Source organism: Anopheles ziemanni, chromosome 2 (assembly GCF_943734765.1).
Source record: "Anopheles ziemanni chromosome 2, idAnoZiCoDA_A2_x.2, whole genome shotgun sequence".
Taxonomy (NCBI): domain Eukaryota; kingdom Metazoa; phylum Arthropoda; class Insecta; order Diptera; family Culicidae; genus Anopheles; species Anopheles ziemanni.
In genome coordinates, this window is record NC_080705.1 from 19,569,962 (window position 1) to 19,642,050 (window position 72,089).

The 72,089-nt window shown below is 44.3% G+C and overlaps 3 protein-coding genes across 3 annotated transcripts; 2 read left to right on the forward strand and 1 right to left on the reverse strand.

The window, feature by feature from the left end:
* The first annotated feature begins 6,926 nt into the window (after positions 1 to 6,926).
* LOC131280944 (photoreceptor-specific nuclear receptor-like) lies at positions 6,927 to 26,563 on the forward strand. Its single transcript, XM_058310189.1, has 12 exons — positions 6,927 to 6,996; positions 9,628 to 9,759; positions 9,845 to 10,073; positions 16,708 to 16,811; positions 20,112 to 20,177; positions 21,261 to 21,375; positions 21,975 to 22,603; positions 25,544 to 25,644; positions 25,755 to 25,865; positions 25,933 to 26,082; positions 26,150 to 26,314; positions 26,381 to 26,563. The coding sequence occupies exons 1-12, from the start codon at positions 6,927 to 6,929 to the stop codon at positions 26,561 to 26,563; spliced, it is 2,055 nt and encodes a 684-aa protein (XP_058166172.1).
* A 2,623-nt stretch (positions 26,564 to 29,186) lies between these two features.
* Positions 29,187 to 39,188, forward strand: LOC131293131 (uncharacterized). Its single transcript, XM_058321208.1, has one exon. The coding sequence runs from the start codon at positions 29,187 to 29,189 to the stop codon at positions 39,186 to 39,188; it is 10,002 nt and encodes a 3,333-aa protein (XP_058177191.1).
* An 8,714-nt stretch (positions 39,189 to 47,902) lies between these two features.
* Positions 47,903 to 49,105, reverse strand: LOC131293133 (uncharacterized). The gene has a single exon (XM_058321211.1). It carries the CDS (start codon positions 49,103 to 49,105, stop codon positions 47,903 to 47,905), a length of 1,203 nt encoding a protein of 400 aa, XP_058177194.1.
* Positions 49,106 to 72,089: the final 22,984 nt, after the last annotated feature.

The window sequence follows — 72,089 nt, forward strand, 5'->3', positions numbered from 1 at the left end:
TCAGCATCCGTTTCCGAGGCCTGGCACACTTTCAGGACACTTTGTTGACGTTGTCGTGTCATGGTGAAAGTCTCCAACGATGGTGTCCTTGTGTCGGACTGAAACTGCTCTTTCAGCTATGTCTTTTTTAATGTCCATCCAGCGAACAGCCAGCGAGGCCATTCGGGATCCCCGGCGCCACTCAATCAGCGAAAATTATTCTTCTAACGTTATCTTTTATGTATAATTTATATTCTATGGTGCTTATATATTAGATTAAACCGCCGCCATTTAACATCTGTGACAAATTTTCAATATTCCATTATCGTTGGCTTCGGGGCAGCGGAAAGGAGGGACGCGGACGTGGAACGCGCGGGGTGACGATAAAATGAAGGCCTGGTTCAGATTTAAGCCCGGAACAGCTCTCTGATGGCACTTTTGCATCGTATTACCGTTTGGTGCGGGACTTAACTGCCTCCGTCTCGGCGTGGCTCGGATGCCTTATACAGCCATTCCGTATTTTATGATCCTTCCCCCACGTCACTTCGAACTCCTCTTCCCCCCTGTTTGATGGCTTTTTCGCCCCGCATGGCACACCAACGACTGGAGCTGGAAATCGAATTTTCCGAGCTGCTTGGAGCTCGGTGGGGACGATATGATTGGGGGAAAACTTTTCATTTCTCATCTCTTTCTCTCTCCATTTCGTCATGGTGTTTGTTCTCGTTCATTTTGTCACACTTTTGCGTTGGTAGTAGCGTGCCCGTCCTTACACCGGTTCCGGGGACGACGGTTTGACTGATGAGCAGTTGAGGAGGAACCGGTAGAGCTACCACTCGGGATTCGGTACGAACGAAAGTTTGTTTCTTGGTGGGCTTTGGGCGGAGGCTGACGAAGGAAGGGAGCGATTAAGTAGGATTAGGGGTTAGATTTATAATGTTTCGCCGTTCGCCCTTTTCCGACGCCGGTGATTGTTCTCGGCTCACGTACGACAACTGTCGAACTGGAGGCGCACCCTTTTTGTGAGTTGAGTTTTGTGTCCTAATTAGTTGGAAATTTTCCGACGGCACCAGCAGCTTTGAAGCTGGTGATCGAGCAGTATTTCATGAAGGCAACTGAAGAATGTTGATTATGCGTATCAGAGGTGAGCTAATACATCAGAAAGAAGGGTTAGTTTTGAAGCTGGGTCGATTAGAAGAAAAATGAGATAAGTTGATAATAAATTATAAAAGTTTTCTAAACAAGGATAATGTTGCTTCAATTCTAGTTTAAGTATGTATCGAATTGTCTAATTGATCGATATTGGGAACTATTACAAACAATATGAATATTCAAGAAGTTTAGTCCGTACAGATTTTAAACCTTTTCAAAATTTCATGGATTGAAATCTCCACCTTCCACTTCAAATAAACTGACGGCCTTGTTGCTTACCTCGTTATTTGCTTACAGCAGGATCGTCTGGCCCGTACATATGTAAGTTTGGAAGAAGGCAAGGTATCGATAGCTGAACAAACAACATCCACAAAAACACATATATGAACACTACGTGCCCGGAGGAACCTTGCAGAAATAAACTTTTTGTTGGTGAAGATGACTTAACAAAAAAGCATAGCTTCATCTGCCACCGATTTCATTAATTTTCCGCTCCATTTCAGCCTCGTGCGGTATCGTTCCGATGGAGTTGTCGTTCGAGCCCACGGGTGTCCCCGGTAATGGTGCCATCAGTGCGCAAATAAATGTCATTCATGGTGCGAACGGTCCGGAACCACATCCGCGGATACGCCGAAATGGCATCGCGTGCCCTTCTGGCTCTGGATCGACCATCGGAGGCGTCGGGAACGATCGTCCGCCGGTAATCAGTTTACCGTCGGTGCAGCAAATGCAATTATAGCAACCGAAGGCGATGCTAGCCGAGCCCAAGGACAGCGCAACGTCAATTATCAGACGTCTCCCGGTGGCAAATTACACATCTGTGTGTCATCCGGCGCTTATCCCGTTCGCAAAAGGAGCAGCCTTGCAAAACCTCGCCACGCAAAGACAAAAAAAGAATCGCAAACGAATTTGCATGTATGAAGCCGTGCGCAGGGATGCAAGTGCAACACGCTGCCGTATTGGGTCACGTTCTGTGGCCCGGTTTTCGGATGACTTCCGGCCAGTCCGAAGCATGGCTTCGAGGACGACAACAGTCGACCGGTGAATCCCAACAGGTCCGTTTTGATTTTTGCGTCCTCAACTGGCCAGCGGCAAGTGCAAAAACACGAGTACGAAGAGCTTTTCATTTGTGGAAAAACATTGCCAAAAAGAAGGGAAAACTCTGAATTGGTTTGGACGATCGAAAATGTCCGAAATCGATATCTACCGACGGCATCCGTTTAAAAAAACGGAATCTAAGGAAAAATGGAATCAAAAAACGAGCACAGAAAAACGGGAAAGGGTCTGTTTATTTTTAGTTAAAAATCAATATATCAACGCAAAAAGGCAAAACGCTAAATGACCGACCGGGATTTGGTTTTGGCCGGTGCCCATTCCGACCCGGTCCGGTCGATATAGTCTCGAAGTTCTTTTCCGACACGCTGAGTTGCCCTTTCGGAGAACCTCATTTACACTCTTCCGTTCGTTTTGCCGGAAAGCCAAAGCCCTGGCCTACTTAGGTTGACTCTTGTTCGGTGATTGTGAATGTGAGCCCCCCTCTTGCCTTTTACTTCCCCGGTATTAACGATCGAAGGACCTCTCGCTGTCCGGAGGAGTGGTAGTGTTCGTTAGGCCAAAGGATCTCGCCCAAACATCATTACTAACCAACACCAGCTTTCGATTCCTTAAATCCTTGCTTCAGTCGTTCGGTCCGAGGCGAGAGGGGGGAAAGAAAAAGGTCTAAGGGCAAAAGCAAGGGGACAAAAAAAAACTCCACATCGAAACGAACGATCATGCCAAGAGCCACCGCAGAACACCCTTCCGTTACTCTCTCTTCTTCGTCCTCGTTGAATATTTATGTTTTGCTGTTTCGATCTATGTTTAACCTCACTAACCGCTTGGCATGCCGGGCTCCCCGGCAGCCCGCCGAGGACTCTCGACTGCAAAAAGCACAACGATACACCGATGCTCCTTCTTGCTCTCACCTTCTTCGGGTGGCCATGCGTCGACGCCATCGTGAAAACCCGGCCGTCACGGTTTTATATGTGCTCGAAAAGCAACTGTCGTGCGGAATCCCACTTTATGGCTTTGGGCTTTTGGTACATAGGATGACTTTTTGCGTTCGGCTGCGGAAAAGGACATCCCGTGCGCTCTCTTTCGCTCTTCGAAATCGGGACCGACACCATCATTCGCGCGCTTAGCTCCCCCCACTTCGGGAGGCGTGTCGAAGCGCGTTTGTGCTCCATCAGGGGATTGGCAGAAGAAATGGCAAGCTCGGCGAGCTTTTGGCGTACTCTTCTTCTCCAACGTTTTCCGCGACCATCATGCCGCCGATAAGAAAACGCGTAAGTGCAAACGGGATGAAACGAGACCACACACCAGCAGGTTTGCAGCAAGTGGAAATGGTTTTCTTACCTCGCACACACATTCGCACGCGAAAAAGAGGAAAAAGCGCGCGTCAGAGTTCAGCGTGTGACGGAGAGTCGCGGGGATTGAACGACGAAACTGCACAACGAGAACCCTTGGCCAAAGGCTTTTGGTAGGTAACGATTACGAAAATGACAGTGGGTAATGACCGTACACAAAACACAAGGATTGTTAAATGTAACAGTATAAAGTAAGTTGTTTCGCATGATGTAGGGTAATTTTGTGCAACAGACAATTTAATATTAAATTTAAAATTTTAAATAAATTTCTAAATTGATTAGTGTTGCAAATGCAACCACTTCGTCCCTGTGGTGGTAGATAATAAAACAGTGATTTTTACTAAACTGCCGTACTGGCGGCATTTTAAAACTTTGGGTAGGGCACTGAAATATTTTTCCAAATAGGTTTGGTGTTTGAAAGCAACTTTCATTATTTATAATCAAAATTAATATGAATGATACACTTATCCACATCTTATCCTTACATACCAGAGAAACCAACTTAGCTATACTTTTGGATTACGGTTAAATTCTTTAAAACCTGGCTTTATCTGCTTCCATGTTCTAGCACGTAAGCATTCAATTATGATAGTATACCTCGATTAAAATGCTGAATAAAAATAAAAATGTAAAAAAAACGTTGTGATGTAAATTATCCATGTCTTAAATGCTCAACAAAATACCTAAAACTGATATTTATTTTATGGGATATGAAATAAAGCTATTGCATGGCTTCGCTTGCAAATTGTAGTTTTGGTAAAATTTAAAAACAATTTTTCCAATAATTTGTCAACATTTCACAATCATACAAAATATTCGTATTTGATTTAGTGTGATCAATTTGCAAAATTGTGTGTTTCAGATGCTTCAAATGTCCTTCAACATTTGTGTGTGGTTCAAATGTCCTATTTTTATCCACTGCCAACATTGCATAGTTCTCATGTGTTTCTCTCCATAGACAATCATACACAAATATGTCAGATAACTCATACATACCTACGGCATCTCTAAATTTCTAACAACCTTTCGTAACCTGTTCCGGTGGCCCTCACCTCAGCCACCCTCTCGCGCGTACACTTTTTCCAGTGCCAGAGTAGCGAAAAATGGCGACTTCCAACAAAGCAACCTGTGTTGTTGCCATGCCCGTTGCCACAATGTTGCCGTTCCGGCTCGTACCGGCTCGCTCCGGTGCGCTTTCAGGGTATCCAACTGTTCACACAGCAAGTGCGGCTACCAGCTGCCTTCCTGCCGCCGGGAGACGTTCCTTCTTCGCCATCGCAGTGCCGCTGCTGACGCTGATGATTATTGGAGCAGAAGCAAAAAGACATCCCAAAGCTTGGAAAATGATGCCATCGCTCCTGCAGGCGTACATGTGTGTATTCGTGATGCCGCTCCACTATTTCCTTCTGATGGAAAAATCAGCTCGGGGGGTATCCACCATCATAGCGCGAAAGAGCAATTGCGCATGCCATCTCGCCAGATGCACTGTCGGATCGATTGCGGTGCGTTGGAAAGAAAAGGACCCATGAGGGGACAAGAGTGAGAGAGAAGGTAGGGGAAAACCGATGAGGGGGTTGTTTCTAGCTCTGGATGGAGAAGCCTACATCATGCCTTCATAGTCGACGTCGCCGTAGATGTCGCTCGGTTGACACAGTAAGCGATGACGGAGAGGCAGCAGCAGGTGACGTCGGGGGTTGCTGCGATGTTACGCGTGTGTGTGTGTGTGCCTCGTAAGCAAGATGGCAAAATACTCCATTTTCCACAACAGGAGCAGCACCACTAGCGGGTTTGAGGGTGTGCAAGAACGAGCGAAAAAGATAGGGAAAACGACAAAGAGAGAGCAACCAACAAAGAGCAACAGTACTGGTGGAAAAGCGTACCATTTGACGGAGGCATCCTTGGAAAAGTGGTTGGTTGATGGCCTGAGTATGTGTGTAAGGGAGAGAAATAACGCGATGTCAGTGCCGACGTTTGCTTCCCCTCGCAAGCGGGAAAATCGTCGGCAAACTTCCGCTCCTGGCGGGAACCCGCACCGTATCGGCAAAACGCAATAGGGAGGAGTTAGTGGGCTTAGACTGGCGACCGCTTTCCGTGGAAAATGGTTTGAGAGAAGCAAGGGAAAAAACGGCCACCCCGAAAACGGTGTACTTTCGACGTCAAGAGAGGACGAATCAGAGATTTTCGATTGCATGAATTTTCGTCCCTTGCTGTGTCGATCGGCGTGTGTCAGCGTTTGTCTGTTCGCTTGCCAACAACCTTCCTCCTTACTGTCGTCCTCCTCTCCCCTGCCGTCGTCATCGACACAGCCACAGTGAGGCCCACGGCATACGGCAAAGGCCACGCAGCATCGCAGAAGTAGTTTGTTTTTCCACCGAGCAACACACGGCCCCGCGGTTGATGTTCGTCGTTTCGACTGTCGAAACATCGTCGCAGCTCCTCCAGCAGCTATACGGACGTCACACGCCACTCTCCCCACCGATTGGAAACCCAGATCCGGCACTTGTGTCAACGGTTGTGCCGTTCGATGGAGCTGTTTCGAGCTGTGGCGTTATCAAATTATCGGAGTGATTTTTAGTAGATAAACGGACGGGTTGCAGTTAGCAGTTGTGTGTTGTGTTATGCTGTGGTTTAGAAAAGGCCGGCCCGAGCGTTGCTGATCCTTCCGACGGATGCATCTGGGTGAATTGAAAAAGGAAAATCTTGCACTCTTGCGTTGCATGTGGTGTTAAGCCAAGAACAAAAAAGGTCGACCATTTTTTTCTGGTTCGGCAAACGAAACATTTCACCAGAAAAATCTACTGCTGAAGTAGATAAAGCAAAAAAACATTGAAAGTGAGAGTCTAAGGATCTGGTGCAGTGAGAAATAGCAGGACGAAGGTTGTGCAGTTGCAGTTTTTGTGCCAGGTGCAACTTGCATAGACACCCAACGGCATCGACGAGTCGTGTTGTCGGAAGTTAATTCGATTGAAAGTGAAAACTCAGGCGCGTCGTGTCAAGTGGAAAACGTTTCCGTGCGAATTTTCATCTAGTGACTGTAGCTTAGGAAGGAAACACACGAGCTTTCTATAGGTACGAGTTTTTTTTCCGGTAGTGGTTCTACTAGACAAGGCAGGAAAATAAAACCTGTAGACTAATCGTCAGGATCATTCCGCAAAGTTCGCTAGTTTTTCATAACCTATCCACGCGGAAAGGGTTGGTTTCGAATGTGCAATATTCTTCTAGAGCGTGAAAAAGTGCAATTGACGCTACTCTCAACGTTAAGCTTGTGCACAAAGCATAAGTCCTGGTTTCGGTAAAGTCGCGAACCGGGTTAGCTTGAAACCACCGGTCAAAAGTCAATGGGATGCTAATAGTTGCACCTGGCCAGGTTAGCGTCGGTGCAAGTGCTTTTTGATGTTCAGGTTCAGCAAGAAAAACGGTACCAGAATGGAAAGCTCAACGGTACTGCAGGACAACAAAACTGGTAAGCAAGCAACGCAAGGACGTTTTATTTTTTATTATTAAAAATAACTAAATAGAATGAAAGAGTCTACATAGTTTTGAATCAAGCGCGCATGAATGAGGACAATTGATGGAGATCGCTGTACGAAAAGAACTAGTAGTATCCACACATTTCCCAGTAGCTGGGTTCCTTTATGTTCTTGATAGTGGCACCACATTATAAACCAATGGTAATTGCCAATGGGAACTACAAACAGATCAAAAATACACTTTTATATCCCGGAAAGTGGTGCCTCGTAAAACTTGGGGAACTGGGCGATTTACCTTTCGAAGTGATTGCTCGGGATCGTTGTATGCAAGGAACAAGATCAGGACCATTAAGTAGTACAGTAGTAGTAGTTGAACACATTATCAACCATTGATAACTGATGGTGTCAACTCAAACAGTGCGAAAACACTTGCCCTTCTCCGGAATGTGGTCCCCTTTTGCTAGTTGAGAAATCTAAGATGTTCCTCTCCATGCAATTGATGGCAATCGTTGTAGGTATGGAGCAGAGTTCTATGTGAATGTTCTAAAGAGTAAGACCCCAATGCCCCGTCTCGTTTGATGATATACATTTATTATATTAAGACAACTTCGTCCATCTCAAACCTATGTAGGGATAAGAAGTGGGACTTACCATCATATATAGGAAATCGTATTCAGGCGATCGCGTTGGAATGAAGGATTTTATTTAGACTATTTTACCACTAAAACGAGCGTAACCATATTTCAATGATTACCGCTTGTACTTTTCCAACAAAAATGTAAAACAACAGGTAGCATAGCTACAATAACGGATTTGTTGGTGATAGAACTACCTTTACATGCCATATGATTGATAATATTCTAAAGAAGTTCACAAAAGTTTAGTTAAATTTATTTATCTGTGGAATTTACTTTGAAGGTGTAATGCTCACTTAAGTGAGTGTTTTTATTTATTTATATCACATCTTCCAATTGAATATTAAACGTTGTCAAAGTTCCATTAGAGAATGAATTTCGGAAAAAGTGAGTGAATGGTTTTCCTTTACTATGCTCTAGTCATACTTTTGTTATTATTGACAATTGTTTTTAAATCAAGAATAATCAATAATTTGATAAATTTGATTAAAAGCGCTACGTTTTTGTTAAGGGCATTGTTTAATTCAGTGTACTTATATTTTCTAAACTTTGTACTCAACTTTCGGTGATTCTTTAATTTTTATTGCTAAGAAACAAAGTATAGTAATCGATTTCAAAGTATTTGCTTCCTTTTCCTCGAACTGGATGGAGTCGTTTGTAAACAATCTTTTTTCAATCTAAATTAAATTATTCAATTAAAATCAATGTTCTTCTTGCTCATGTGAAAAACAGGATTATTCGAGAAAATTTTTAAGCAGCATCTTAGAAAATATTTATAGACAAAAAACAAAGAAACACAAAGAAGGTTCGCTTAGGCAGCATCCTTAGTAACTGTTTGCCGCCGGAGCTCAAGCCATTGAACCGCCTATTGATTCAGGTGGCAACAGCGAAGGCGCGTGCATACTGTGCTATATTATTTTAAAAATTCCGACTTTCTGTAATTTGGGCCACGTCGGGACGAAAATTTTGCCGAACGGTAGAAGGTGCTCGTTCACCTTTGTTAGCCGTACGCCGTCACGCCAATCGATGGTGGTTTAAAAAGTCTCGGAGCGCAATTCATAAAAACATGTACGACGACGATTCAGACGAGTTTTTCGCTAACTCATCGTCTAACGTTTGCGCCACAAATAGTCGGGGTTGTTGGTACAGTTGGGAAGGTGAAGCAGGAACATCAGCCAACGGTGGCGGGATCCTGCTGGCATGCCTAGACAGCGTGACAAGTTGTGAAATCAAAATGGACGCTTTTCATCGCTAGCGACAAGGGACTGACGAGATGGCGTGATAAAGTAAGGGAATAATTGTCTTCAGATGAGGATAGAAAATTGATTAGCATAAGTACCAGTACTGGTACTTGCTTTATAACGACAGCCACGTCCATGGCCTTAATTCAGTTCTGTAATCCTGGAAGAGGGAAGAAAATATATTTTTCACGACAAAATTACAGGTTCATAAAAATGCTTGATCTATATTTAATCAAATCGAATTTTGACATGAGCAACAAGTTGCTTTCGACTGAGGTACTGAAATGCCTGTGTGCTCGCTTTTGACATTATAATTTCACATCGAACGATTGCAACAAAGTAGCTTGTTTATCTGTTTGACAGCCTCCCTGAGCAGTGAGTCAATAGCAGTTAATTTCTTATTCGTAGCGGAAGACGTTTTGCGGCAGCATTGTTTTACCTTTAGTCAGCACCACCATCGGGTCTTTCCAGCCGCCACGTACGGGTGTCGCTCGAGTGTGCCCTGTTTGCTCGGGCGACCGGGGTCTGTTTGTCGAGGCGCTTTGTTGTGAGACGGCTGTTCTCCGCACGCAAGTAGGTTGCTTTGATGAATGGTTCGAGAAGAAGCGGAACACCGTCTGGGGATGGGAGACAAAGGTTGCTTTCCAGAAGCGACTACTCTGAGCCACACATGATTAAGCTATCTTAGCAACAAAAATTCATTCAGTTCTGAAGCATATACCCCTTATTTCATTTTGGCTCTTTTTAGGATTCAGCAAGGGTTCCATAGCGGATTTCTACGATAAGCTTGAGAAAGAAGATGGAGGCCGCTCGTTTAACATCGAAGACGCTGGGCATGGAGGGCTTTCCCGCGTTGAGAATGGAATGTCCGGAAAAGGAGGTAAGACAACGCTTTTCACAACCCTTGCGAAGCGAGTGTTTTGATGATCACAAATGATGGTTTGCTACTGCCCTCTTCTTGACAGATCATCGAGGATCGCCGATCTCGTGCTACTCACCGCAGAATCGACTCCTCTCCTGGCCTCCGCAGCACGTGAACGAAAGCACGAGTTCGTCCGCCCGAAAGGCTCAGAATCTGGGCCTCATCTGCGTCGTGTGCGGGGACACGAGCTCGGGAAAACATTACGGAATACTGGCGTGCAATGGCTGCTCTGGATTCTTTAAGCGAAGCGTGCGAAGAAAGTTGATCTATCGGTGAGTAAACTAAAATTGTATTCAAATATTGTTTACATGTAAAACCATTTAATTTACTAGCTTTCCAATCATTTATTTATTTGTATAGTCGTCGGATCTCATAGGTCTTCACGACACAACTTAAGTATATATTACAAAAACGGGTTAAAACGCGTGATTACAGAATCGTTATACGAGGCGAAGACGTAGGCGCTCACGAAACACTGACGTGGAAAGATTAAAGTCACATAAGTCTAAGACTGAGTTCAAATTGTTGCACATAACTTGTAGCGGGTCGCATTGCCCATAGTTTGTCCTGGTACGTTCAGTACGGAAATGAAACCTCGTACGAAGTGATCTGCTGGGTGCATAAAAGTTGACCCCACCCAGAAGGGCAGGGGAGTCGATTTCGCCTTTCAGCAGTTTAAATAGAAACGTACACAGCATGTCCTGACGACGCTTGTCAAGAGGATCCAGGCCCAGCAAAAGGCACCGTTGTTTGTAGGAAGGCAGCACCTGATTATTTCGCCACGGAAGAAGACGAACTGCATACCGGGTCAGTTTGCGCTGGATACTCTCGATGCGGGTGATGAAGTGCGCAGATTGTGGAGACCAAACCACACAACAATAGTCAAGAACGGAGCGTACAATTGCACAGTATACAGCTTTGATACACATCGGGTCGCGAAAGTCACGACAAACTCTTAAAACGAGACCCAGCAGTTGATTGGCCTTAGAGATGACGTACTCGTAGTGCTCACGGAACGAAAGCTCCGAGTCAAGCAGGACACCAAGGTCGCGAATGCAGGACGTTCTGGACAGGATATTGTCATTAAGTACGTAATTGTAATGAAGCGGGTGTCGAGATCTACTAAATGAAATAGATGAGCACTTCTCATGAGATAACTGCAGATTGTTATCAGTGCACCAAACTCCTAGTTTCCCGAGCAGGTTTTGAAGCCGCAGACAGTCATCCGTATTTTTTACAGCCGAGAATATCTTGATATCATCTGCATACATCAAGAATGAGCCTGCTGGTAGAATGGACGCCAGATCGTTAATGTAGATCAGGAACAAAACTGGGCCCAGATTACTGCCTTGTGGAACTCCCGAAGAGCTGGCAAAGGTATACGATAGATGTGGTCCAATACCAACTTGATAGGTTCGACCATGAAGGTACGAACGAAGCCAGCCGATAAAAGAAGAAGAAATAAAAAATAAGATAATAAGATAAAAGAAGGCAGCAATCATATGTTTATATTCAACAAGTTGCAGTCTTTTTACAAGGGAAAGATTGCATATTGATCTTATGATTAAACAACCTGCTCGTCCAAATTCTTCGTTTATACCGAGCACGTGTTTGTATAATTTGCTTTGTTGCCAAAAACAATAGACGATAGGCAAACTAACATTTCGTTCAAATATTGTTTACGTGAAAAAGAAAGTCATGCGTTATCCCCATTTAACTAATTTTCTTTTAATATGATCAACATGTGTCGCAAAGGAAAAAGGACATATTGATCTTGTGATCAATTTATTCCTTCGTGAGGGTCAGCCACTTGGATTAAATATCATAATTCGTCAAAGAAACTGTCCTTCCAAATCCCTCCCGTAAGCTGAACACGTGTTTGCATAGTTTTATTTGTTGCAAAATCGAACAGTTCAAGCGCGAGACAACGACGTACATGCACCTCCGGATTCCGGGTGCAAATAAAATAATGGCTTTCCAATCAAAACAATTCCCATTGCCACCGGCAAACAAGAAGTCGAACAATGTGTTTCGTCACCCCGCTTTAGGAGGAAATTTCGAGGAGCGCGACCTGGTAAATATTTACCAATTTTTCCTAGCGCAGTGTTTCCTCCCAAAACCCTCGTTCAGACGCGCGGTCCTGAGGAACCTGTTGGCATTGTTCATTCGGGAGGCTCGGGTTTTCCTCTTCTCCCTCCCTTCCTTCATTTTTCCGCAAGGCATAACGTGGCAGATTTCCAAGTGTGCGATACTACAACTTAATCCCTGTATCAATTTAACGTAAAACCCCCGGAATCAATGGGACAGCTTCCGCCAAGATGCCGTGACTGATGACTGGCCCGGGGTCTAGGCTGGTTTTTCGGCGTGCGGGTCGGGAAAAAGGGGCGATGAGTGAAGAGCGAGAGAACAAAAAAAATATATATTCTGAGCGCGAATCGTTCCGAGGGGTGCGTTTGAGTCTGCGACCCCTCGAAACACGAAGCCTACGGAACCTTCGGTTGTCCGTTTGTGTATGGCTAGAGTGCCACTCAATAAATTAAATTCTAATTAATCAACAATTCCTCCGGCACCCTCCGTGATTCGTGCGTGTGAGCTGGCAGGCTTGATCCCTTTTTCGGAGGTTGGTTTTTTTTACGGCCAAGTTGGTCCTGGCGGACAGATTAGGACGGAAATCTATCAGATGTTACCATTCAATTGTATTCCGCCGGCACCGGCACCGGGCTTCGGTGGTGTATTTAATGCACTTTACTAGCCCGCACCGTTGACAATGACCAGCCCAATCTTCTCTCTGTCCTCCGGTGCATGGAAAACATCACCAGTTGGTGGAGGATTTGGCGCGAGTATCTATTCGAGGCTTTGCGCTGCCTTCTGTCAGGTTTGGGCCAAGGCAGTGAAGCGGGTCCGTGGTTCCGGGGCGTGAAAACGGAACACCGACTCACCCCGGGCGAGGGCGCAGTTTTCCTTGTGCCGAGCGAGAGATCGCTGCTGCGCGATAAATCCCACCACTAAATGGTGTTATGATTAATTGATATTTTATGGTTTCGCATCGGTGCCGTTGCATCAACTCGCCTTGCCAGCGGGAAATCGCAAAGCGCAGGAAAAACCCGCCACCCCGAGGTGCGCTTGGAAATTGAAAAGTTTTCAACATATGCCAGCATGTTTGGACGTGGCTCGGCTCGGCTCGACCGATGGAGCCTTGTGGCCTTTTGGGAGTGGAACCCGTACGAGGTTCGCTCGTGGGTGAACTTTTTGAACTGCCATTATTTCAAAGTTTCCATTTTCGCCCCCGCCCCAAAGCGAATGGCGTCCAGTTGGGAAATGGTACCAACGTTGTTTTCGTGGCTCGTCCCGGGGGCTGATTTATCGACGATCATAAAACCCACCACCCGTACTTCACCTGTTATCATCATGTGCTCCACTTTCGGGCTCGTAGAAAACGGAAAGCATTCTCGGAAGGAATGACACACCGACGACGCCATCAAACGTATAATCTGTTCCATTTCCTGTGTCACATAAACTCAATCGACTTTCTCCACCTGGGAGTCCTTGGATGGATGGGTTTGCAGCAACCTGCCGCCAACGAGGAAGAAAAATCGGGCCTTTCGATGCGCACCGGGCACGTCGTATTCCCGTGTCGTACACCGGTTTCATAAATCATAAAAAGTAATCCTACCTCGTAATCCCACCAGCGCCCGCCCCCATTCTCCCAGGAGAAGGGACATAAATTTTGATTCAATATTTTGATATTTGTACTGTGCGGTTTCGCCTGCGATAAAAGGCAACGGTACGACTTTCCTTGGGAGTTGCCATCCTAGGGATGGATGCAGTCGAAGGCGGTGTGGGACTATGCGCAAAGGCCGTGCATAGTTTCACGCACGCTCGGGGCAGAAAGACCGGAAGACGGTTACTCACTCTATTCCAGCGAGTTTACAGCAAACGTCCGGGAGTCCATGATGGAACCTGTCCGACATGAGCCGGGACCCATTTTGCGCAACGTCCGTAGTTTATCCGTCAGTGTCGGGTTGAATCCGTCGGGGAGCCATTAGTTTTCCATCACTTTCTCCCACCCTACCGTTGAAAAACACGTGGATGGATGATGTTGGAGTGAATAATCGCAGTGGATGCTACATCATAGAATGTGAATATGAAAGTAGATTTATTTTTCATTCTTTTTCCGACCTTCATAAAACGGATTGACTGCGTTTGTGTTGGGGTCCTCTGCGGGAAGGTTTTTTGCCAAAGGGGAGTACATTTTTCCTGTCGGCTCGATGGACTTGACCATGTATATGACCACCGAGACAGGTGTACTACACTCGAGAACTACCCAGTTTGGATTTTCCTGTCTGACCTGGGAAAATTTTTCATACAGCCAAACCGTGGTGTGGTCAGTGAACCGACACACAACGGTCGAGGACCCGACGAACCTTATTTGAATCGAAACGTAGAAAATCACTGCCGGAAAAGGGATCGACTCGACGGCGTTCGGTCGACTACTAGGGTTCAGAGATGAAAACATTTTTTTTTATGCTTCGTGGTTCACCATCCTCTCCGGGGACCGATTGGAATTATGTTAAACGTACACTTGACCAGCTGTGTCCCAAGTGATGCGCAGGTTCGGTGGTTCGCTGGAGGGATTTTTAGGGTCGAATTTATCCCGCCGATGGGAAGAGGAAAATTAAATGCTGCTTACGATAATGTTCGCCGCTTTGAGATCTGACATCACGGACGATTGGGGGAAAGATTAATGTGATAAAGGTATAAATGATTCGAAAGATCTATCAGTAAATGAACGTATTCTTGCGGGTATTCGCGAGTTAAAATAACTTAAATGTAATAAATTAGTTTACTTTATAATAGCCTTTATTTTCCAAAGTTAATGTAAGTTCAAGCACTCAAATATACTATTACTTGGATTTAAAAATGGCAAACACAAACAAAAACATTTAAGAAATAACATGAAATTAAGGAAGATACATAATTGTAAAGTAAAATGAACATAAATTTTTTTTTTTTATATATATTTGGACGGCCAGGCCGTATTGTACACACATAAATTATTGTAGGATGAAAAATGGTACAGCGCTTTATGAAGCACCAAATTAGAATAAAAATGTTCTGACTGGTCCCAGATGGAGATGTTTGAAATTAATCTTTTAAGCTTAGCCAAAATTATCTCCCAAAGCTATATTTACTACATAAGATTCAAAATCTAATTTTTCCCCTAACATACACCATTCTCTTCGGTTCATTTTGCCACAGACATTTTTCAAAGCAAACGAATCAACTGTAATGACATTAGGCGACTGCTCAACAAAATCACGCTGAATGGACTTTTTACTTCTGCCAACAAAAATAAATTGCTTTTCCGTCCTTCGCACCAGACGTTTGTGCGAACGAATGCATCGGAATTGTGTGGATGAAACAGTCTTTTCTCCCTTTGGCCACCGAGCGAACAGCAGTACACCATCAATCGTAGGGATTAAGATCTTTTACTCTCTCCGCATTCTATCCCCACGTCGGAAAATCACCAACAGCCACCATTTTTGTCGAACGTGAACGCGGCAAGGATCGAACATCCCCGTGGCACAAACGACCGGACGCCTCCATCGCCTGCCAAGCCTCCGCCCTTTTGCCCGGTTCTCCCCTCCCGACCGTTCCCGACCGGCCAACGAATCATTCGCCTAATCCGCACTTTTCGAGCCAAACAAATGCGGCGTTCGACTTTGCGAAGGTTTGATTTTATTTCGGGTCATTCCGATCGTTGCTTGGCTGCTGGCGGGGGCCACAAAAGGCTGCGCTCCCCCGATGGCTGAGCGTTTTAGTTGTATTCAATTCATCGGAATGGAAACTGTGCTTTCGCTTTTCCACTTTGGCACATTGAACTTTGCAGCAGCAAAAAGGGCGGCATTTTCAGCAAGCGATAGAGAGGAATGAAATCCTTTGCCATTTATTTTCGCTCCTTCTTGGTTGTTTTCGTTTTTGGTGATCCTTTCTATCCCGGTGAATCGGAGGGTGCAAAAAGGACCGACAACCACTAACGGGACCCAGCTAACACTTCAATTTCAATTAACATCTCCTCTTCGCCGAATTTGCTGACTCGCCTCGCCCTCGGACCCTTCGCGACTTCGGCTGCTTCCCGTTGGATAGCAAATGGGATTTTGAAGACGCCCTTGCCAGCGGGACTCATCCAGTGCTTTGCGGGAGAATGAAGGCGAAAATGTAAAAGGTTCAACATGAAACAGCAAAGCATTCAAGGAGTGACAAAGTGTGAGTGTGTGTGTCTTGTTTTTCCAAGGGTCGCACTAAAGAACAAAATGCCATAGCAAATGTGGGTTTTCCGAGAAGCAAAACGGCAAAAAGATGATCCGGCATTAAATGTCCTCCGATTGAATGGGTTCCGGTGGTTGTGGTTCCTTTGGCGCATGGCGTGTGATTGTGTTCCATTGTGAAAAGATTATACCGCGGGTGCTCGTGTAATACCGCCGGAACGGAACTAAATAGGACGGGAGGAATGGAGAGAAGTAGCGAGAAGACAAATTCGAAAGCGATGCCTTCAATCGGAAGTCCTCGAATCCTTTTGCACGCTGGCTGGCGATGTGTTCTATCATAGCACTCATAGCCTTAACACACTGGGAATTAGGGGCGCATATGTCATGACAAATGTTCAACTTCTGTCATTACCCGTTACGATCAGAGCAGAAATTCATCCTCGGGAAGGATGAAACCCGCCGGTGGGTATGGCCGGATATATTTAATCAGCACAAAGTGTTACCCTAACTGGATTTGGTAGAATCCGGCTGTGTGAGCTTAACCCTGTTAAGATCATAAACCAATCACAACATTGCAAGCTAATGAACTGTGTACTTTTATTTTATTTATGTTTCTTTCGCTTCGTCGGTGGATTAGATGCCAGGCCGGAACCGGAAGCTGCACCGTGGACAAAGCGCATCGAAACCAGTGTCAGGCGTGTCGACTGAAAAAATGCCTTACGATGGGAATGAACAAGGATGGTGAGTATGTTCATTACAATTTTTATCTCTCGCACATGTAAATGACACATTTCATAAATTAAAAAGAAACCTAAAACGTGACAAACTGCGAGAAAGATGGGTTGTGAAACATGGATGCACTGGGCAGAAAGTCCTGTTTTTGTAAGCCTTTTCAGGCTCAAAATATCCGGACATTTTATGCATAACCGCCAACATGTGACAAACAGAATCAAATGAGAACAGAACAAAGCGCAACGGAGCGCGTTTTTGTTTAGAAACTGTTCAAAAATGCGCCGAAATAATTGAGTTTTCAATCGATTAGCTTCATCCGTACGTATACCCATTTTATGTCTTCAATACATGGGACGTTTAGGATTCCGAAACTGAATTGAAAATTGAAATCGTGTTAGGACTCCTTTTGTCCTGAATTTAGGTTCAAATCATGAGAGCCCATTTTGGCACGTTTTGAAGAAAACAGTCCATAATCAATTTATGATTAAATGTTCTCAGTAGTGTCTTTAAAAAAAAACCTTTATGAAACCTCCGTGGTTTAGTTGCTTGCGACAAAGACAACAATTGTTGCAAAACAAAAAAGCACCATAACTGCACACAAATCACATCTACGCCAGAGTTTGGCATTCATCCACAACGCACGGTTATTAGAAAACAATTTGGTAAAATTGTGTTACGCTTTCGTGTTGCAATGGGATGCTAGAACAAAGTTTCCATGTGGCCAGTGGAATAGTTCGCAGCTTGAAGCATCAAAGCACTCTCGAGTGCCGTCCCCGGGGAGAATGTGTTACCACAATTCGAATGGAAAGGGGAGAGAAAAAAAGGACACAAAACATATAAGCTCCAACTAATAATAAAAGAAGGAATCTAAGCCAAGAGATAATAATACAAACAACAACAAAAAAACAGTTCCAGTGATGACAGAAAAAAAATAAACGGAAAAGTTTCGCCAGTGCTGAAAGCGTACACAATAACGAGAGAAACGACACACTTTGACTGATAAACCAACCAACCAACCAAGTTGGAGAACCTAAACTAGATTAGACATTCGTGGGTATTTCCTCGCAGGTTACTCTAGATTTTTTTTTTTGCACAAAATGAATTGTTGCTGCGGGTATGTTGCGGCGTTTGTGGCGACGTTTTATTTGGTAGAAAAAATATCTGGTATGGAAATTTTAGGAAAATTGGTACAGAGCTCGACCGACGAGCAGTAACGAGCAGGTTAGATACAACTGCAGACGTGTGAAATGATTTTCTAGAAAACCCGTCCAGTGTCTTCCGAAGGGGAGAAGGTTGGGAGGTTACGTGGAAGCAAAATATGAAAAATGTAAGCTGCAAGGTGTGCTTAACGAAAAAACAAAAGTTTCTTCATCAGCGAGTGATGAGCGATGATCAAAACCGAACCGTTGTCGAGGTGGTGTGGATGTGGAGTAGCGGATGTGTTTGTTCTACCGGCATGTGTTCCGGTTTGTTGGGAAATGTAATTTTTACATCGCACGTGCACGACCTCCCCGGTTCCCAACGTTCCACGCGTTTCCATTCGACCTTGGTTTCGATGTATCACAAAACCCTTGGCGAGGGGAGGGCACCATTTGTGACAATAGGAGTGAACTTTAGAGCGGTGGGTAAAGGACACCAATGGGGTGGGGGGTATCACGCGGGTGATAGCAGAGACGGATGGGAGGAAATAACAAGTTTGAAGGTGCCTCCGGGAGTCCGTCGTGGGGTTTGCTCATTAATGGCACCCATCAGAGCCGGGCGACAATTTGCGACTGATTGCAAGACCGATACGCAAATGAGGCAAACCGCACGTACAAACACACTTACACACACATCCTGCCTTTTGCCATTTTGTTGACGTTTTCCTTCCCCAGCCAAGGAGATAATACGCCTTGGGAAAGTGTTTGGTTTTTGCGATCATTAAAACACCTTCAAGGCGGCGAACTGTTACCGATTTTCGATCGGTTTCGCTACATGTTGCTTCATGCGCTTTCTTCGGAGAGCAATTTTTAAGAATGAAAGCGAAATCTTATTTAAAACACAAGAAGCTTTGCCTGCGGGCGGAAGGAAGGAAGGACGAAAATCCCAAAATTGGAAGGGAAGACTACAACGGGAAAACAATGGATGGAATGTGAAGGATTCTCCAAGTAAGCGAAGACTGGTTCCGGTTCTTTTTTTCCGAAAGGTGTTTAAAAAGTACTTATGTAAATCGAGTGCCATTTGAAGGATCAAATTGTTTAAGACGTTATGATCGGCTTTTACGAGATTATGTCACCTAAAGCTGTAGAATATACCAACGGAGGAAAATATAATGGTATGGAAAGTATGAATGCTGGTAAAACAATGGGTGCTTTATCATTTGGTTTGAGATTTGAGAGGTTGAGTGGAAATTGAAGTGCAATAAATAGATAATGTAAAATGATAATTTAAAAAAATGAATCTTTATTATATGATTAATTTTTAAACGATACCATGCTTAAGTGAGAATAATTTCAAGAGATGATAATTTTGCCAAAACATGTTGTCAAGTAATTCAATCTTTTAACCACAATCAACCACACTAGAGCAGTTAAGAGAAACTATTTCTACCAGGAAATACACTTCATCAGTAGCATTTGAATCGCTACTTTTTCAGAAATAAATCAAATTCTGCTCTATTTTCAAATTTTCAATTTTCACAAAACAAAGCTGTATGCGCAATGTTTGCAACTTATCGAAAAATATGGAATCACTGCCTACAATATCCCCAAATGTTTTTTTGCTTATAGCTTGAGTTGATTCTTAGAACTGTCCCTTTATTAATTTTATTTTAAAGATACAACAAAAAGTTATTTTGACAAAAATTAATATCACATAAAACTCGTTTTAGAAGCTAAACATTATGAGACAACAGATTAGAGAATGAGATTTTGTGAATGTTACTTTTGTATTGGCATCAGTTTAGTATGAAAGCATTTAAAATTTTCGTTAGAAAAAATCATTTGCTTTGTTTATGATAGCCCAGACTTGTTGAAATCCATAAATCAACTTCTTTTGATGTGATCGTGACTATTACGATTTTTTTTCATTTTATTAATTTTACCTTCATTTTATTAATTTTTGTGAATTGTGATTTTTTGAAATTTAAAAAAACGGCAATAGCTTCCCTGATGATATGGAATCGTTCAATTTCATATCCCTTTACATTTTGCTCAGATTTGCTTGAGTTAGGAAAATGTTACCTTGAAAGGGATTTTCCGCCCACCCTTCTCCTACCACTCTTCTTTCTCTCTATCACTCTCTTTTTACTTCTTTTTCTTATCTCTCAAGCCATCATGCTCCATCACACCATCCGAAGCTTGAAGCAGCAGATGAAGGGAGCTGTTGACACGTTTGGTAATGCCCGTTTTGTCACTTTCTGTATCTGCCCTACATTTCCTTCCTCTGCCACCTCAAACGCCAGTACGAAACCTTCGGTTTGAAAACACTGTGCAGCCACTTGCCGTGTTTGAGAGTGTGAGCGTGTGTGTGTGTGTTTATTCAAATGATCTCATACTTTCGATTTTCAGTGAAGCATCCAAAACCCGGGGGGACGTGCGCTTGTGGCCAAGGCCATGTCGTCAGATCTCATCGGGTCTGGCGGGTGGTTCGGGGGTGGTGGCGGACACCTCGCTGGCACGCGCCATTCGTTGCGGCTGAACAATGTTCTAATTATTTTCCAGTGTTACAAATTGGGTTGAGTTTGTTCTGTTTTTTTTTTCTCCCGGTGGGTGGGAGTTGGGATGGCACGCTATGCTAACAAGACGACTTTGCGTATGAACATTGGCCGCCCGCGACGTGTTCGTTTGTCTTTCGTGGACGATCAGGTCAAAAGATCGGTCGTGGCCTCGACGCTGACGAGGTCACGGGGGTTTCTTTTGCATGAATCGGGTCGGTTGTGTTTTCCGCTCGTTTAAACCGCAAACGTTGCGCGAGGGAAAAACCCACACCGTGTAGAAAAACCCGCCGGCAAACATCTTCGGCACGTGCGCTCGGATGCGTGAGTGGCCACTTTCGGGCATCGTTATCCTTTCCTATTTATGCACGAGGGTGTTAATGAGCGGCGTTTAGGGTTTGGCGGGTCCTTTCCCCGATCCACACATGAAACAAAGGTTAGCCGCTAACATAAACGTGCCATCGCTCCACGCATGCACACACTTTGGCGGGTTTGGCACCGCATGGTGGAATTAATTATGCATAAAAATTTGGGATAAACTCCTTACCGCGAGGAGTTGTCGTTTTTTCCCGAGGATCCTCGAGGGGTTGCTTTCGCGTCCTGCATCCTTTCGAAGCCCACTTTCTCCGTAACGATCGGGAACCCTTTTTGACGGACATCCATTTTCCGGGTCCGTCCTTCTTCTGGTCTTCTACTGTTTTCTTCACTTCCCATTGGCAGTTTTTCATAACGTTTTTTTTCTCACCCTTCCTAACTCTTTCCAGCTGTGCAAAATGAGCGTCAACCACGTAATACGGCAACAATCCGACCGGAAGCGCTGCGGGATATGGAGCAGGGTCGGGCCCTCCGGGAGGCGGCCGTCGCCGTCGGAGTGTTTGGGTGAGTTTTGTGCCGGTGGATGGAAAATTTGTTTTCGAGTGTGCAAACAGTTAGACCCCTTAAGGACAATATGTTTGACGTAATGATCTTTATAGAGATGTGTGAACCCTTTGTGCCTTTTACCGGGGAATTTGATAAATGATGAGAGAAGTATTAGAATCGATGCAGGGTCAAGGAAAATAAATTTTTTTAAAGTAAAGCTTTCTTCCTTCATTCGGAAATTATTTTATTTAATTGAATCCATTTTGCTGGAAACCTGGTTTTTTCAAAAATGAAAACAATTTCGGAAAATAAAATAACGTTTCAAATCGATAGGTCTCTTAGTTTGATATTGTTGCATTTAGTAATCCCTATGTATTTTTTCTGGTTCGTAATACAACAATCTAGTCAAAGCTGTTTGATTTCTTTGAATATTGTGACACAAAAATAAAAAGAACAATTTGTTTAACTTACTGCATTACTGCAAAAATTTATCAAGCGTTCTGTACTTTTCAATCTTGTATTTTTAAAAAGCTATTTATTCTCTTATCAATGATCACTCTCGCTAATAATTGGCTCGAAAGGCTAAACGATTTCCATTTCAACACCAATCCTTCCAGACCGCCCGTCTCGCTGGCACTGCTTTCGCCGTCCCGCTACGGTCCCAGCATCCTGCCAACGCCCGCCCTGCCGACCAGTCAATTCCTTCACCACCACAGCCAGGTGTCCTCGCTGGTGAACAGCCTGCCCCATCATCATCCCCATCATCCGCACCATGCGGCCGCCATGCACGGGCTCGCGAACGGCCTGTCGATGAATCTGAACGGAGTAGGCATGCCGCACAATGGCGCTTCCGGCGGGACCGCTTCGATCGGCGGTGGCGCGGAGCGAGGGGACACGGGAGCCAGCTCGGCGTCGCTGTTGGCCAACATGGTACAGGGTGGTGGTGGAGGTGGCGGTGATAGCAACAACAACAAGAACCCGTCGTCCAGCTCGACGGAGAACCTGAACACGACGTCCTCGTCGAACCATTCAATGGCGGGCGATCAGTCGCCGAGCGGGGGAGGATCACCGACGCACGGGATTGGAGGCGCGGTGAACGGACTCGGGGTGGGGGGCGGCGGCTGTCCGACGGGTGGCTCGAGCGGGGAGGCGGACAAACAACAGCACCATCACAACAACAACAGCTCGTCGTCGTGTGGATCCGCCAGTCCCATCCTCGAGCAGGACAACATGAACGATAACGACGGTAAGGCCACTCATACGAACGCAAACGTAAACGAAACGAAACTCTTTCCATCGGGACCTCATTTTCCGGGAAGGCCAGACGAGGAGTCAATTTGGTTGATGGAACTTTTATCGCTCATGCCGTCGAAGTTATGCAATCGACAATCCCGACGGAAGCTGACAATTCCGAGGGTCGGTGATAAAATGATATAATCATAATTTAATCGATCACTTCTTCATCCGATGCGTTGTAACACATCGAGATTTAGGAATGTTATCCTCAAACAAGCAGATTCTGAGCAAAGAAGAGCTCAACACGGCGGGCACGCAAGTTTTGCCCTCGAGGCAGGACACGAGTTTTGGAAAATTAATTTGACTAATGAAGTATACAATCGTGTGCCGACTCACACACTCCCTCTGTTTTCTTTTCCACCCTTCCCTTTTCCATGGTGCCGAAATGTCCCGAAGGGCATAAAATAACTATTTGTCACTTCTCGGTATTTTAATACCGCATAAATAATTGTTTCCCCGAGACCAGAACCAAAAAGGACGCGGGCCTGGGGGATTGGCGGGTTTTGCGTTATGGTTTCATAAGCAGGTTCTGCTTCCTACGTCACCGCCATCGTGAGGGGTTGAATGTGTGTATATTCCCTCCGAAAGGGTAATTGATCCGGGAGGACCCGAACGAGCCCGTGTCTGCATGGAGTTGTTCTTCCTCGGGTCGAAGGGTGAATAGATGTGGATGCGTGGAAGTTTAGTCGGATCTGGTCGAAAGAAGGGAGAGTTTCTAAATCATTATGTTGTTATGCTAAATGATTCTGCCACCACCACCACCACCTTGGCCATCCGGTGACGGATTACGGTCGGAAATCCGGTTTGCGTATGTTGGCTGGTAGACAAGTCGTGTGTTTTGGGTCATGCCGTGATTTTGTCCGAGTGCATTTGACAATTATGACGATGGTTTATTGTCTCACAAATGGTCCTCTCCGAATGATGTTGGTTTATTGTTTCAGATAATCAACAAAATTACAGAGATAATTTGTGGATTGATATCCAATGCCTGTAGATTGATTTGTTGCGCATCTTTTGAAAAAGAATAAACAAAATTCAATTTTAACACACTCAGAAATTCATAGCAGATTTTATGTGTAAAATATTGAACATCAAATTTGTTTCTTTTAAAACACAAATATGTTTTTTTTAGACAATCAAAAATTGATTCTCAGTCAACAGGAAAAAGGTAATGTGAAGATAACCTGTAGGTTTCAATTGTTAACTGTCGATGCTTTCAATTGATTACCAAATAATCAGTTATTGGTTTATTGGTTATACAATAATCAAGAAATCTTTATTTTACATCAAGAGTACAAACTTGTTTCTTTTAACTGATCAGTGAAGAAGAGCAATTCAAACATCGTTAAGTTTCTCATTTATTAGCTTTGCAATTTATAATAATGATTCGACAATCAGCATTCCTTGTTTATTCATTTCAAAGTGTCAATTTTACTTGGCACGCCAGGAAATTCGCACTCCCTACCGAGCGCAATCGCACAATTAATCAATCATTCCCAGACATTGGCACGTTAAACGTTAAAATCTCAGATGTGCAATTGCAACTCCCGAAAGGCTTATTAATCGTTGTATCATTAAGCCCGGCGGGGTGTCTTTGCCGTGTTGCTCCCTCGCAAGGGTGAGTGAGCAGTTGTTTAAAGCAAATAAATGAAAACTTAAAGTGAACACGGCGGAAATGGTAAAAAATCACTTCGGTAAACACGGTCTCCTTTTGGCAGCTTCCGTCGGGGACCTTTCACATTTCCCCCGAGAGCGGCACGTCTGCGGTTGTTGTGTCTTGGTTGTAAAAATGGTGATAAAAATTAAATTGCCCTCACGTCAAGTGAGGCTTATGGGGTGAGAGTGCCGGCTCCCGGTAACCTTGGCACGGAAAATTGCCCCGCGGAAATCGTTCGTGCGAACTGTGCGAACCAGAGATCGTTTGCGACAGAGGATGATTATTTTATTTTTCTTTTCGCTCAGTGTTTTTGCCATTTTTTAAACAATTTGAACACTTGAAGATTTCGATGGGGCGTTGGAAGTGGCGTTTAATCGTCCCCTTTTTGCGCGTTTGAAAAATTGTAAAAGTTTGTTTGTCACTTTTGAAAACGATTACTGCTAATGGCGCTGGAATTGGCGAGCCAAAAAAAGAGGAACAATCGATTGCGAAATGAAGGATCAGATGGAGTAGACAAGTGTTTGCTTTTTCCACAATTCGTCCACACAGATGCTATTTGGTTTCCTTCTTTGTTTGGTAATTGTAAAAGTAAGAAGCCATAGAATGTTTTCTTGGTATTTTGGGTACTCTCTACTTATTATGTTAAATCACGACGCACGTGTCTTACGTCTGGAAGTTGAACGTAGTTTTCAAACCCGTTTTTTTTTGTCTCCGAGATTGATTATTTTGCATGGATCTCTTGGCGACACAAGTCCTCGCGGTGGTGGAGAGTTTTTTTTCGTCTAAAAATAGCCAAGTGAATCTGGCTGCTGGAAAAAAACCACATCGTCTGGGTAATCTCTCACACCCGTCTGTCATTGAGCAGGGGAGAGCTTTTTATTTGATTGAATTTTTATTTTTCATTTCCACCCTAAAGACCCTAATTTGCATTCCGAACCAGTTGCGACTGGGTTGGTGAAGGTGGAAAGGCATGGGTTGAATGTCCTTTTTTCCCTATCCAACGAATGCACTTTGTATCGAATTTTTGTCCGACGAAGAAGTTTCTCGGGCATACGAAAGAGGCGGACCTGGGTTGGTCTCGGTGTCAGAGGCATTTTGGCCTGGTAGGTAAGCCCATGGATTTAAGGATTGGCCTGGTGAACGGCATAAGGCAACGTAGATAGTGGGATTGTTAGAGACTTCTTTTTAATGGTGATTTCACATGTCACGATTTGCTTCCTGTTTCTTTGGCAGATGATTCCATCGATGTCACGAACGACGAGGACGCAGATCAGGCGCAAAACAATAACAACATTCCTAGTCTGATGAACCATCCTTTTTACGGCCAGGGACCTGTAAGTGTAGCATATTTTTATATCATTTCATTTCTTCATTTCTTAAATGTTTTATTAGGTTCAAAAAACAATCTCATCATTATATTTTCTTATCTTCTATTTTTTGTTAGATGTTCAATTTTCAAGAAACAATCTACGAGACAAGTGCCCGACTACTCTTCATGGCCGTAAAATGGGCGAAAAACCTTCCCAGCTTCGCCAGCCTTACGTTTCGAGATCAGGTACGTTCATTGACGGAGCTCTTTTATGGCGATTTCTAACCTTTCTACTTATATCACACTTTTGTAGGTTATCCTTTTGGAGGAATCATGGGCCGAACTGTTCCTTCTGAACGCCATCCAGTGGTGCATGCCTATCGATACGACCGCCTGTACTTTGTTTTCGCTAAACGAACACTGCAATAGCGTCAACAATTCCGGCTTCTTCAAACCTGGGCAGGTACGATGACAGTCAACTTGAGTCCCTGAAGAAAATGTTGAAGTTTTAACATTAAATTTCTTTCCAGCTGGCGCAAGATCTCCGTATCCTCAACGATACCCTTTGCCGGTTCAAATCGGTGATGGTTGATCCGGCGGAGTTTGCCTGCATGAAGGCCATCGTGCTGTTCCGTTCCGAGGCGCGTGGTCTTAAGGATCCGGTTCAGATTGAAAATCTCCAAGATCAAGCACAGGTACGCGAAGTTTATCATTTGAATTTGACGAGCAACATTCTAAATGTTTTATTTTCTTTTCCCCAGGTTATGTTGTCGCAGCACTCCCGAACGCAATTTCCCGGCCAGATTGCCCGATTCGGACGGCTGCTGCTGATGCTGCCCCTTCTCCGGGCGGTCAACTCGCAAAAGATAGAATCGATCTACTTCCAGAAAACGATCGGCAACACACCGATGGAGAAGGTTCTATGTGATATGTACAAAAACTAGCTTTGCCAGATAGGAAGTGTTTGCGTTCGCGTCATTCAGCGGGAAAGTCGACATCTGGTAGTGTATAAGTAACCATAACGTGTGGTCCGCTCGAGTCAAGCAACAGCTAGGGGAAAGAGGGGGAACTAGATTCTTAGATAAAACTTGCCTAATTTTATATGTCTCTCCGCTGCAAAGTAGACTAATTTTAACGAACTCGCAATTGGATATGCGACCGAATCATGTTTCGGTAGCCATAGGTGTTTAAATCATTTTTTCTTTCCCGGCAATGAGTTCGTGCGTCCCAGGGAACTGATTAGTTTTCCATTGGAACGGGGGCGACCGAGGATGGAAGGCAAATTATGAGAATCGAATTGGTTCGCCGAAACCACGAAATTGTACGTTGATTAATATTCTATTTTCAATTAATGCAGTGCTGCTTAGAACGTGAGTGTGATCGTGAGCGACTCAACCGCAACGTGTTAACATCGCTCGTGGCCAGAAGAATTGAAAAACCACAAATTGTGTTGTGAGCTGTTGCACACGAAATTATCAGTTCATTATTGATAGTCAAGCTTGGCATCACGTACGCTCGTGCCATGGGATGCAAGAGGTGGGGAACAGCAGGGAAAAAGGGAGAAATAAAAATTCACAAATGAAAATTAAACTAGTATAGTTTGTATTTTTTACTTTGGATTCTGCGATGGTGATTAGGCATATTTTAATGAGTAACAATAATGGGAATCGGTTTTCGTAGTTTTTCAGTTTCGTTGCGTTGAGAACATTCTTTTGTTTATTCGATTTGCATATTCAGCCGTGTGGCTTTAATGAACGCGATGGTATGTAATAAAAATGAACAAATAAATGGAATCTATTTCAACAATTTGCCATGAGTTTTTTGTTCAAACATCACTTAATGCATCGTACGCAACTGATTATTGAACAACGTTCCTAAGTAGCTCCTTACCTTCCCCAACATCTGACGTCAACTCCATGGCACATACAAAATAGAACTGAAAATTGAGATCAAAGGTACATGGATTCTCCTCCTTAATGACATAATAAACTTATGTATTGTTGCCAGACGATTGGAATAAATGTTGAAATATCCTAAGCATATGAAGCACTTAAGTGTTATTTTTTGTTTAATTTTACTAGCATTCACTCAACAGATCAATACAACAGTTGTACGATCTATTTTGCGATGTAAAATATTTGGTTTTGGCTTGAATGTGCTGAACGAGTGAGCTTTTAATAAGTTTTCAGGTACCAACTGAATAAATTTAATAAATTTTCAGGTATCAACTGAAAATACGAATTTAATTACAATATTCAATAAAACATAGAAATTAGTTTACCAAATTGTTTCAGTAAAAATGATTTAAACATTATTCAAATTCAACCAAACGGAGGCCTTAAACCCTTCCAATGGTATCAAGGCCCTAAAACGTTTCTTATCAGGTATAAATTATAATAGTGGAATTTCCCAGTCTTCAGGGCACAGTCTATCCAGTTTTCATCGACAGTCAAAGAACGTTTCCAAAGCCTAGCACAGTTAACCGTTTTGGAAGGGAAATGCCCAAATTGATGATAACCTTACTAAAAAACCGACAAAATCAAGAAGATGAGATGAAGTAAAGGCTAATTCGAACGTGGACAAGTGGCAAGTGCAAGTGGAAAATTACAGCGCATCTACCCTGTGCGAATCAGGACCTAGCAAGTAGCAACTTGTCACTTTTTTTGTGTAATTACAAGTACTAATTACTTGCTCATTCACGCGTTTTAAACAGATTTAAATTCAAAGAACGTGTTTCAATCCCTGCTAGTGAAATTACGCGTAGTTTTTAATTTTAAAAATACATAATGATATACCTTTTCGGAAACGCCTTACTGCAATTTATTTCAGATAATCATCAGGTATGGGTAATTCAAGAAACTTTCTTTTGACCTCTGCCATTCAGATTTTTTAAACGTTGCTGATTGTCCTCGTTGATACCGTTGCTTTGCTTCCAATACTATACACTGCTATAGTGAGTTTTTGCTGTCAGGCATATCAAATCATTCTACAATGATAGTGCTTTCTTATCTGAAGAAAATTATATACAGCTAATGCAAAGTTCGGTATGATTGAATGCAAATTTGTGTGAGGAAAAATGATTATTAAAAAAAGTTAAAGTGTGAATCATGATGTACTTGTGAGTTAAGTGCACACAGAAAAGAGCCTGTTTTCATAAATACAACCAATACTACGTTTTAACCCGCAAATCTATTTTGGGAGGAAATGCAGCCCGCGAGGTCAAGCGAGTGTGATTTTTCTGGTCCACAGGGTTGGGCATACTGTGCGGCATATATGAGGTAGTACGGGAAACCAACATATTGCTGTTTACCCCTGCTCAAGGAGTTTTACTCAAGAATTTGACGTAGTTGGACTATAAAACCGTGTGCGCACCCTATACGAATTTATTGATTAATATAAAAAAAAACAAAACAACTGATAACCGTTTCGTCGGGGAACCACCAATTTGTTGATAATACATTTTAAGAACCGACAAGATCAAGTCGTGCTGAGATGAAGTAAGCAGTAATCATTTGCACTCAGTGAAGTAAACATCGTTCTTCGTTAAGTGATCCTACCGGTGAAACCATGGGAAGCAAAGGAAAAGTTCGTGAGCTCCAGCAGCTGTTAGATGTGTCGTATGGTGATGAAATAGTTCTCTTTCCAACCATCGTATCCGGTCAGCAAGTTCTTCTAGTGAAACGCCAACGGTCTGTTCACTGTTTTCGTCTGATCTCAGACGCAACTTCCATCGATCAGTGGGAGAAGCTGTGGTCTCAAGAGAACTTCTTCGATGAAAATGTACGTGACGTCTATGGTTTCTTGTACGTGGAAAGTTCCGGCTGGATGTTGATGAAGAATCGCGATGGCTTGCAAATTTATCGGATGGAAGGAAACGAGCTGAATTTACGCCATTATTCTTCTGATGGACGGTATCGGAACCTCTACGGTTGGAATGACGGGGACACGGTGTTCCTAATGGGTCAGATTTATGCAGAGAGTGGTAAAATCGGTGTTTTGAGCCGTAACAACAGAGGTACCATTAAGTTGGAACAAATGGTAGAAAGTGTCGTGCTAGACGGTGGATCACAAACGCTTTGGGAGTTGTCCAATGGCCCCACCCTTCCTGACAGTTGGAAGCTCAAATCGACATGGCTTGGATTGGCGATCGTCGATGGAGGCACCAGTCAGCAGTCGGCTATCATCGAGCGATCCTCGAATGGAATAATGGTGTACAAGCTCGACGCAAGTTATCAACTGCAAACGATTGCGCACATAGAGGATGTACCTTTCACTGGTGCTGATAACGAGCGTATTTTATTTGGCAGTGTTTTCGGAAATGCAACGTTCAAGGAATTGATTCATTTCAACGAGACTGGTTTGTACTTGTACAAACACGAAGGATCTAATTATCGATCGGTTTATCATGACTCGAGCTTCGGTACGAGCGCGTTCGGATGGCAAGCAGAACATTGGCGTACGGCGAACTTAGTTGATACTACTGGTGATGGACGTGATGAGTTGTGGCTTACTGGGCCCCAAGGAATTTTTGGTTTCCGTTTTACAGAGCAAGGTGTAGAGAAAATCTCCAATATCCCTGTACACGATGAGGACGTTCGTTACGCAAAGTTGATAACTGTGATCACGAAAAGATCGAATCCGATTTTTATTGCAGTTGGCGGACGAAAACTGTACTCCCTGGGATTTCAACCGTCAAAAGAACCAACAACTAATCCTGATGTGGATGGTACTGTTGAAGATGATACTTGCTCAGATATTGAGCCATTGTTTACTCTCCACTCGATTCCTGGCCCAATCGTGGAGGCTTCACTGGCAGAAATGCTCGACACATCCTTGCTTCAGGAGCCAATTGATCCTATGGATGGGAGTTTGAACTTTGCTATCCCGTTGCTGCAAGTGGGACAACTGTTCAACCTTCAGACGTCCAAGTTTATCATCTATCAGGAGAGAGATTTGGATACTTCTATGGGACGAGGTTGGTCCCTTCAGGTGGACTGTGTTTTCATCGATCGGGGAAACAGCATCTTTGCCGAGGATCATCGTTACTATCTTATCAAGGATGGATCTTCTAAGCTCCTCACTGCCAGCCACAGCAATGACTCTTCGGAAGAACAACCAAGATCATCGTTTACAATAGATGGGAATAATCACACAACTATTACGTTCGATCGTGCACTGAATCGGTGGTCAATCGTAGATCAGGATAATGGAGAGACCTTAACCTATGGAACCTATGAAGACAAAAACTTTATCAAAATGGACAACGGTTCAGCTGATTGGCCTTTTCCGATCGACGGAAAGAAGTATCGGAGCCGGCCCGGAACACTTTTGCCATCCGTGTGGTACCTCATCCGTCATACCGATCGTGCTGGCCAATGGATGGAATACTCCTATAAGAGTGAATCTGTTACGGAAGAGTTCCTACTTGAATCGATCATAACAAGCGCAGGTGCATCACTACGGACATCATACACGGAGCAGTTTGGGAAAACTCTGTTCACTGGCTACACCATCCGCACCGGAAGCTACACTCAATCCGTGACGTTCGAGTACATCCAAACTGCTGATGCTGTGCGTTTGAGACGCATCTCTCAGTTACACAAGACTGTTTTGCAGTTCAGCTACAACGGGCCAAGTGGTGAGATGACGGAGATTACATACCCAAACGGCCTGGTGGCTCGGTTTGATTATACGTTACTTCAAATCGAGCGAAATCTGCTTATGAATCGTTTCGAAACCTTCTCTCACCCCCGAGCTGCGTATGGTCCAGGATATATGCTGGTCGCTGACATTACCAAACACCGACAAGTACGTCTTCACCTCAGAGATGTTCTTGGATCAGATACTATTGCGATTGCTGGATCACCCATTCCTCTGCTAGGCAAATTGCCCGTCACCAACTATGAAGTATTTCCGGGAGAAACGTACTTTGCGGTGCTGCTTCACCACGATCAGAGAGCACCGGAGCTGTGCCTATTTCAATCACAAGGCGACATATGGCAGGCCAATCCTACCTACCTAAAACTGCCAAAGGATACGTCAATCCGATCCGGCCAAGATTTTCTACTAGGAGTACAATCTAAACGGGTGACAGTAGTAGAACGGCAGAATGGAAAGTGGATAACACAGAAACCATTCGATAACGAGGAGTCTGCGCTCATGCACTTCTTTTCCCATGGTTTCTTATCGTACACAGACCAACACCTGAAGCTGTACGTTCGACGAACTGGTCAATGGACGCCAACGGTTCTGAATCTCCCATCGGGGTTGATTACAGCAAGCACGACGGTGTTCGATCGTTTCGATCATCCGCCGGAATCGATTGATCACCTTAAGAAAGGCATTCTTCCAGATGCTCTGGGAATGTTCCACAACATCATAGTAGTGCGATCTTTCTATATCGATGGATCGAAGTTATACGTGCGGCTTAACTTGATGCACCTAAATGGCAATCATGAAGTAACCCGACAGGAAGTGGTGCAAATTCTAATCGAAGATCTCGAAACGTACACATTCAACCCACCGGAGCAGGATGGAAACACATTCGTGTTCGGCTATCGGATTGAGAATGGCAAATTTAAACTCAAAGTGATCGAACACCGAGGAAAAATTATGGACGAGGTCGAGAAAATTAAAGAACAAATCGAAAAAGATATTCGCGACGAACCCAACGCGCCTGAGGAGGAGAAGGAACGCTATCGCCGGGAATCGCTCGAGAAGTTGAACAATGAGCTGCAGGATTTGTATCGTAATATCACCGCGCAAATCCCGTTCGCAATCGATCCATCAAAGCTCAGCATGATAATCAGCGACTCCTACATCATTACCGCCAGCCACAAGGTGCTTTTTGACGGTGTAGAATGGACGAAGGAAAAGATACCACAGGAGGAATTGACAATGGACAAAGTTTCAATCGACCTCGGAACGAAGTATCGTCTGGTTAAAACGCACCGAAATGCGACATTCGATTTGTTGGGCCCAAATGAATACGTTGAGCTTAACACCGATACACGTGATGCGAACGATCTGTACATCCGATATCCAGGCTTTTTTGCCGTGCAAACGAACGACTCATCAGTGCAGGTGTTTGATTTCGAGCGAGGTCAATTGAATAGTCTTCCGGCTGGAGAGAAATTGGAAGCTTGCAGTAACCAGCTTGCGGTCATTAGCACGCAAACAGACGGGAAGGCGTTGTTTATTCGCTCAATAAAATCCTTCGGTGTTACACTGCAAAACGTCATCGGAAGGTACGATCTGATCGACCGTCGGGGTCGGCAGCTGACTAATTACTATCAGTTTGATTCCCAATCTGCCAAGCCGCATGGGACGGGATTCATTCTCGGGGATGTCAAAATCACTCCAGTCAGCACAATTGGGCCATACGGCTGGTACAAGGAGCATTACAATTTTGCCAACCATACTTTGAGCACCAAAACCGTGTACAACTCTAAAGGGGAGTTTGTTCAAGAGATCAACAAGACGAATGGGGAACAGAACGATTCACTTAGTGCAGATGGTGTTTTAACCGCGCGTGATGGAAAGACTATCGTGGCTGACTTTCGCCCATTTCAAATCTCCAACGAAGTGGTGTCCTACTTCGGCTTCGAACCATACGAACAAAACCGTATCGGAACCGATCGTGTATGGACATGGAAGAACGGACAGGTGCTGCAGGAAGGACGTAACCATTTCCTACGTCTCGGACGCTCCTCGTCCGCAAGTGGATCGTTCCAACCAAAAAACTTCACTGGAACGCTGGTGGTTTCCTGTTGGTTGCGGACAGCTAGTAGATCGATAGACATCAGCAATACTCTCTCGGTTACTTACGGTGGTAAAACGATAAAGGGAACAGTTGGATCATCGATAGAAGGTTGGAAGTATGTGGAGGTACTAGTAGAAGGCAATGAAGCATTTGTTGTGAGCATTTCGCCAGGCAACACTGGTGCATCATTAGATGTTGATCATTTGAGAGTTACTCCGATTGAACTGGAATCGGAAATCTACATCTACGACTTCACGACGGCCCGAAAACGATCGACGTTGCACGGATCAGGTTTATTGTCGCATTATCTATACGATGAACATGGGAACGAAATGGGACATATCAACGAGCAAGGATCAATCGATAGCTTTACAATCATGTCTCGTTCTCACAACACCCGCATTGAAATGAAACCAGCATTGGGTGAGGTGTTAAAAGCCACTCAATCGAGCAACTATTCCGGACCATTCAAATACATTCCCCAAACGGCTGTCGTAAGATTCCGGTACGGAGGAAATAAGTCTGATATAATCAATGCAACAATAGGCTCAAGAACGTTCTCTATAGAGGTCGCAGGACACGAAGCTACTCTGCGCATAGAGCATCACTCTGCCAAGATTCCTCCGGTCGGTGACATGGTTATTTTCAGCACCAATAATCGTTATAGCATTTGGATCGATGGTCTTCTTAAACTAGAAACTCTGGCTCCCGAAGCACGCCTCGATAAATATGTAATCAGTAGCACGCATGGTCAGGTTTGGGATGCAGTTCTTTTATATGACACTACCGTGAATGTTATCTACCTCTCGGACTTTGGGATGCCGAAACAAATCTTGGAACTACACGATCCAAATGTCGTAGCGCTGCAAGAAATCGTCTATGACGACCTCAACCGCCCTGCCATCAAAACGAAATGGACGATCCTTAACAGTGCCAATACATCGGAACTGTTCGCCTATCGTAGCAACTTCATCAAAAACGAGACTCGTGTTTGGACCAATGGCCTGATGGAAGGATCTGTCTCGGAACTCAATGCAGATTGTGCCGGTTATCCCTACAGTAGGACGTTGTATCGCGATAATCCTCTCGAAGAAAAAGCGGTTCAATCTCTGCCTGGAAAAGCTTTCGCCATCGATGGTGCCTTTGCGAAGCATTACGAAACTAATTCGAGTATAGACTTCCTGGAAAACCTCTTCCCACAGCGTGCTGGCTTTCGGTTTGAATACGAACAATATCCGGATCAGTCGATGTATGTCAAGATTTACGATAATCTGAAACGGAAGGTAGCCGAATACGTCCGCTCCAATGGTGGCGATCACCACCTGACCACCTTCCAATACGACAATTACGATCGATTAATCCTGCAATTGCCACCAGCTTATCACGAGACGGCAGATACCTTCTCTCGCACGACTCCGTTTTTCGACGGACAGTTCTCTTCCGAGCTGACCGATCTGCAGCAGTCATGGGGAACAAGATACGAGTATGATCAGAAGAGTGGACTGATGACTCTCAAGCGAACGCCGGACATGGGTGATGTTCGGTATATGTACACCCCAGAGGGTTTGTTGCGTTTTGTAGTGCAACCGGAAAACCGCAACGTCATGTTCTTCTCTTACACGTCCGTAGGAAAGCTAGCTCAAAGAGGAATGGTCGACGTGGATCCGGCTGAACTGACAAAATATCTATCAAACGATGCACAGTTGCCACCATCGACAAACTATGTTCTGTTTAACCGAGCAGACACCGAAGTCGTCCCACAACATCGTCACAGGGTAGAAAACATACAAAAGGTTTCGAACGATCGCGTGATGTCAGAGTTATTGTTTTTTGATCATGAGAAACAACTGATCTCCAGCATCCTGTACTCGAACGCGAACAGCACACTTCCAATCGGATACAAGTACTGTAAGAGTCAAATCCAAGAGATAAAGTATCCGATCGCAGTGAAGGGAAAGATCTTCCGTCTCCGGTACGAATACGACCATAGAGGAAAGGTGATCAGCTTGGCGAATGCTGCCTCAAACGAGAAGTTTGTAGTGATGGAAAACAACAGCATGGGTCTGCCAAAGTATATGATCATTCAACCTAACACTTCACACGCTTTCCGGCGCACGTTTCAGTACAACCAGCCGGGATATTTGACCAGCATCCAGGATCCCTATCTTACTGAATCGATCGACTACGTCGGCAAAGGATACGGTGGACGGGCAGTTGGAGATGGTACGGTACAAATGACTCGTTTCAATGCCACTTGGCATCAGCATAGTAACACCCAGTTCCTCAAGCTAAAACCGTCCCATTTTGGCGACCAACGTCGAGCTAAGCGTTGCTACGATGCTCTGAAATCGGCAAGATATTTGGATGCGCAGGGTCGACCTGTGAAGAGCATGTATCCCCTACTCGCACTAGACCTGCCCATCGTTTGTAGGTTGGGCACAACTGGACATCACATAGCATCGGTTTTGAATGGCGTAGGATTCCCACAGCTTTACGGTCATAAGTACAACTACGGAAGCCATCGGCAGCTGGTCCGTGCAAAGTATTTTCAAAATGTAGCTGAAGAGCTGTACGAGCCTTTGCGAAAAAATGCGTTTGAAACAATCAACGGTATCAATGCGGCAAGATCGGCAAACATTTGGAACATTCTCCATGAAGCAGGCTACATCCACAGTGACTGCACTTCGATTGGTCGAGTCAACTGTCAAGGTTTACCCGGCAAGTCTATCTTCCATCCAACTATAGCCAAGCATCCCAACTCGGTAACGTTGGGTGGTTTGATGGCGCGTGTTATTGCCGGTCGTAAAGGCCTTTCAAAAAATATGTTCGACACACTCTGCGCCGGCTGGTATCGAGAAGATCTACCCAACGTGATTCTTGAAGCATGCAGCTCTATTTGGAAAACTCTGATCGACGAAAAATTCATAGGCCCCGACTCCAACAACAGCCTGCAAGCGTTAAGCCCCGAGCTTCGTGAATTGCTGAGTGCATACACTCCACATCTACCAGAGATTATCGGGACGCTTTACCGCCGCCTTGCCACTTCTCTAGGACAGAGCTCCGGTGATGTGCAATCGTATGAGATTGATGCCAATGGCAATCATCGACACTTCTACACGGGCTTCAGACGGTACCGGTTGGAGTATGTGAAAAATTCGAATAAGATTGCCGCCGTCCATAGACTAAACCTTGCTGATCCCGTGTCTGGTCTGGAAGAAACACGTTTTCCTGTAGACCATAACCATGAAGGTAGTGTGACTCGAGCCATGCACAAAGGCATACAGCGTATCACCTACGACCCACTATACAACCGGGCGACGGAAGTGCTACTCACCGACGGACGGAGTCTTAAGTTCGACTACAACGTCCGTGGCCAACGTCTCTACAAGCACGTATATGCTCGAAACGGCAAGCTCTTGCGTAAGAAATACTACGTCCGAGACGTGCAAGGTAAACCACTGATTGAGTACGAAGCCATTTACCAAGGCACCAACACCGATCAGCCGCTGGTTCGAGCAACGATCTTTCTCTATGCAGAAGACCGACTCATTGGGTTCATTCGCAACGATCAGTTCTACAGTGTGACGCTCGACCACGAAGAATCCGTGCGGTTAGTCATAAAAAATGGAGAGATTGTTGCAGCTTACGATTATCTACCGTATGGCGAGCTTCTCCGCAAGTACGGCGAGGATCCAAATGGACAACTGGACTATCGCTTCACAGGAAAGGAATGGGACGAGGAAACTGGACTGTATGACTTCCACACGCGCTTGTACGATCCCGAACTGGGTCGATTCTACCAGATGGATCCCAAAGAACAGTACGCGAGTCCGTACATGTATGCCGGAAACTCACCCGTTTCATTGATCGATCCAGATGGTCAATTTGCTTTTTTGATCGCGGTGGTAGTGCTGGCTGGAGTGGGCGCCTACGCTGGTGCAGCGTCAGCCAATGGCACATGGAATCCAACTAAATGGAATCTAAAAAAGGCTCTCATCGGTGGTCTTATTGGAGGATTGATCGGAGGGTTGGCGCCAACTGGAATCGCAGGCGGATTCGCCTTCCTGTCCGGCTACATTGGGGCAACGGCTGCGGTCGGCGTAATGGCGGCGACTTCTATCGGTTTTGCATACTTGAGCATGGCTTCTGCCAATGGAAACTGGGATCCGAGCAAGTGGGATTGGTCTTCGCCGGGCACCTGGAATGCACTGTTTACTGGTAGTCTTACCGGGGCTACACTGTTCAATGCTATCGGCGGTATCCAAAAAGCCTACTTGGCCTACACAGGCATTTCACGCACCGCGTTCGTTATTGTAGCCACCGGCACCACGGGTGGCTTCTTCCTGTATTCTGGTAGCAAGGCCAATGATGGAAATATGCTGTTCTGGCAATGGGACTGGAGCAAGCCGGGCACAGTATGGGGCGCCATAGAGGGTGCCAGTTTTGGGTTGACTGTATCACCGAAGCTCACCTTGGCCACGAAGCAGGTCGCAGGACGATTACAAAATTTCAAAGAAATTGGAAAAGCCCTAAAAACTGGTAATCTTAAAGTTGTAAAGGAAGTACTTCAGGCAGAGGCAAAGGCATGGAGACAGATTGTTAAGGATGTCATCAATGGAGAACATGTGAAGGAGGGTTTAGAGGCGGGCAAAGCTGCAGGTGCGAAGAGTGGGACAAGTTTGTTGCCAAAAATACCAGATAAAGCATTGGAAGTAATCGAAGACATTCTTACCATTTCTAACATTGTTGACGGTTTGAAAAAGAAAAAACCACGTAGCATCGAGTACAGCAAATCAATGTTCCCGATGAGCCTGATAAATGGCTCACACTTTCAACTAGTTTTAACAAACGAAGAAAACAATGAACTAGATGGAATGGTTTTACTCGCGTCGAGCTCAAACAGAATTTCCCACTGGATTAACAACATACTGGAGAGTATTTTTATCAAGTCGGAAAGGGACTATAGCACAAACCATGAACCTAAAAGCAACAATGTTCAACCTTACTTGAACTATAAGAAGAGTTTCAAGCGAACCTATGAAGTTCCCAATTGTTTCTTCCGGTCGTCGGATGGCACCTTCGATAGAATTGTGTGCTATGAAGAATATGGATTTTCTTACGTGTTCCCACATGAAGCAAACGGTGCGAATTCATTTACGGAAGACTCATATTCGCGATGCCACCCGATCGAATACGACGGGTCTCCTTCAGTGGTCTGCTCGGGCACAACCAGTTCGTACGTGTTCACGCCACATGCGAAACCTATTAACTACCTCGATCAATTAAATGGAGCCCTCATGCTGATGTTGGTTGCCCCAGCTGTTACGAAGACCATCGCGTCGTTCTTTGGAAAGCTACTAACAGGCAAAACGATGAACCAAGTATCACTCCAAAATGTTTCAGCTCAGGAAAGGTATCGGCTGAATAAAAACCTAGCCCAACTGTGCTTTTCCGTTACGCAAAGTGATATGAGATCTACCATCAGTTCTGCAGACCGTAAGTGGATCAAGATTGTACTGGAGGATATTGAAGAAGATGTACGAGCATTCCGAGCAAACAACGAAGCATCTCGAGAGACGTACGACACCTTGCTGGATCGCATCGATGCGCTGTATGAAGAACTGATAGAAATGAATGATACTGCTGATATGCTACAATCAGACCATATTTTACACCCAACAAACGTTGCTTTGGACGCTAAGCATTTAGATATTCCTAGAACGGATTCTATAACATCGAAAATATCTTTACAACCCATATTCAATCACATTTCACATGAGAAGGTGTTGCGGAATCATTTGAATTAAGAAGAATTACGCATACTTTTAAGTGGATGCGCGTCGAAGATCGTTAATGAATAAGTAAGACATTGTTTTAAATATTTATTAATATTCTCTTAATTTATGAACTTTGATCTGATAAATTAGTTTCATGTAAAGATAAATGTGCACAAATAAATTCTACACTCAAAGATGTCTAGTACACGATAAATGGTTGTATTTATATGACAAATTATTATTTCAGAATTGACGCTTCCAAACTAAAAGACTTCAGAGAATGATTAAGCGTTAAGGCATTAATTTGTCCGTTGAAGACATTAATATGTCTACAATAGGAATATCATTTGCATTATTTTTATATCCTGTTTGATGCATTTCCTTGCAGGTGCGTTATTGATCATTTGCGAAACCCGTTGCGAGCAGATCACCGAGTAAAAGCCGACAGCCCTTTTGAAGGCTTTGCAGGTTACAGTAAATTACGTACACACAGTTCTTCGTAAACATAATCTTACTCGACCATTCACGCTCGAGTGCCAGATGAGCACGGAATGAAGCACTGTTACTAGCCGCCATTCCTGTATTTGATACGTCAGCAAAAACCATTGCAAAAGCGATATTGTAAAAATACATTCTTTTATTTGGGCCTGCGTTTAAACCACTAAAAACGACCAAGGCACATTGTACAAAGGAGTATTTGATGTAGTTTGTAAACAAGTGCAAGGACGACTGGAATGGCAAAGATCCATGGAACCATAACCAAAGGAAACCGTTCGAAATAAACGGAAAAATTCAAATTTTGAAACAACCAAGATTGCTGTGAAAAGATATACCAGGCAACCAAGATGTAGACAGATAATCTTGAAACCACGGTTGCTAGTGCAGAGATGTGCCGCAGAAACCAAGGTTCTCAAACAATCCAACAGATGTCGCAAACTGACCGTGTAGAGCGTTCTCTATACGCAAACATTTGATTTGTTTTTAAAATAAACCGTTACGAGGTTTATTTGGATTTGAAAACATGTGATAAGAAATGCAGTTGTGTGCAAGATGCTTGAATTTTACTACCTTCCCGGATCATCGCCGTGCCGGGCCGTGGTGATGGTGGCCTTCGGCGATCGGTGTTCGCCCAGGTCAGCCCGCAACATTCCGCATTCCGACGCTCGTCGATGGTGACACGGTGTTGTGTGAGTTTAAGAAAACCACAGGGTAGTGCTCCTATATTGGTCCTAGTGCCAATAGTGGTTGTAGTGGAATAAAATCGTAGCTCTAGGACGAAATGAATGCAATAGAGAAAATGGTTCTAGTACGAAATGTTCATTGACCTTCTGCCTTCCCATTCCGTAAAAAATTTAGACTCCAAATTTATATAATATTTTAAAAACAGGTTGTTCTAATAAACTGTATTTCTTAAGCATTTATCAGATATACCATAATTTCTTTAAGACAATAAATGAAAAATGCATTGATTTATGAGAGGTGTATGAGGCCAATGAATTGTTCTATGACCAAGACAATGCATTGTCAATGAGTAATTTTGCCGTTCTGTTTGAAATATGTTTCAAAAATAAATTACATTCAAAATATATTCAGTCTTTTCCAAGATTAGGTACACGATACCACAACTATACCCACAAAGTCGTAAAAAGTTCTATGAATTTAATCTCAAATCAGTATATTTCGCTCCAGAATCGTATGATGCATAGACAATGTACGAGTAATGTATTTTCTTTGTTGCATATGATGCCGGTTAAAAATGAAATGCAATTTGCTTTATGCATAAATGTGTAGCAACAGTATGAATTCTGTTTTGAGCATAATACAAGAAATCGTGACTCCATGAGTTCAGTTCTTCGAAGTTTGGTTGGTTCTTCGTAATAATGATAGGGAAGAAAAAAAACAAAAAACATTACAATGATGTGGCCGCCAACAGTTTTCCCTTAAGTAGTCTAGTATAATCCTCCGCATGCGTATCTCCCGTTGGTTTCCGCAAAACCGCAACCAATTATAGTGAAAAAAGCGTAATTGCCGTATTTCTTTCAATTCAAACGGAACTACCCGAAGTGGGGCCATCGAATCAAAGGAAAATCATAGCATTTGGGGGTGGTGTGATTGCCTAGTTTCTCGTACAGTTCCCTCATAATAGCAGCAATCATCCTAATGATGATATTTTCACGGTGACTTCAACGTCCGGACATCCTCTGGTGTTAAGAGTCCCAAGCAAGAGGATTTCCCGCAGAAAAGCAGCAGGATAAGTTTCTACCGAAGCTAAAGAAGGCGAAGGTTTGACTCAGTGAAATCTAATTTTGCTAAGCTGCGCCAAGTAGGAGACAAGCGTTCACCGCCCCACAACCCACCGATACGTTGATAATAACGGCGGGGACTGACGTCAAGACAGAGCGCCGACGGCGCTTCCTTTCAAACGACACCCCTTTGGAGTGTCATCCTCTGCCCACAAGACTGTGTGTATTTTTGTGACCTATGATAGGGGACACCGAAAACGTTCCCCTTCGTGAACAGTGTGGGCAGAAGAACAAGTTTTGAAGAAAGGCGAGTCCCGCTTCTTGTGGCGCTTTCTGCATCATTAACATTGAATTGTGTTGCACAGCGTTTGCTCTACACGAGTGGAAAAGATTTCGCTTCCCGCTGGAAAACAGATTTTCGAAACAACATTTCCACTTGAGATTTTCTTCGCATTTTTTGCTACGAAAGGAAAGGATAATGCAGTGCTTCTTTATGTGCACCTTTTTGAGAAGAGTTCAACACAATGGCCACGCCAAATGTCGCTCTTTTAGGGGGGAAGGTTTCCAAAAGAGCTCACTCATCCTTGGAGCGTACTTGATCCATCAAAAATGCTACTTAATCCTGACGACAATCGATGGATGTATGAAAGATAATGATAATTTATCAAATGGAAGACATGTCGCGCTGATGAGCGTTTGTCTTTTAAACGTACTTTTTTATTGTGTTTTTGGTTCATTTTATAAGTTTTCTACTAGTTTTCTTAAATGATTCTTAAAGTAAAAACCTCTACCATATTTTTCAATTTATTTGAAACAAACCTCTTTTAACATTCCTATTCCTTGGATGGAAAAGTCATTAAACATGCCGTTCAATGGGATGAATCAATTATAAAACATGCTTGCTCCTTGTTGTGACAAACAATCTCAAGGTGTTAGCTCATACATTTTCAATTAATCTGTTTTAGCACGACGGAAACTATTCTACGACGTTAAACATCAATTAATTTCAATGATCTATTTGAAGCTGCTTGGGGTGGATGTGATTGTGCTTGTTTGTTTCCCCATTCAGCCCCTTTCTTAGAAGCCGCTTAGGACAAATCAATTCGTTCGTTCGTTCGTTCGTTTGTTTTCCAACCTATCGGTACGCCCGTTAATTGCAATCTCCATGAGACAATGCTCGGTAAACATGCATGGCGCTCTGAAGCACCATCAAATTCCACTCTTCCGCTTAGGACGCAGATTCGCGCCGAAGGTGGCATATCTCAGTGTCGGGTATTTCGGTTCGTTGTTTGGCACACATAGATTGGGGCCAACGTCGTTTCTTGTCGATCGTTTCACTAACATGCCCACCAATCCCCCCCTTTCTCCGAGCCGTTCGATTCTAAAGGATATTCAACAAAAATCTAATTAATTTTCATTTTCACATGGCGCTAGTGGGTGGGTGTTTCCCACTGTAATTGATATTAATTGTGTCCGATTGTCTGATGGAGGTGATTAAATTGATTGCGATACATTGATGTGGTCCGGGCGGGGGTTTTTATTTCAGGGGGTCGCTGGATCGCATGACTATTAAATGGGTGGCTTATAGGATGTATTTCATCGTTGTCCAGTCCGAGGCCCAAACGAGGTATTTTTTATTACCATCCATCCGTTCATCATCAACCAAGGGATATTTTTCTGTTTTTCCACATCCGAAACAAACCGTACGGGAAGAACAAGGGAATCATGGGGTGGAACCAAAGGGAAGGACCGAAGCCTGCTCCGAAGAGACACGATAAAAATGTAGTCAACCATCGAACCATCACCACCGGTGTGGACAAATGCAGTGCAAACAACACGGGAAACATGGGAAATGATGAACTTGCAGCAATTATCTATCTATCGGCCGGGCTTTTCCGGCTGAATCCCTGTTTTCCCATTCTATCGTGATACAGAATCAGTGACGGAGTGGAGGCCCGCATATTTTTTTATCAATTTCATGCTACGTGTTTGTACCAAAGTGTATCCGTTGTGGTACGCTTCATCCGATGTGCAGTATATTTCATTTTCCTGTTTCCCTACATAGTTTTTCTTTCCAATTGCAAAATCGAACCTTGACCACGTAGTGCATTTGCTGTCAGACACTTTTTTCCTTGTTTCGTGCTCTTTTAGTTTTCGCGTTGGCGCCTGTCAATTTGTCTGTATGTTTTTCATTTATTACGATCGGAAATGTCCGAGTTGCCACTTTTTGGTATGCATTTCCGCCGACACCGGTTTTATTTTCCGATGGAAATATTTGTCTACGTGCGTGTGTTTGTGTTTGTTTCCACCGATCATTGGGTGCAGTCGAACAGGAATCGAATCCAGTTTTAAGAGAGTGTGGAAAACGAGTCTACAACATTATTGGGATCAGCCCAGCAAACATCGTCCGACCACAAGCAGGACTCGGGCTGCGAGTTCGAGCAATTTTTCTTGTTTACCAAATTAATGAAATTATGAATATCGGCGACAGAAAAACAACACTTGTTTTTTCGTTCAATTTTCTATCAAAATGTTGAACGGATCTGCAAGCTTGAACTTTTAATTTCTGCACGTACTTCGATGCACTATTAAATTAACGTTCCTACTAAAGCCTCTGTTACGAGGTTGCGTCTGCCACGAACCATGGGCCACGGTTGGCAAACGGTGCGAAAACGTGCCCTACGCAGAAACACATGTTTGTGTTTCTGATTAATCGTTTCATCCCGCTCCGTTCCGGCGGAAGTCGGTGGCTGAGGGCCCTGAGGCTGACAGTTGCACAACACCAACACACACCCGGTTGGTACCGATTTCCGGAACAGGTGGAAGTGGTTTCCCCCGCCTCGGGACACTCCGGAGATGCGAACACATGCCACGGCCACCCAACAGAGTGTATGCAACACGGGAAAAAGGTGAGCGAGTTTAAAAACAGAGGAAAGGGATGAACAGATCTCCCCTTCGGATAAGCTCATCCGCGAACAGAGCGCTTTTCCACATCGCTTGGATAATACCCGTCAGCGACATTTAAACAGTAGTTGCCACGCTCGTGCCACGTGCGCACAAACACATCATTGGATTAATTAAACAGTTTTAATTGAATCACCAAACCGACAAAGTGCAGCCGATCCGATTGATGGTGCGAGGAAGGTTGCACTGAAGGATCGGTGGCAAAGGCCACATTGTGGTAATTACCGTTTGTGTGTTTTATGAAAGCGTGCAGGGAAGAGCAAAAGGTAGGGGAAAGTTGGGCAAGTTGCACCTAATAGACGCTGTTTTTAGCTTTACATATGTTACATTTGTATGTTCAATAGTTATTGAAATACGTTCTTGAAATCTCTTTGGGTAGTCATCACGTATCTAAATATCCCAAGAAGCTCAGTTGTTGGGAGAAGAAAACGGGTTTGAGACAAATCGTTCTGGGTCAAATCAGCAAAAACATATGTTATGATATACATAACCTAAGTATAACACACGTCACACACAGCGAATCCTGCTGGAATATCGAGAGAATACGATCGTCATATTTTGCTTTCAATCGCCGTTCGAAAAAGGTCAACATTGAAAAAATTGAACAGTTTAGATTAGCGTTAGATTAAATATTAGGTTAAATGTAGGAAAAAAAAAATTTATAATGTTTTAAATGTTATTAAACGAGTTATGAGAGAAATTCGGTTCATAATCCTTGCATTCTCGTTGCGCAAATGAAAACAAAAATATTCTCAGCCGGAGGTTATATGAGGTAGAATATATCTAGCTTATTTATGTTGATACTGCCCCATATAAATTAAATCAAGGATGTACAGTTCTACATCAGTCACTTATAATTCTACATACATTTATCTCATTCAAATTTGCAGTGAAAAGTTCATTGCTAGAAATCGGAATTTTATTTGTGGTAAGAAACAAATACCATGGTATAGCTAACTGTGTTTGTAAAATATTAGATACCTGAAAATTGTCACAGCTGTATAAACAGTGTTTTTAGTAGCATAACTATTAATGTAGTGCGTTCTGTTTAACACTTTGGGTAATTTTAAACCATAATTTTTAAATGAGTGCGAAAAGGCTAATCTTAAAAATGAAATCTTTTGAGGTTTTTAATACCATTTTGATAGCTTTGTTACTAAATTTGCGAATTTTTAGTTATGTATTTCCTAACCTTACAATAATGTTGTTCAATGTAGACAGCAAGCAGATCACTTCAGTCCGGCATGGAGGGAGATTCTTGATCCAAAAGAGCCTTCTTAAAAACGAAAATAGTTCCAAGAATAGTTTACAAAGCAACGTAAAACAAGCAACAAATTGTTTAGGAGTGAGATTTATGAAAAACAATGAGAAACAATTTCACATCTGTCAAGGTTCGTTTTTAGAGGTCCTTCCACAGTCCTTGTTTTATTACAAATAATTTAAAAAAACCGAACCTTCACGCCACTCAGACATATCGTATGCAGAAATCTCACAAAAACCATAACTAATGGCATACCTGCACTCCACGCGCACCACACTCCATATGCATAGGAATCGTTTACGTAAATTGCTATAAATTGAATGGCCTCGCAAGCAATCACGGTTGCGTTGTGCCGAGGACGCAAAAATCCTGTTTCCCCGAACGAGAAGATTGTCGACGGCAACACCAACGCTACATCGTAAACAATAACGGGTTCGGGCAATGGCGGGTGGGGGTTTCCAGGGTGTCGGCTAAACCGATGTTGTTCACGCGGTTTGTTGTACCGCGGATTGGCTTGCCCCGGCAGCCCTTCATCGAACGTCGAAACAGTGGCTAACGGTGGAAAATTGGTGGAAAGCGTGAGCGCGCTCAAGTCAACATACTGGAGGACAGGAGCAGGAGTTGAGTACAAGAACCCTACCGGTAGCGGTTGAACGTGCTGAAGAGAACCTCAAGAGTGTACGGGACTCGACTGCGTCGATCTGGAACCTATTCTACGCCACGTGACTCCCTGCTTACCTTGTGGCAACGTTTGTGGCCGACACCACGCTCATAACGAAGTAACGAAATTCGATTGGAATCTTTTCACCGGTTCGGGCATCCTTTCCCGGGGGCCATAAGTTTTGCGACCAATTTTTTGCCCTGTTTCGTCCTCACAAGGCAACGGATATTGCGACGCGTGCTTGCGCTTGTGTTGAATGTTCGAACATTCGCTCCCCGAATCCTCCGGGGTTTCGCTTTTTTTTGTCCCTCGCGACACGGCTGTCCGCGCCAGATGGATACCGGAAGATCGGAAGGGAAGGAAAATGTCCCCGGCCACGGTGCAGATTTTATTTTTCACTTTTCCGTCACGTCAACCACTCGAAAGCAACTGCGGTAATCGGTGCTAAATGCGCTCGAGGGCCTCTTCACGAACCTGGTGAAGATGGTGCTTGTGTGCTTTTCACTCGTAACGAACCGAGCGAGCGTGTCCCTTCGTTTTTTTCCTCCTTTTTTTCATTTCCTCCATCGCACTTTTCTTACGCAGAGTCGAGGCAGATGGTTTTTCCACCCGGCCCGGGCAGCATTCCGTCAAAGTACGTTTGCGTGAGCGATTTGTTTCCGATTTGGAGTTTGGGTGGAAATTTCGGGTGAATACGTTGGCGGTGGTGGTGGAGAGGGGAATACGCCCTGAGGTTCCTCTGTTTAACGAGGAATTAATTGCGCTTTATCAGATTGCTCATGCTCGGCTGGCACGCAAATAAACATGGGAAATGAATGTTTTTTCGCTTCAAACTTCTCGCTAACCATCGTTTTTATGATGCTTTCGTGCATGTTTCAGGGCACGGCAATTGGATGTCACACGTTTGTTAAATTAAATTTTGATTTGTAATAAAAATAACATTATTCTGGAGGTGGAGAACGATAAAACGGATGGCGGTAGCGAGCATTCGATGGGAAAGGTGTGAACAAGTGCTTTTATCACAACGATTATGAGATAAGAAGATTAATGTAATACATTGAATAGTAAACCCTGAGCAGGGCAACAGGTATTTTCCATTATGTTATTGCCATATTTGAATAGTGGTCTATGTTGCTTAGACTCAAGTAAGGGTTTTCTAGAGTTGTGTTTGAGAAAGAAAGTAATAAATTTATTTGTTTATTATACAAAGCATAATTAATATTAAGCCTGGGAAGTAGTGGTAGAAAATCCTTTTAAAACCGTGACACGGGTGAGTTGAAGGAAAAACGATCATTGAAAGTTTCATTAACACGAAATAAAGTAGCTCCACATAAGAATTTGCGTTGGAGATTAAATATTAAAACTTACTGCATAGTCTGAGTTATGAACACACATTGAACTACTTTGAGACTATGGTCGAGTGACAATTAAACCTTACAATAAAAAAATTCTATAATCAAGATCGGAAAAATATTTCGATTTAAAACAAACATCTACACGGAATATTGTGTGAATCGCCAAAATTTTGTTCTCCACTATCCACTAAAATCCGTGGATAGCTTGCAAATAACTTTAATCATATAAGATTAGAATCGCACACTTCTTACGATATGATTTAATAACATTCCACAACGGTACTTTTCTTCGATCTTCTTCTGTTACACAAATGCTTGAATGAACTCCAACACCTTCTCCATTGCACTCGTTTCATTTTTCTCACGCACAGCACGCCCAACTCGCAAAGGAAACTAACCCCACTTGCAAGAATTCCAGCGACATAAATTACCCAAATAATCAGCAAATCTCCAGGGCCCGTTGTTTCCACCAACTTATCCTTTGGCGAGTACTCACCGGTTGAGTGTTTCGTTTTTTGCAACACGGGAAAATAGTGCAATTGCCCTTCGATGAATGCGCGCGTGTACCGCTCCACCAGATGATGCGCCGGCGAATCGAACGACACCTGGTACAGACTGACCTGGGACTGTAGACGAGCCTTTGAATAGCGAAAGTATTTCATATTCAACTTGAGCAGTTCCAATTCCTCTGCAGAGAAGAGTCCCAACCCTTGCAGGAGTTCCGTAGGTTCTCCGACCGAGTTCACGTTAATAACCTTCGTCTCCGAGCAGGGCAACAGATCGCACTTTTTCCTGCGCCAGGAATTCTCCACGGAGTTGTCCTCTACGAACCCCACGCGGATGTTTTTAAAGTTGTACCCCAAACTTGACAAGAAAACGTCGTACTGGAAGAAGCAAGAGTCGTTGATCTGCTGCATTGTGTCCAACTCAGGGTCGTAGCGAGGGGCTGACATAAACGAGATCACTAGCGATTGGTAGCCCGATATCAGAACGATGCACAGCAAAAGGAACAACCCGACGATGCGGCTCTCGAACGGTCCGACAAACTTGTGCGTGGGGCCGTTAACGGTGGACATTAGTATCTCAAGAACTACTAGTCCGAGACCGTAGTGTCGCAATGACTCTCCGAAGCAGGTCAGCACTAGTGACACAAGGAAAACTGATGTTCCAAACGCGATCCACGCGAACGCATCGTACGGATCGATCAGCACCCAGAACAAGGATTTGAGTCCGCTACGAGGGACCATAAAGCAGAGTTCGGTTACTTCCGGCAGGGCAATGTAGTCACCACTGCTCATGTACATGATGCTGTAAAAGTAGTCGATAGTTTTGTCCTCGTCTGGCATCATTATCAGTTCGAAGGAACCGTTGTGGCGCTGAGCGATCGTGGTACCGATTTCGCTATCAAAGGTAGTGTCCCGCATGAAGTCGGTGTTGAGGTAAACGATCCGGTATCCTCGCATGTCGCGTTCAAACTGCTCATACGAGTCAAGCGTGTAGTTGGGTTGCATGAAGTGGTGCATCAACCACGATCCGACCAGGGTGTCCGGGTTGTAGGGGTACAGATGAGCTATGCATGAGAAAGGGACCTGAGCATGCTTTATGAACTCTTCCAAATGATCGTGCGGGAAAACCAGTATCCTTTTCACAAAATGTGGAAATCGGGGCGCAGCGCTCTAAAAACCAAATGTACGTTTAAGTTGAAGCCACATTTCTTATCCCTCATACAGATTACAAACCTTAAACGCGTCTGCTGAACTGAAGAACCCAATGATGCACTTCGTGACCCAGGGTTGCTTTATGCCAGAGAAATTGGAATTCTGCACCATGATAGGATACCTCTGGGACAGCGTCACGAGTGCGTGCTCCGCGGTGACGTCTCCATCGACGTAGAACAGGACCAATAGGCTGGAGCTCCGTCGTTCTGGGCATATCCGTTCGATTCCATCTACTAGGTGTCCCAAATGATCGGCTTCAGATTTTACCGTGGGTTCAGAAAATAACGGCACAAACTTTGCTAAACTTCCAAACCCCGAACTGGATAGTAGAAGCGCTGTAACCACTAAACGAAACATGGTATGGAACTTTAAAGTGGGGTTTCTACGTTTTCTACGTCTCCATTCTTCAAAATTCGAATCACAAATGTTTCATTTACCAAAACGCATTCAGCAGATGGCTAAGAGAAGAGCCATTAAGGTGCATTAAAGTTATATTTCACTTTTGAATTATTTATATGCATTAGTTAATGTATTCCTGGACGAACCGTACACCCTCGTGCAGAATTTTCACTTGTACCTTCGCTTGGAGTGGACGTAGTCGTTAAAATGTTCGTCACTCTGATTCTTGCGCTTGGATTTGTTCCAGACTTCATACACGCTACACTACATCCAATGAAGTCAATGGACGATACTAGTGTTGATTTATTCCAGCGTGGTATCGACCGTTTATGCGATCCGAAAAGTTTCACCGAAGTTCTCGTGCTCACCAATGACGACTTGGATTCTAGTGGAGTGGGCTCATTGTTAAAGTCACGACTTGTTACCTCTCGTCCGGTGTCTTTGAGGAGTTACACTCTTCTGAGTACTCCGACTGAGAAAGCTTGCGTTGTGGGATTCTTCAACAGCATGGAAATAGCACAGGTAGTGTTGTATGGAATATTGGTTGTTGTGATAACGTCAAACGCTTTACGTTTTACAGGTTGTTGAAGCGCACTTTGACATTATGCCGCTGTTTATAGCCGTGCTGCCTGAGGATTTAGTAGAGCCAATGAGCAATTTTGCGAAAATGATGGATGCCTGCACCATACATTTCTTTGCCTATGACCGTTTCACACTCCTCGGGATCTGGTTGGTCGATCGTGGAGGAGAACGTTTCAACTCCCTGGAAGACTATGGTCCAGGTGGAGCAACTGGCTGGGATCTGCGAGGCCAGTCGCTGGTATTCCTTAACGTGGATTACTACAACTACAATCCAACGTACGAAAAGGAAATGGGGCAGACGATCGCCAAACGTCACAACGGTACCTTCATACCAGCGATGAACTTAATGCAGTGTGCGGACTTCATGTTCAGCCCGATGTACATGAGTGTCACGTCCTTTGTCGTGCTACCGGAAATGCATCGAATGTGCTACATCGTCCCGAGAAGCAAACGCAAATCCATCTTTGCCATCCTGACTGATCCCTTCGATTACATCTGCTGGGGGGTGCTTGCGCTGATGGTCGTTATCGTTTCCTGCCTTTTGGCGGTATTAGGAGAAACCTACCGACGATTCGGCGTCCCACTGACTGCTCTCGAGCTGCTGATGATGTCGATCAACGGTCCGACGCACCGATATGGTGGACGGTTCGAAGTGCGCGTCGTCGGTATTTTCATCGTGATGAACATCGTGCTGGTGTCCTGCTACCAGTCGCTGGTGATTTCGTTCATGTCCGCCGGTCGGTACGAGCCGGAACTGGACACACTCGAGCAGATCAACGACACCTGTCAGTTCCTTTACGATCCGCATCGCCATGGCGTTCTTGGCTACAGATTCCGGCACGTTTTCCGCACCTTCGAAATGTTGGAATCAGACGAGTCCAGGTGGACGAACAAGGTGTGTGACATGGTAAGCTGTTTTCAGAGAGCCAGTTCCGATGGGCACGACATAGGCGAGCTGTTCCGCTATTCGAAGGTGCAAACCGGATCGACTGTGATGATGAACTCCATCTTCCACTATTCACCCATGCGTGCCCTGATACAGCGGTATTCCTTCGCGTTCGCCGAGGGTCGCTTACACTACTTTCCGCAGCTTAGGGCAGGCAAGGAGATAAAGGGCGGAGATGGCCACGGTACGCTACACGATTTGAAGGTGGAGTCAATGTCCCCGAGCGAGCTTCTGATAGTATGGATCATGTTTCTCATCGGTTGTATGCTAAGTGGGATAATTTTTGTACTGGAAATGATCGTCGCATGCTTACCGAAAAGGATACGCATTTTGAAAAGGAAGCTAATTGATGCGTCAAGAAAATTTAACAGTAAAAGAGTGTCTGGTTTGAACATGAGAAGAGGGATCTTTGCATTTATCAAAAGAAATAACGTGCAAGAATTACAAATATGAGTACAGAAGACACAAATATGTATAAACCATACACGATCATTCTTATACTGTGCATAGTTTGAAATTTTGAAACATTGTTGTAGAATGACTTGAATAATTTAAATACCAATTCACTTATATTCCTGTTTGAACAAATAATTGTGAGTTGAGATTTGAATAGGGAATTAAGTTGGGAAAAATATTAACGAAATAGTTTGGCAAAACATATAGTAATTTTAAACACGAGAATAGCGCGTAAAATTTGAAAATATGTATATGTATCCGGATTATTTTTAACCATCATTGAAATGAAAAATAAAAGAAAAATGATCCATCGAGTGCCTTTGTGTGTGCGTTGGGGATGCAAACGGCTTCTGTATTGGGCACATTGATTGTGGGGCCTAAATGAAGCGCCATTTTAAATGGCTGTCGTCTGTTGAGGACTTTCTTTTATTACAGGGTTTTTTTTCCTCGAGGTAACAACAAATATGGCGTTTGCTCCCCTCGCTAATATTGTTCCTTTTACATCAAGCCACCAATCGAGGGGACACGAATGAGATCCTCCCCATCGGCGGAATGGAGGCGACCATGTCGGACGAGCTCAGTGCTGCTTAAGCTGAAAAAGGCTCATGTTTATGACAAGTATCAAACGGCGGCTTCCTGGCCGAACAATGGGGATCGCTTTTGTGTCTGGTCTGGTTGTGTTTGTTCGCCTGTTGAAAGAAAAGATTTGGTGTTCTCTCGATGACGCTTTTTTGTTGTTGGTTGCATTCATTCTTTCTTCAACTTCTCCGTCATTTCCATCTGGTCGTTTTTACTCCTCCTCTCTCGGATGCTCGCGGTCGCTAAAAGGATCTCGGCAGTATGCTTTGGATGGTGGCGCCCATGCAATGACGCATGAACGGTGCACGGAGGGATGTTCATTTGTTGTATGTTGTTGCCTTTTGTCTTTCTTCTCTGGCGGACTTCGTGGGGCAACTTGAGGAACGGAATTGTCCCCAAGAGTGCAAGCACGACATGTTTGCGCTTGAGCTTCCCGGGACTCAATGTTGAGTAGTGGATGAAGCAGATGTTTTCCTCTTTGTTCCAGCATTAGCTTGCGCTTCCCGACGAAGCTGCAGGTGAGCTGAAGGATGACGGTTGATTTGCGGGATAGAGTTTTTCTTGACATTGAACCGCGTCTTTTACGGTCATGGAAAAATAATGCAACGAGTATGACAATGGTTTGAAAACAACAGTCATTCGTGATGGAATATGAAAAAAGAAGCAAGCCTATAAAAATAGTTTGTATGAAGCATGAAACAGGATATATGAGAAAAATTAGCCTTTGTTTCTTGTCATTGTAGAATATAAAGTAATGGGTTTGCACAAATAAACAGATATCCTTTATGATGATCCCAATATACTTTATGAAGAAATCTTGAAAGCTCCGTCTGAATAAATTCATGCTCTCTGAAATATCACGCTGCAATGCTCTACGAGTTGAGAGTCAGTTAACATCATTGAGTAACGTCAAGAATCATACACTTAAAGGAACCATACAAATTTCATTTTCTAATGTAACCTTCATTGCAGTTTGGCAAACTTTTGTCCAGTAAGCAGAACCCACATTGATGTGTCTAATAAAAAGGAATGGCTTCGATCGATCGATCACCGGCCGAATAGTTTCGTTAGTTCACTATCTTTAGCTACATTTCTTGTGTTATGGGGGAAAAATCTAGCTTCCTCTTTTCTAATGACTTTGCTAAGCGATTTGCCATCCACCCTTCAGAGAACCCTCCGTCTATACGCTCTTTCGTCGCTGATTCATCCAACAACCCTCCGAAATGCTGCACTATCTGCAGCTTATAAATCCTTGCTCATCCTTTTCCTCTTTTTTCGGATTTTCCATGAAAGCAGTACTCCTCCCTACCGACCGGCCAGCCCGTAAACAACTTTAGCAATTGCTATTTATCATTACCGTTCGTTGCCTTGCGAAAAATCTTCGACCAAATCCGGTTCGAGGCCGATGCGGTCCTTGCAAGTGAGAAGCTGGAAACATCGAAGTACATTGGATTCCCTGCATCAAACAGGCGAACGTATCCTCACTTCATCCCCCGGGTCGAAGGGAACACTTCCGCTTGCCCGATCTTTTGATTCCGGTCTGAGTGCCATCACCCGAAATCATAAATCGCTAAACATTCACCCCAAGTCGGTGTCGACGAGCCAACGGTTCGCAGCGGGCCACGTGCTGGAGAAGTTGGCAAAACAATAAACGTTCTTCGCCTTCCCTCGAATCCCCCGACGTCTTTTAACTAACCGCCCCGGGTCCCGTCGGAAAGATTCCTTTACCCTCCCGATCAACGTCACGACGGTGCATTTCAATAAATTATATCGTTATGGTAAAGTTGGTGCTTCCTACTCCATCGTCGGGCCTGAATCATCGTCCCGTCGCCTGGGCAACCAAAACGGCGGCTACGCAAGATCGTAAAATTATTCACCAAACTTGCCCCCAAAACTTGTCTCCTACATAAAGCGAGCATCACTTGCGTCCGTTCCGGGACGTTTCGGAAATCGTCACGAGTTTTAGAGCTCGCTTGTCACGAATCGGAAGTTAGGGCTCCGGAATCATATCAACCGCCTGCTTGCACTGGGTCCTGTGTCATGTAAGGACATGCGTTTGAGATTCTTTTTTCTGCCATTTTACTTAGTGTTTTTTTTTCAAGAAAAACGCCACTTTTGTCGACGTCGCTCAGTGCGAGCTAGTGGAAATAATTGTTTTATAGATGGATTTGTCTCCGAACGTCTCGCTGAAAACGGGGGACGGCAGAAGTCAGATGCAATTCGATAGTTTTTTCTACTTACTTTTCGATGCCAATCCGATTTCAATAGCGGAAGCGTAAAGAGCAACTTCCCACCTCTCCCTTCTTTACCTTTGGTAGGTTCAAAAGGGAGGAAAATTTTTGCTTGCCAACGGCGATAAGTTTTTAGGTGAAACAAATCCGATAGAATTTTTCCGCTATCTGCCCGTCAAAGGAGGAAGAGGTGGGGGTGGAAAGAATGGGGGAGCGTAAAACATTGTGAATAGTAAGACGCCAACGCGAGGGTAAGTGCAAAAGTTTGTGGGTGGTTTAGTTTTACGAGCAAGCAGGCGGCCGTCAATGAACATTGCTACGAATTGCGGATGGTTCAATTGCTCGTTGAAGGTCGTTTGGTAAATATTTTTATGATGTTTTCGAAACTCTCAAACCGAAAGCGGGGAAAATTTAATTTGAAGAGGAAAATTAAATTATTTTAAGTTTAAATATGATTATTGAACATGCCCACCAGACACGAAAATCCGTGTGAAGGAGCTATGAAAAGGAAAAAAAATATTTGAAAGTCCCCTTTAAGAAAATCGGTACGTTTCCATTACTTACGCTATGTGCTTCAAAATATGATGGCTTTGAAAGAAAAGGAAACTCGAAACCATCAAATGTACGCATGGCGGTGCGTTCCTTAGCTCGTGTTTCCTTCGGTTGGTTCTTCACTAGCAGGGAAAACTTAAAGAAAGAAAATACAACTGGAGAACGAAAGAAGAAAAACCATTATTCATAAATCAAACCGAGCATGATTTTTGGCGCTTCGGCAGTTGTTCGAGCGGAATCCGTACCGATGCAAGGCGAAGCCCCATGCGCTAATGTGTCACCAAGGAGGGAGAGGAAAACTCGAAGGGGATGAATCGTTTAATGGTGGAAGTAGATTTTCAATGATCGTAGAGGATATAAAACTACTCTGGAGAGCTGATGCTAGTCTTTGTTCCTTTTAATGTTTCGTTTCGCATAAATATATTTCCATTTTATACATTGTTGTTGATTTTTTACTTATTTAAACTTTTTTCCCCTTTACCGTTTATCTTTGTTCTACTGAAAGTTTAATTTTCCCTTGGTGTTTTGTTTTCATTTTTTTTAAATGAAGGATAAATTGTAGAATGGTTCTAAAGTGGAGATCGTTGGGGATGACAAAAAAAATTGATAGAATAATCGCTTCGGCTACCATCAGCGCCAGCGCACCGTGTTCTTCAAGTCAAGTTAGTGCATAATTTATAACTTATCCGGGAATGATGGGTCGCCGCTTATTGTCGGATGGTGACGATAAAGGAAAGTTTGCCATTCCTTCGATAATGGGACTCATGATTTATTTATAAGTTTCAAGCGGAGCAAAACTATTTCACCCAACGTTTTCCCCCCACGGAGGCCATGCCATTTCCATCACTCACCCATGAGGGCTACAGCACTCTACTAGGGGGGAATTTTATTTTTTTTAACCATTTGGTAACGCTCGTTCGTATTGTTGGTTTTTTTCTTCTTCACGCTCTTGATTTCGCACATCCCCGTCCAAAAGCTTGATGGAGTGCAATTCCGCTCATTCCGCGTTCCAGGCCATTTCCGGAGGGCGCATGGCTTGCGCGATGGAAAGCTGGCAGCTTCTTGCTAAATCACGGCACCATCCTTTCACCGTTGTTGGCCACGATCGCGCAATATTTAGCGGCTCTCGGCTGGTGCTTTAAGAGCTTTGCGCGCACTAAACTGCATGATGAATTCGTGAAGAGGACAATTTATGAGCGATACGTGAATTGCGGAGAAAGGATGGCGCAGATGCACAGCATAGTGTTGGTACAACAGTGGCGAGTGTTGCAGTTTAAAGCACAAAGGCACACATACGGAAGCGAGCGAACAACAAACAAAAAAATAAGACGAAAAGAAAACAACCGACAAAAACAAAAGCATAAAACACTCACATCAATCCCAGTGTCCACTGGGAGTTGGGGAAACGGTTCGCTCCGTAGTGACGAGATGGATTTGTGGGGCTTCCGGGTTTTCCGTAGCGAAAATTTTCCACCCGGGGGTCTCACTGCAAGTGATGGTTACTTTGCTAATGATGTCAGGTTTGCAACATTTGTTTTCTTTTTTTTCTACTTCCACCCTCAGAGAATACGCTAGTTTTCCAACCAAGCTGATAGGTGGAGATTGAAAATAATTCATAACGATAGTGGAGGGGAAGGAGCGTTATTTATCGCTGGCAATAAGTAAGCTTGCACTTTTGGAGAGAAAATTGTGAAATTCATCATACGAGAATCTCTTACTCGGTGCGAAGTGGGTTAGAAAGTGCGACGCTATGTGTTTTATGAGCCCAAGAAAAAATGTATATCATTTGATAATATTGAATAAACGGATTAAACTATATCCGTCATTTTCAAATGTTTGGATAATTTTTTTTTACGTTTTGAATAATAGCCGGAAGATTAAAATTGATTATTGTTTGGAGAAATTTGTTACGCCCTTGGAAGCTTTCCAAACTCATGCAAACAATATTCGTTTGGCTACAAACCAATTCATTGTTGCATAATTTATTCAAAAGTTTCATAGCCTTTGTACTCCGAATTCATCGAAATCATAAATTAACATGACTGAATGAACTTTAAAAGAAAAGTATAATAAATTAACCCCCAAACATACGCTACCATAAAAATGTTACCTTATACATCCTTTCCCTCAAGCTCTAAAACATACTCACACGATCTTTCCGGTGGCGATCGATGTGACATAAAACACACATCTTTTCAGTTTGCTCACATCCTTTCAGCGTATCCTGGAGCCCGGAAATGAAAAATTATTCAACATTTCTCGCTAACCACCTTTTTTACGCCTGGCACACTTCAGTGGACAATTTTGTCGTCCGGCCGTTTCTTAATTCGACGAAAACCTTCGCTCCACACGATGGCCAAACCGGCAGAATGGAAAAGGACACGCACCGCAAGACACACTCCGCTCGCCACAAAGGATTGCTGTGCGGCTCGGGTCGTATTGTTTTGCAAATTTATGACGAAGACTATCCGGCCAGCCTCGGGATGGACACGGAAAGGAAGACTTTGTGCACCGGAAAACTATTTTGCCCACGGGAAAAACCAACACGCTGGCAAGCAAGTGGGCTCGAAGCCGGGGACCTTTCGGTGGCAGGGGATGATAATTATTATACCATTCAGCTAAGGGGCGCAAAAGAAGAGATTCATCCTGCTGCATGCTGGTATTATTTTTTCATTCATCTTCTCTGCTCTCGCACGGTTCGCCCACGAGGTAATGGACGTATTTTTTCCTCCTTTTCCTTGCTTGGTGAGTCGCACTTTCCCATCCTGACTAAGCCGCCCTTCGAGGACCAGCAGCTTTTCGGGATGCGACTAACAAAACCGGGGGCGATAAAGCTATAATGGGTGCGCGCGGCTGGCGGGACTTGCGAGGGAACAGGTATGGAAACATGTTTTATGGCACCACCATCGCCAGCAAAACAGAGCGAAGTGGAATGTATCCACTTTTGTGCCGATGTTTTTCCACCATCTCCTCCCCAACCTCCATCGCCGTTTCTGTGTCCGCGTTTTCCGGCGCTCGCCGATCCTGCATGATTCAGTGCCTTCCGCCCGGCGAGGTATTTAACATTGTTAATCCTTGTTGCACATTTTTCAGCAGAATGACTTCATTGTTCGGACATCCTTCCTCACTCCCCCGCTCCCAGGTCGGGATCCATTGCTGCAGGTGGATTCAAGGATCAGGTGACCGAGCGCTCCGGACAATCGTATAATAATGTAAAGCCACCGTCAAACGATCGTTATGAATCCATGTTTTCCTGCTGTTCCCTTTTCCTCGAACGGTCGAAACGGGCGTTCGGATGGCAAAAGTTTACCAAATCCAGTAATGATCTAAACCGAGTTTTCAACGATAGTGACATTCGGATTTCGTTCGCTTTTCGGGAAAGCCCGGGGACAGTTCCATTCACCGAATGTTCGGGATCTCCACTCCGATGAGTATTATCACCGGCAGGGCACTATTTTCCGGAAAGTTAGGAATTGTTTCTGCCCGGACATGCTACAAGGACTCGTTCCGCCCGTGGTTCGGTTGGTTTGATCGGTACGCTCGAAGAGTTGTGCAACTGACTTTTCATACCTGACTGGGCGATTTCCGAGCCAACCGGTCGGACGGTTGGATAGGCTAATGATTTTCACTGCTTAATGCGCCTCAGAAACTCCATTCTCTTTCGGTAGCCAATTGCCGACCGGGCAATGCAATTTTATGGCTCCTGATGGCTTTTGGAGCACGAAGCGACGTTTGCCATCCGTTAATGATTTTATTCAAATTTTCTATTTTGTAAAAAAAATTAAAATAAAAGACCTTACTACTTTTTTATAAATCAAATAACTCTCTTTGGGATTCTATTTCACATTATTTATATCCTCACCATCAACAGTGTTTTTTCATGACATGAACATGGTTATTAATTGTAAAGCAATTTCGATGAAATAATTTAGTGATCATAACGGATTACGCTGCATCATCGATTTGGATGGGAAATAATAAATTCCCTTTAAGACGGATTTTCCATCATTGCGAATGTATCATCGCCCACGCGGGAGCCGATTTCTGTACGCGAACGTTTTGTGCAATTTTCGCCCGATTAAGTAATGGCTTCCGGATGGGGACGGGTGAGCGAGGCTGCCGGGCGCCAAAACCGATAATCGATTTCCCACGCCATTTTCGCGAGAACCCAATCTGCCGGCTTACCGTTTAATGATAATCGGTTTAGGCAATCCGGACGAAAATCGGCGCCGGTGGCGGATTTGATGCCCGCCGTGGCGTGCTGCGTAAGCCTCGGAAAACCAATCGGAAAACCCGGACCGACCGCCAGCTGTGGAGCCAGCCTACTTCCGGTTCGCTGCCGAAAGCGTGTGCGAAATTTAATGCGTTAGCCGTTCTAACAAAAAAGCAACACACAAGCTTCTGGTGGAAACCAAGGAGTGCCGATGCATTGATGCTCGAACCTAAAAAACCCCGATTGGAAACGCGCGGGCCACAAATCAGTGGCCCATCCTGTCCCGCGAAGCGCTCCGGGGTTGATGCTGTATCATGAATATTAAAACATAATGATTTTATTGCGCCCGCGGTCGTGCTGAGTTGGCGAAAAAGTGGTCGGCTCCCGTTCTGCCTTTCGGACGTTCGATCGGTGCGATGAAATGTTGCTACTTCGTGGTTGGCCGTTTGGGTGTTATCGGGCCGGAAAATCTGGGTTATCGCCATCACTATGTCAATGCGATTTCCGACCGCTTTCGGGAAAGAGGTGGAACTGTGCGAGAGGAAATTTAACAATTTTCACCCCAGGCCTGGCAAATAGTGTTGAAAAGTACGCACAGCAAACGCTCCCTTTCGGAATGTGTTGTCCGATTTTCCGATTCGGAAAAATCCTTTCCGACCAGATGTAGAGGTTAGAGCGGATTCTTGTATGGGTTTGTTCGAAATAAGAACGGCTTAAAGCAGGGGATTGTAGGATCGTTGCTTGTAAATGGGGTTTCATCTCTTGTGCGCTTCGAGATGGGAATATATTTTGGGGTGAAAACTGTGCCACACGAAAAACGACAACTTTTAATGCAATAAAATGTCCAAAATAATGGGTTGCAGAAACCGTAAAGCCGTGTACTCAACCGCCCGAGCTGTTGCTTTGTGACAAGGATCAAACAGTTCCGCCTGGCGTTGGTAAAGTTTACCCACGTGTTTGAATATTTACCTTTTCCCCAAGCGGCTCACGTTAGATTCGGTTTAAATAATCATGCATTACGTTTATTACAGCCGCATCGTTTAAAGCAAGCGTCAGTCGGATGATATTAAGCGGGGAACTTTTAATGGGAAATGAAAAATGAAGCCTATTTCTAACAAACGGTATGATAATTTATTTTAATTGACGGTTAATTATTTAATGTACTTAGCACTGAATGAACCCAACACACGGCTCATGGGAATGCGACACGAAGTTCTCTGGCAAATCTCCTCGAAATCTGAGTGTGAAGGTGTGCCTAGGGAAAGTTTAAATGAAATTACACCATTAGCAGTTGTAACGCACCTCGATGGTGGAAAAAGAAATTAAACAAGCCCCACACACCAGCTCGACCGAACCACGGAGGACTACGACGGGTGACGTTCTGTTCTAATGAATTAGTCCAAAGAATCCGAAACTCCGGAACCGATACAGCATCGCACCGAGCTGCCGTACACGTTCCTTGTCGTTTGCAGCTAATTAATCGCGCCCAGCCAACTGACGGGAATTTATTGTGTTCCAGGGAAAAATCTGATCCAATTTCCGCCACCTAGCGCAGCATTGTTGTTCCGTGTTCCGAGTTCCGGCTTTGGTTGTTTGCTGCCCGTCGAACCGCACAAATCAATTCACCATCCTTTTCCCGTTTCGGCGCTACGGGCCCGGGGAAGATGTTCGTTCGCGCCGATATTCGATGGATCGAACTTTTTCTTTCTTTCCCCCCCTCTCATCCTTCCCCACATCGATTGGCTTTTTTTTGCCAAGCGGAAAAAGTATCCGACCTCGATGCTCGTAAGCGTTGGTCGAAGCGTTCGCATTCTTCAATTGAATCGTCATCGGGACGGCGCCATCTGGCGATGTCCTTCCCGGCGATTTCCCGGTTTTCTACTTTTTTTCGCCAGTGAGGGGGGTGCTAGACTTTCTCCGAGTCTGCTGGAAAACCCATCGTCACCATCGATCCAAATCTCCGGAATGTCTTAATTGAAAAAGTTGTCGCTTTGTTATAATTCTTTTCCCTGCTTCCGGCGCGTTCTGTTGTACGGCATGTATTTTTTTCCTTTCTTCTCTTTCCGCATTGCGTTTTCCGAGCGGAGATGGAAGAGATTTAATTCCTGTTTTTCCTTCCCTCTGCCTGCCAATCTACGATCCATAACCTCCTTCCTTCGTCGTTGTCGGGTGGAAAACCTCTCGCCCTTGTTCCCTCGTGCGTTGGATCGGAAGTGCGAAAAGTGAATCGAAAGAAAACGAATCAAGAATTGGTGGAAAGCGGTCGCCGGAGTCGTTTGGGACTCCCCACCCGGGAGGGTTTCCGTTTTACTTCCGTGCCGGTCCTTTGAACCGGTTGTAAATCCGCCGCAGGGAAGGTTACGCGCGGTGGCAGCGTGTAGTTTTCCTTTTCATTACCGCAATCCGTCGTGGAACGAAACCTTCCGGCACGATGACGAATCGTTTGGAGAGAAAAAGAAAAGTACGGAAGCTTTGAAGATTTGTCTGTTATTACGATGGGTAGTGGGGAGGCGGGGGAAATTGGAAGGTTGGAATGCTGGTGATGCATTGGGAATATGCAGTAGACACATTTGATGAGGTTGTAATGATGACAAGAGAGTGAGTTGAGGTGAACGTTCCTTTTGTCACTAACTAATGCGGGCTTCGATTAGGGATGTTTGGAAGGGAAAACCAAAACCAGCCTGAAGGGAAAACGTCTTTTTTCTGTAATTGTATGTTTTGTGATAAGGCTGGGGGGATATCTAGGGAAAATTAAACAACAACATCAACAATGTCTCAATTTATGTATCGTTTAAGTTTTGATATTTATTTAAACATAGTTATTAGAATTGAAAATTCGTTTCCTTTCCTTTAACTATTTTTTTAAATTTATTCCGGGCGCATCAAACCATTCATCCTTTTTAGCAAATTGCATTGGGGACCGGTTTCGAGCACCTGGCGCCTGCAACATGGCTCCAACCGATGTGACAATCGTCCTCGTTTGTTATGTTGCAGCCGCCGGGAAATAAACATCGCCACAATCTCACTCGCTATGAGCTCCTTTCACTTCTTCTCACGGCGAGTCATTCATGTTTCTAGCATTTGAGTCGTCTCTTTCGGCAACCATCGCTTACTCTTTCCCTCGCGCTCGAGCTCGGTTCTTCAAACCGTCAACATACAACACGCTTCTACGGCGCGCCAGTTTCGTTTCGAACGTCAACGGAGACGGAAGTGCTTTCGCTGCGCCACGTGCTCTTAACGCGTGCTTCGCGTGTCTATATTTTGACGCGCGTGCATGGATCGTGCCGTGGTTCGATTGGAACGATTGAACCCTCGTTGTTCTACAATCAATTGTGTGTGTGTGTGTGAGTGTGTTTGTTATATTTTTTTGTGTCCCCATTAAAAAGTGAGAATAATCACATTTTCGACATCGAAAAGTTCAAAAGTGCACGAAGACGCCGATAACGGCCCGCCGAAGGGTGGCCGGGGAATGGCGGGAATGGTGCGGGAAAAGTTGTACCCGATCTGGATGCTGCATCGGTTGATGGAATCAAATGTGTCTGGTGTCAGCGAAGGTTAAAGGGATCGAAGAAGGTTATGTTATCAAGTCGACGGCGCGACAGCACCATCATCCCGGCGCTTCGGTGATGGGTTTTTGTTCGTAATGGAATGTGGGATTAATCACATTAATCGAGGCTGCGGAACGGAGGCTGTTAGCCGGATTACTCATATGGTGCATTCAGTGATGGTGGGGCGATTGATGTAAGAGTGGCTGCATTTTCGGTTGGGGTGAAAAATAGGGCGCACGTTACATTCGGTGCGAGTGCGTTCGGGAAAATTCCATGAAGCTGATGCTAAGAAGCGGATCAAAGAAACCACTTCTCCCGTTTTCGAAGCAACCAAAGAGTGCTACGCGTTGTTCGTGCAGTGAAAAGCGATCGGTGATAATTAAACAGCCAAAGGATAACGACTTTCTAGCGATTGATCGCGAGAAAATACCGGCCGCCGTTCGGAGTGCATTACGGCGCGTAAATTAAAGCGTACACGAACATCGCCACCGTTCCAGTTCCGCCATCGCCTCGGAGCATCGTCTTGTGAAGTCTGCCTGCATCTGGGTGAAGTAAGTACATTACGCCATTTCCCTCCAGGTCGTTGCTTTCCGACCGACTGTGACTCACTGCTCCGTGAAAGCCGTGCCAAGTAAACAGCTGCTTGAAAGCCAATGGAACCCCTCTTTAACGGTCCCTCGAGAGGGATATACTGTTTCCCGAAACAAAACACACACTCCGAATGAAAACGATGAGCGTTTTATTCCGCGGAACCCGTACAACTCCCATTTACTGCCGTTTGGGGATGCACATGCAGACTCCACACCCGGGTGTATGATAAACACAAGGGATCAGATTATGTTTAGCCATAACAACCGTCCGCTACTGTTGTTCCAAGCGGAGTGTGTGTGTTATGCCGTGGTATTTTACCATTTTTGTTTTCCCTCCCGCCCCGCACACACACACCCCTTTGCGGGGGTTATGGCGAGAACCTGTGAAGCAACTTAATAGTTTCGGAATTGAGATGTTGTAAACAAACAATGGCTGCACCCGGATCGATGGATCGTGTTTAATGTAACGAACGTGGTACGTTCGCGTGGGACGATCGTTTGATGTAGCTGTTAGCATATTTGATTGATACGTGCAAAGGAAGGGGTATGGATCGAAAGCAAGTATTGTTCATGTTTGACAATGTTCCTTATGTATTTTATCAAGTAGTTAGTTCTAAGAGAATTGCTTTGATTATTGAGTTTCTCCTTATTATTTTTAAATACATTAAAACATTTACTACCCTTGGTAATACATTCTTTACTTTTTTTAAGTTTGCTAGTTACATTTTTTTAAAGATTGTTTTTGGTAGTATATTTGCTGTTAAATTAAAGAATATTTGGATATCTTCAATTTTATAAAATTATCTTCAGTTTTCCCATGTTTTTGATTCATAATTTAAACACATTTTTGACTGTTCTTTTATGTAATTTTCAACCCTTACCTGCCTGATTATTGCTATACAAAATTAAATTTAAAATATTTTTATACTGTTTTATTTTCAAAATTCAATGGTTTTCATTTTGAGAAGCATTACCCGACAAGTAAATAACATCTATCGTAGTTCCTTGGAATCAGAGGCGGGTTTATTTATTCCGGGGCCCCAAGCGGTGGGGTGATCGGGGCCCATCACACATTTTTATTGCCCTAAATATTGACATACCAAATGAAAAAGTTGGACTTATTTGTTTTATAAGAGCTTGTAATCAGTTATACATGTTTTCAGTATTTTCAAACTGAACAAAAAATTATGGCCCAAAATGTTCAAACCATAAGTGAAAACCATAAGTGAACAATATAAGTGAAAAATAATACCTGATTTCTTAGGTTTTCTACTCGGGCTTCCCCACGGTTGTTCAGTCTGCTCAAAGGTAGATCCGCCTCTTCTCGGAATCATTGATATCAATAACAGTTTATTTTGCTTCAAACTGCAATTATGATGATACCCATACTGTAAACCAATCTGGGAAAGTAACTCACTTCAACCAGTCTAAATAAAAATTGGGAAAAATGTAAATAATCCATCACTCTTTTACGACCCGCCGGATGCAAATCGAGCGAAAATAGTAACGTGATATGATTGGAAGTTGATTGGAAAAACATCGTTTGTGTTCGTTAAGTGGTTCTTGCTTTGAAGACTGCAGCGTTGCACATAGGGAAATGCCATCCGGAGCCGGCTGCTGTTGCGAGCCATGACGAAACTTCCAGAAAGGTATGCTGCAAGTAGGACGCCACAAGAGCAGGGAGGAGGAGTAAGATAACAGGACAAGTCTATGATGGCATTTAGCCATGGTCTTGCACTGTGTTTCGTCTACTACGTCGGGCGGAGTCGGTTAGAAAGTGGGATGGAGTTCGCCCTCCTCAATAAATTCCGTTCGAGCTTTAAAGCATATTTTTCGAAGAGGCCTCCTTGTATTTTTCCTTCCTTTCTCAAGCACATTTACACTCTCTGCCGTTGAAAGGAAAAGAATTCTGGACGCCCGAACGGGCGAAGGAAAATCTGCATAAAAGCAGCCAGGTTACATAAACCATAACAACCGGCGGGACAGTTTGGCCCTCGGCCAAGGCAGATTAGAAGCGTCTGCGGTGTTTCCCCGACCTCGTCATGTCGCATTTTCCGACCAACCCTTGTGCTGTTTATGCTGGGTGTTACTGAGAGTTTATGTGTGTGTATTGTGTGTGCTATGAAGAATTCACACTGCAATCAAATAGAAAGCGCTAAGCAGAACATGATTGGAAAAATGAAAAGGGCTTGTTTACGTGCACTGGAGGTTTCTTCAGCGCTTACACTAGAAAATCTCCCTTTTTTGTGGGTAAGGTGGTGAGGTTTTGAATCAAACACGAAAGGTATGGAATCCGAAAGACTCGTAAACCACGAAAGTCCGGTCCAGACTTCTTTTTATTCGCACTCCAATAGACGACCGAGGGAACTGAGTTTGCTGAATCTAAATGACAACATACGTTAAGGGTATGTTCAACCGGCGCTCGAGGCCACACACACGTGTGTGTGTGTATGTACATAAAAGCACATAGCCGAAGGCGCGGTTTGCGTTGGTGAAACATGAACAGCAAGTAATTTCCATTTCGAAAAAACAAAAATATAAAACTCACTTGAATCCTCTTTCAACGGGCGGGAAAACTTTTTCACCGACTGCATAACTGAGTGGGTCAAGAAATGTTAGCACTGGTTTTTTTAATGCAGATTTTTCTCATCGTCTACCGATAGCTTTAGTGCTAAGGTTTTCATGTTTATGGCGAGCATGTTTGTTTTGCTTCTTTTTAGAATGCGTTGAACCCTTGGGGCGGACTATAAACATGCAGGTGGAACACATTACAATAAATAAATCGAGAGAGCTACTGAGCAGTGCGCTAACATAGAGCAGTTAAAATGGCATTTTTCCTTCGACGGAAACGTTTCGCTGGAAAACAAAGAAGTTCCATTTGTATTTTAAAAAAGAAACATGCAAATTCATTTGAGAAGTACGCAGGAAAATGCAACCAGACAAAAGCGAAAGCATAAAAGTGGTTTAATAAAATATTCAATTCAATTCGATCGACGACGGGAAGAAAATTAAACTCAATCAAGTGCTACAAATTTAAATTTTATCGATTTTCAACTAACTTGGCTATTGGCAAGGAAAATTAAAATTGGTCGCAGAATAAAAACGAAAAAAACACATACACCAATGGTTTGGTGAGAAAGTTTTTGATCCAACCTGCTAACCTCGAGAGACTGTGCCGGATTTTCCGCAATCGCATTGAATATGCAGTGATTTTTCACCCCCAAACCTGTTACCGACGGTTTTTTCTTCGAGGGTTCCATTTCCTTTCCTTAAGCATTGCATCTCTAAAGTTTGTCGGCTCGGTTTCCAAAACTATATCCAGCCCAAGGGCTCGCCCTCTCATGCAGTTCATGCAACCCCAGCCAGACTTTTCCAGGGCTTTTCCTTTCCGTTCCGAGGATATTTATAGACCTGAAGCTCATTCATTGCGCAATGAGTCAGAATGATGTTAGTTTCTGGTTCCGGTTTTCCGCGCTCCCATTCAATCCCAACCCCCTTTCGCCCTTCAACTTTGCGAGTGGTGAGTGCATTTTCCCCCCGAAAAACGGTAGTCGAAATTAATTCCCAGACATGCTGATAAGTCCACCGTTCGGAGTTGAAAGCAACATCGGAAAGGATATTCCCGTAGCAGTAACTTAAAATAGAGTGAAGGTTGGAAGGGGGCTGGTATAAAAAAATATCGTGAAGTGCAGAGACATATACAAACACACACTCACACAACCCTACATACTTGCAGCTAAAACTCTTCCATTTCCGCCCGCATGTAAGTGAATGCATCAAGTGGAAGGGAAACGGAGCGACAGCGATATGGCAAAGAAAGCGTCGTGGAAAGCGAGGAAAATACATTGCCGAACGCACCCGGCACAAGTGGGGATTGCACGAGCGTCAGAGCATTTGTTTGCCCAAAGCCAGCATAATACATCTCGGCATCCAGCCGCCATCGTCGTCCAGTGAAGGAAAAAGGAAACAGTAGCATGGCGGTGGCACACACATGAATTGTTCGCCCGAACCAGTATGAACGGAAGGAGAACAGAAAAAAACCCGCGTTGGAAAAAGGAACCTTTCTACACACATAAATAAGCAAGAGAAAATTTATTACATCGCTCTCTTCGGCCATAGGCGGACGCGGAAAAGTCGACGAAAATCCGGTTCCGCACCCCATTTTGATGAGGAAAGGTAGTGGTGGAGGGGAGAATCGACCATCGCGCGTTGAGGAAAAGCTCAATCTATCCATGTCCACGTGCCACAAACCCCGATCAACAAACCAACACAGAGAGTCAGACAAGCTCCACTTTTCCACCGCGAAACACTCAAAGCTGGGCCTTGGTTGGAAAATCCCCAGTCCAAAAAGGTGGCCAGGCCGGTTTTTGCCGACGTACCTCTTGTGGAGGTGGTTGAGAGTGAAACCCTCCCAACCCTCCCCTCTATCATGTCTCGAGGACATGACATGCGGCCTTTGGCTTTCATTTAACTGTTCGTGCTTCGATTTGTAGATGGAAAATCGGGTGAACCCCGACTGCATTGTGTCGTTGGCGCTTCAAAACAGACTAACCGTGGCCAGGGTGTTTTCCCGCCCATTTCTCCTCCCAGAACCATGGACGAGTAAGAGAAAAAACAAGAAACGTTCGTACAAGCGATTGTCGGTGGCAATGTTTTGCATTCGCTTTTATTGAAAGTGAAAATTCGAAAGATTTATGGCGATATTGTTCAGACGCGAATGGCGCGCTCGGTTGGCCGTTCCGGAAACGCTGCCAAATGCGCTGCCCCATCATCGCCTCGCCGATTGACTGACATTTGTTGGCCTCGGGTCTGCAGACAAAACACAAGCCACATGCACATGCATGAACACACCTTTTTTGGTTTTGATGTTAAAGATAGAGGACTACCGTTTTGTCCATGCAATTTATGCAGGAGAGTGGAAAAATAGGGAGGTTTGCCCTCGGTTTGGAAAACAATAAATCCGACCCGGGTTGCAGGAAATCCAATACTCTCGAAGGGTTGAAAAGTTCGATTTCGGCATGAGCTTGTGTTTTTATTTTAAACCGACCTTAAAACACTTTTCGTTTGTGTATTCGAGGTTCAGCTATTGCTAGCAAGGGATTTGCATGCATTTATGTTCATGCAACGATGAACCAATTTGGGACGCACGAAGTGAATGTTTTATTCAGGCCATTAAGGGTCTTAACATTTTCCTATGCTAATGCCCCGCCGATTGGATTAGTTTACCGATGCTCTAGCGAGAATCAAAAGCAATCGAAACAAACCAAACATCAAACTATAAATTCATCAAACTCCACCGCACCGGGGAAAAATCGGTTTTCCAATAGGCGAAAATCAGGGTTTGTTTTCCCTGCTCCATTTTTTTGCAATCACGTAAACCCCTTGGGGTAGTGTCTGATTTTTATTCCTTCTTCTAAACTCATTTAATTTTTCTGCACGTAAATTTTCCACCTTATCAGAGCCCATTTATCGGGGCATTTCATCGATGTACTACCTAGTTTGGTGTGTTTATGTGTGTGTGTGTTTGCGGGGGAAAAGAAAAAGGAAAAAATGGAATAGAAACACCCCACAAAACTGCCCTCTTCCATCCTCTCGGCAGTGCGTATGCGATGTATCGATGAAAGCGAGATTGAGCATGTGTGTGCTGGAAATCGAGATTTTATCACTACCTAACCATCCCGTTCCGGGCCGCCTCCCTCCCCCTCAAAACAGTACGTCCTTCCCAACCGTTGTAGGGTGGGTTATGATAGGGGTTTTTGGGGTCGGAAAATCGGTCGGTCACGCAATCGTCTTCTAACGAGCACAAAAGCGAAGCCTCAACAAGCAACGCAAGGGAACGAGGCGAGTAAAATTTTATCGCAACTTAACTTTCGCAAAACTACAACGATAACAATTAAACGGTAAACCTCACCGGGCCACCACCGGTTCCTCTCCTGTCCCATTCTCTTTCGTCCTTTCCGGACAAAATGGCTCCATCAACGAAAAGCCCTCGGGGGTGAAAGAGACCGGTGTCGTGTTTGGTTTCATCTTCGGGGACTGGAAAACTGTTTGGAAAGAGGATAAAATTGGCTCTTGCCAAACACCAAGACCGTTCCTCCTTCCCGCGCCTCTTTCTCTCGCTCCATCCTCTCGATCTCCCTCATATCGAACGGCACTTTCAGTGCCATTTGTTGTATTTGATTCTTGGAGAAGTTGAACGTTTGTTTATATCGTTATCGAATTTAACAATAAACCATAAAACTATTAAAAACTTTTCTAATTCCACCCCCGCCAACCACGTTTATGGGAGAATTGAACGGACCCTCGCCTTCTATCGGTTCAATTGTCCGCTCTGGAAGTTGGAGCTTGGTAAAGATCTGGTCCAAGGGAAACCATGTCGGTGTGTTGAACTTTATGTCAGGAACTTCCATCTTTCGATCAACTGCTCGTTTCGACCAGAGTTGGAGCACAGAAAAGTGGACAAAAATCCCTCGTCTTAACCGTTTCGGCCACATGGACTTCCAACTTACTCAACTCAACGACTTCACCCATTCGTGTTGTGCCATTCAAAAGGAAGCAAAATGGGACAGAAGGGAGCGGAAGTGGGAAATAAAAAGTTGTCTCTATATTTATGATGTTTACTGGAGTGATTAATAATGCAGAGTGTTCCGGGCGGGCTACGCTTATGAAGAGAGGTTCTTCCCTCTGCGTATATGAGAAAGCAGAAAAAAGTCCAAGAACAAATTGAGAAATGATACGCTCGTTGAATGGCGAGGACATAAATCATCTTTGCAAAGATGTGTAAATCAAAAGTAATGGTGAAGCTGAACGATTTGCGCGCCACCAAAGTCCTCGGGGACATTCGCTCCAACCTGAAGGCCAACCTCCCGAGGGGACGTTTTCCACGTCTGCATCCCGCGGGAAAAATTGTCTCGGCGCGACGTCACGCTGTTCACGTATGGTTTTTCAATTGTATCATCTCCCGGGCGTCATCTATGACTCATCAAATGCCTTACAACACCGTGGCACCAGGGACATTATCCTCGGCTGTCTACGATAGTGCACGTACGTCCCGCTTCTCTTCTCTGCACTTCTGATTTCCCACCCTTGCGACGATTTCCGTGAAAACTCTACCATCAGTAAATCAAACGCCCTCTTTCTGGTTCCGACTTTACTCGTCTCTGTCTGCGTCGCGACTGACGAGGGTTGGAACACCGATACACAGACAGGAAACAATTTCCCATAGCTTGAGGAAGCGGTTCCTTGAATGAATGCGTGTGTTTGTAGATAGGAACGGAAAGCCTTCTATTTTTGTTTGTGGGCAATATCAAACAGACCAACTGGGGTCATCACAGTTTCCCGAAAGGGGAACGTGTGCATAGCGGGAGTTCGGCATTAATGCAGTTCGACCCTGGTTGAGGTTCGCTATCCTTCCAACCCCCTCCCTTGTGCGTTGAAATTCATGGAGTCTGTAACGGTTCGGTTGGGACGGAAAAGTGATTCGACTCCAGCCGAGCCTTTGCTCTCGATGACGACGTTGATGATGATGATGATAGGATCGTGTAACCTAGAGACGATAGCCAGATTTTAACCTTTGCTGCACATTCGTGTCCTCGTTTTCAAGTATTTTCGGTCCTTTTTTTGAGGCATGTGAGGAAATTGAATTACACGTTTTTCCACACGTTGCCCTGACCGGATCCGACACCCGCTTTTGGCAAATGTAATTTCTTTACGGAACTTGCTACTTGACAACCCGATGTGCCTCTTTTGGAGGTCCTCAAAGGCTGAAGGACCATTTGACTGCAAGTGTTCGGTACTCGTTGCATAATTATCATCGAACACAGTTCTGCAGCAAATCGAGTTACGGCGAAGTATTTAATTCCTTGTGCTCTCTACTGGATACCGCCTCTTCATTACCCAACATTCCCAAGCCTAACCCTGGGTCGCGAATGTAGGTTAGGGCATGTCAAATATCTTAAATGATCGGCGGTGTTCGTTCGCTCGTGAACTAGTTGGATAACTGCTGGAACTACCATCGCCTTCGTTTCAAGAATGTTTCCCAGCACAAAACAACCAGAGAGAGCTCCTAGAAGAGGAACATCGTTCGCTTTCTGTATCGCGCGAGTATCAGTTTGCATGGTTGAAAGATTAGAATTTCATTAGACTTATTGCAGGGTTGGAAAACAGGGTATAGTGGAAGTACAGTGGAGGAGGTTTGCTATCGATGTCGAACAATCTTCGCAAGCGAGCTTGAACTTTCGTTTGGATTGGATTGTTTTCTCGCAGTTTTCGGAATTGCTCGTGGTTGCTTCTATCGGATGCCAAGATGTTTTTGTGTTTGAGTAATTTTTCCTCCACTCTTCTTCATACGTCGATTGGTGTATGTTTCGGGAGCTACTCCGATACTATCCGTCCGCACACGAGTCAGACATGCGAAATCCGCCCGTCGTGATCTGCGTGGAAGCGCGCCTGGCACGAGAACAATTTTTCGTTGAAAGTCGTCGATGAAGCTCACTATTCCGATACGATATCGATCTTCTCGGCATACACAAAAACCTAGGGGTGGAGTTCCAGCCCATTAGTTGGCAGTAGCACACCCACACCCTCTGAATTGCCCCTTCCCTTTCCACCCCCTACCATTGATTTTACGGACG

Bases quoted from the DNA above. Each gene is read 5' to 3' on its own strand.
- LOC131280944 (XM_058310189.1), top strand. From the start codon at position 6,927: ATGTTCAGGTTCAGCAAGAAAAACGGTACCAGAATGGAAAGCTCAACG. The intron at 16,812-20,111 runs GTGAGTATGTTC...TTATCTCTCAAG, and splicing joins GATGGGAATGAACAAGGATG to CCATCATGCTCCATCACACC. The intron at 25,866-25,932 runs GTACGTTCATTG...ACACTTTTGTAG, and splicing joins GCCTTACGTTTCGAGATCAG to GTTATCCTTTTGGAGGAATC.
- LOC131293131 (XM_058321208.1), top strand. From the start codon at position 29,187: ATGGGAAGCAAAGGAAAAGTTCGTGAGCTCCAGCAGCTGTTAGATGTG.
- LOC131293133 (XM_058321211.1), bottom strand. From the start codon at position 49,105: ATGCGAGGATACCGGATCGTTTACCTCAACACCGACTTCATGCGGGAC.